This window comes from Wasmannia auropunctata, unplaced genomic scaffold (assembly GCF_000956235.1).
Source record: "Wasmannia auropunctata unplaced genomic scaffold, wasmannia.A_1.0 LD336037.1, whole genome shotgun sequence".
Classification (NCBI taxonomy): Eukaryota; Metazoa; Arthropoda; class Insecta; order Hymenoptera; family Formicidae; genus Wasmannia; species Wasmannia auropunctata.
Genome location: NW_012026853.1, coordinates 1,591,521 through 1,660,743, shown reverse-complemented (window position 1 = coordinate 1,660,743; position 69,223 = coordinate 1,591,521). Strand labels below are relative to the sequence as shown.

The following is a 69,223-nucleotide window of genomic DNA, read 5'->3' as shown; positions in this document are numbered from 1 at the left end:
TTAATACCGGTGACAGGACGCTTGTAACGCATAAAATTACACATGTGGCAAATTGCACGTGTATCGTATTGTATACGGTAGCAAAAATATTGAGAAACGTATCGTTTTTATCGGGGAAATCGAGCATAGCCGCAAGGCAAATATTTCGTCCGGTATATGAAGTCGATAATATAAAATCTGTATGTATCTCGTGTGCCAGTACGAGTATCGCAAAAGAGGATCGCGATATTAAAGAAATAGGATACAAGTCGCCAATAACGAGATGTGTGTGTGTGTGTGTGTGTGTGTGTGTGTGTCTGTGTGTGTGTGTGCGTGTGTAAAGCGCCCTGATTTGGTACAGAAATTTTACGTTTTACATATAATACTGTCATTGCTCTACTTTTAAAATTTTTTACTCCTGATTAAGATAAAGATAGACAGGATTCATAAAAACTTGGATAAAATTATGAAATCGATTATATTTGCAAAAGGTTACTGCAAATGCAGCTCAATTTAAGCGTTTTAATCATTTGCTGCCTGACTATGTTGACCAATGCATGTTAAAGTGCTATTTTCTCAATGCTTATTTTTTTTAAATCGCTCGTTCAATTGACCTGATTTTTATTTTAATTGCAAAACTATAAGCTGTCTCTTTTATTATTAGTATTATTTATTATTTTTGAAATTTTTTAAGTATTTGATGCTTCAACTAGTTGGACATTAAATGCTTGAAGTTGTGAAAAGAGGTGTTGAAAAAAAGTAACATTTTAACGCGCATCAGCTCATCCATTGCAGATGCGTCGAATGAGCGTCGAGTCAAGTGAATGCATACAGCAGAACAGGCTCGTTCGTTTGGTGCAGCTGCATTGATGAATCATAATGCAATACCGCGCGGTGCACGTTTCGCGCGAAACAACTATGACGAATTACGTATGCGTAAAAGCGCGACGGTAAATTTGCGAAAGGACGAGAGAGGTCTATCCCTGGGTAAATGGATCTGTTTCACGACAAGAGGTCGTGATACTTCTTCGTCAATTAAACTTTGTATGTTAAATCGACGCTGACGGCGAAAATAGAAAGCGTCACGCGTCGCGGTGAATCAAGAGAATTGTTTAGACGGAGAGGAGGTGGCAAAGTTTGCTGCGGACTATCCTCCGGGCCTTTTCGCCGATCTCACACCTCCGTTGTATGTACTACCAACTCGTAAACCGACCGTGAGTTCCGTGTTCAACACTTTACGAAATGGTACCATTCGCATCTCCGTGAAGCTTGCAAAAATTTCTCCGTTTTATAGGAGAGAGAGTTACTCATTTTAGATTTATCATTTTCGGGGATATTCAAAACAAAAGAATCTATTCGTCACAAAAAAAATATAATCAAAATATTATATATTAATATATAAGAAATAATAAAATATATGTAAGAATAAAAAGAATAATATGTCATAAAAATGTAAAGAGAGAATAACATATATATAAGAATAAAGAGAGAATATCATATATGAGAAATTTTCGAAGGAAACTTCGCTAGTCACACATGTCTCGCAATACTTTGCTGCCAGTTGGGTCAGGCGTGTCCCACTGGTACGCAAAGGGTTGCGGCTTTCATCCCGACGCGGCATAGTGGCACGACGAAAGCCGAGGCTGATCACCGTAAAAGCACACGGAAACGCGCTTCGCAAATATTCGCCGGGCGAGCTTTTTTCCACAGGCCCAATCCTCGAATTGCACTCGACATTTCCTGCGTGCTGTCCACCGAACACACACCGGGTGAACCGGAAACAAACGCGTTGGGAATTGAAGGTATCGCCACGAACACCAGGCATTTAGGGGTTTTAGCAAATATTTTGTGTCGCTGAAAAAGAGAAAGAGACGAGAATAATGAAGGTGTACCAGCCATGGATCATTCTCGACACGACATCGGCCCTGATCAATTCCTGACCAAGCGTTATTTTTTTTTACTTTTATATTTTTCGACAGTTTTTTTGTAACGAATTCTCGTGACAGAATTTTTTACGTCTTTGTACGATATCAGATTTATAATAAAATTCACATTAAAATGCAACTAATAATTTATTTGTAATTAACGAGAGATAAAACTATATTTCTTCCATTTTTTTAAACATAAATTTTTTTAAACCTTAATAAATTAATTGTGTAATTAATAAAAGTGCAAGTTGAGATCTTACACGGAAGGAACGATTTTGTTGAAAGGTCTAAAAATTTGGCTAAATACAGATCTGAAAATAATTTTTGTTCAATAATCAAAATAATTTGTTGGAAAGTTAAAAATGATAGACATTGATATAAAACGTTTTGATATTCTAGTAATCATTTTGTCTTTTCAATAAAATTATTTTAATTATTAAACGAAAATTATTTTCTGATCTGGATCCAGCAAAATTGTTCTTTCCGTATAGGCATCACATTTTTCTTACACTAGGAGTTCAACTTTTATCTAATATGCTAATGTTCAACGCGGTCTATTAATAATTTATTAAATGTTATGCAAATGTTTACTTTGGAAGTAGTGTATGTAGCTTTCGACTATTCTGTAAATTTCCATAAAGTGCAAGTATAAAATAACATGGTACACACCGTGTTTGGGAAATGTTGTAAAATTGAAAATTTTCATTTTGAAATAAACAGCTTTTATTTATCAATGTCCAATGAGTCATTAATAATTTATTACTAAATACGAAAAAGCAGATGTCATAATTAAAACCTTTTCTATATTTTTACTACATATTTCTTTTTCATATATTATGTATTAAATTTTAATTAAATTCCAGACTGGGAAATAATGTCATAAAAATAAAAGATACCAGAAAATGAGTTAATTCGCTCCGAGCTTGCTCCGGTCTCTTTATTCGAAAGTTTCGAGCAGCGCCCGAACGTTGAAGTCGTTATAACGGCGAAGTCGAGCAGCATTTCGACGGGTTTTAGATTATCGCGGGCGGACGTGGTAGAGCGTTAGAGTCATTTATTCTGAGAGCGATCGAGTCGATTCTCTCCCTCGACAAATCAGATCATGACGCACGGTTGCGCCGTCGTCGCCCGAGTTGTACGTCGTCGGCGAGGAATTCGCGCGCCCCTGATCCTCGCGGTGATACGCAGTTGCATAACGAGTACGTGCTTTTCCGGAACTTCCGCGATTACGTATTTTTAAAATGTGATATATTTCGCTTCAGGAAGTTACGTATTTTCGCACCGCGCTCGCGTCCGTGTGCCGCTCTCGCTATTCTTATCTCTTGTTTCATGCCTTACTAACTTTTTGTCCGTCCCCGGCGGAACTCCCCGCTAAAATATCACGTTGGAAATAACTCGCTCTCAAATTCACATTTCTCACTGCGCGGTTGATTTCGCCGGAAATATGCATGAGACGGAGGCGTCGGAGGACGCTAAAATGGAAAAAAAGCGATGATGCGATGAAAAATTTGGCGACTCGTAAAATTTTCTCCTTTTTTTTTTTCACCGGCTAAACGATACGTTAGTTCCACTTGGGTTGATTTCTATTTCATTGCATGAGCATTCTTTCGGTAGGTATTCTTTCGCCGCCATGTCTAAAAATAGTACACAGGAATATTAATTATTTGCTATATCACGGACGTTACGGTTACAGTGACACAGGATGGGTGTGAGAAAATACTGCGTATTCTGTTGCAATTCTTCGCGGATGTTAGGAAGAAATTTGTGCAGGACACAAATGTACGTTACACTCATATATTATTCAGACGTGTGATTTTTGCGAGTTAATATAGCTATATCTTATTAAACAATTAAACTAACGATTTAATGGAGTAAAAAGATAATTTGTTTACCGTTTTAGTTACTTTTTAAATGTATTAGCGTAGTTACAACTGATATAATCATACATAACGGTCTAGCCTTTAGATTCGTCATTACAGTTATGTACCTTTATTTGAAGTGTTGAATAAAATACCGAATATATAAAAAGTATAAGAAATTTTATTTCCCCTACATTTTTCACGAGAATTTTTAATAGGTAAAAGCTTAACATTTTTACATGGTTTGCGGAATTATTGAAATAAAAAATTAATTTTATATAAAAAAAAGGAATTAAATTAAAATAAAGCAAAATATGAAAATACTCAGGTATATGATTGACAAAAATTAATTAAGAAGTATTTATTGTCTCTCAATACAAGTTAATCGGTATAATTACCACTGGTCAAAGAAGAAGGGCATTATTTGCCTTTGAAACATAACTCAGCAAATGACGAAGAAGTTAATTATTACCTGTATCGTTTGTGTAATTTATTTATTTTTACATCGTGTTTTTATATAATCCACTCACGGGAGCAGCTTTCAGCGGGCAAGTACAATAAAATATATATCGTTAATATAAAAATTCAACGTTTGTACGCGCGACGAAAAGTGAAACAGTCGACGTGTGACGGCCGTAACGTAATAAACGCGATGTTCATTTTCGCGCGGGGATTGGCAATAGAGATTTATAATAGGAATAATAAAGGCGCGAGAGAGATTAAAGTGGGTTAATCCGTTGTGAAACCGGCTCCATGCGTCTCGAAATTGGCACCCGATACAGACACACGGGCCCGTAAACATTTGTCCGGCGACAGCCGTGTGATTCTTTACTGCAAATGGCGCACGGGATTTATAGGAGAACGAACGTTGAGTCGTTGTTCACATTTAACGATTACAATCCGTGCGACCTGGGTGCATATAAACTATCGATTTTTCCACAACCTCTGGTTACTATCCACAAACGGCTGAATCGTTTCTTCTCTTTTTTCAACCTTTCTCTTTGCTTTCAACTACTTCCCGCGTATCTCCGATTTTATGCTAGAAGTTGTAAAATGTTGGAAATAATACACACATACACCACACACACATATCATTTAAATAAATATAATCGCAATATAAATTGTATATTCGTTTAAACTTTCAGCTAGATTCAATATTCAATCATATCAATATTCGCTTATTTAACGTATACCGTTATTGACGATGCGATTAAATTTATACGGCCGTATAAAGATAAGAAATATCATATCAATGATGCCAATTTTTGTTGTGCTAAATACCGTTCGAATTTCCAATCTAGCTTATTTCACCATGCGAATATAATATTGATATATTTAATTTGTCAGAAATTAAATAAAAAAATTTTCCTATACGTGATATAGACTGATTTTGCCTCAATGAGTTAATTTAAAATTCAATTTAGCTTATCTTGTAACAATTAAATAGCTTATTAAAACCGTTATTAAGGTTTTTTCTCTTTTTATTATCATTTTTATTACGTTTCTGTCTACATACAGAACTACATTTGGAAGTTTTATGTTATATTGTCAATAAGGATAAACTTTCGACAATTAATCTTAATCTCGACAATATAAAATTGTATCCTTTTCATGCTATTTCTGTTAGTTCTATTTATATCTTCTTTATATATATATATATTTCATAATAAAACTTTAAGTTTACTCCTCGTCAGAGTGTCTCCTCAAGCTCAAGATTCGAGAGAACAAGACTTTACTCTTCCTGGCGCGTTCCATCCTTGTCAGAAAAGAGGAACAGAACGGAAATATCTTCTTTACCTATAAGAAGATAAATCTTGCCGTCGAAGCGGAATTGTATCGCGGACGAATTTAATAAAAATCAGTTTTATCGCGCCAACTCCGCGAAAAGCGAATTCTCTCTCTCTCTCTCTCTCTCTCTCTCTTTCTCTTTCTCTCAAGTACGAGTAGCAAATCTAATCTCGAAAGCACCGCGGTACTCCCTCGCGAATCGAGCGGGCAGATTATTTTAGTCGACGTCACGAAAACGTCGGGGCTTCGTTCTGTCCGTTAAAACGCGGGCAGCACGTATGCTTCCTTCGGGGAGGTACGTACATACGTATAACGGCCGTCCGTTTGCGCGCCTGCAATGTTCGCCTCCTCCATCTCCGTTCGCTCGCCTCGCCGTTTCGTTTACGGATACCGACGTACGAGCGGGGGAGAGAAAGAGCTGTCTCGTCGTTTCGTGGCCGGTCCGCTTTTAGCCAGTTTAGGAGAAAAGTATCTAATGCGAGCCGACCCGCGAAGTGCTCGGCGCGTTTCTCCTTTCCTTTCCTCTCTTTTCCCTTCCTTTCCGCGGGAGTTTCCTTGATTACCCACGGTCTCTCTTCCCGACGGTTGTCTTCTTGTTACGGTCGACGCGGCGTAGCCTGACACGAATTTTTATGCCGGCTCTTAGGCTGGCAGACATATCCGTAGTGCGAAACTGTCTATCCACCTCGCGGACGACGACACGTATGTGTGAGGTCGGATGGGATTACTTTGGCCCTGCGAGGGTAACGGTGCACTACAGTAAAAGAAAAGTTTCTTGGAGTAGTTTAAGGTGGTTAAACAACTGCTTTATAAAGTTCAATTTCAATGTGCACTCGCCGCTCCTTGATAATTTTATTTATAGACGTTAGTTATAAAATAATTTTTGATATAATTCTTAAAAGTTATATCCTTGCAGAGATAAAAGTCTTATTAGTAATTTTATTTGATGGCGTATATATATACTTCATAAACAAATGTCTTAAGTCTAATATGATTTTTTAATGGCAAAAATAATAATTATTATATAAAATTGATAAATATTCATTTACCTAAATGTATTTAGAATATTATTAAAATGGCAGCTACCAATTTCGCTATCAACTACGTTGATTTAGTTTTCATCCTTGCTCGCGTATCTTGAAAAAAAAAGTATTCTTTGCAAACTTCTTTCAATACCATATTATCATCAGATTTATTAGAAGGGAAGAACTAATGTAGTTAGAGAACGCGTTTTTCGGAAAAGACATAGAAATTCCAAGCTCCTGAGAACCACGAAGCTCTACACGCACCATCGATTACCGTTGTCGCATCAAGCCGGCAAACAAACCGCGGGATGATTTCCGCTAGACTACGCGAAAAACTTTTCTTAACTCCGAGCGACGTCCCGAGGAGGAAGTAGAAAACGGTCGTTTTCCCGACGTGTTAACGATGTGCCGCGTGCACGATTCTACGACATGAATGCGTGTACTTATGCACAGGCAGCAAGACTCTATCTCTAGACGGGGCGCAGAAAATCGACCGACATGTAACCGCACCGAGAAATGAGATTGAGAAGTTAATCGTTAAAAAAAAATAGAAAGTCAGAATTTTGTAGCTTAGATACTCTGCGATTTTGCAATAATCTAGTTTTATGCAAAAATCGTTATTACGATAAACGGCAGAGAAACAAATAGGAAAATGAGAAACGCTTGTGACTGCGAGCTACTTGTAAGTTGTTCGCGGTTCTGTTGAAACGCCGGAACTAGATATTACCCGACGGCGATAGCACCCACGCGATTGCCAGGAAACCGGCACCGCGCCGGGACGAGCGCGGTGAGACGTATCGCCCCCGTAGCGACGCACGCGTGTAACGAGGCGCGCGCGTTGTAATTGCGGAGCCGCGGACACCCGCGTCAGCAAAGCCCGAAGGGCTTGATTGCCTTCGTTGGCCGGGCCCGGTCGCTCGTGCCCGGGAACAAAGCAGATGGGGATCTTTAACTGTTATTGGCCGGCGCATGGAAAGAGAGCGAAAGCGAGAGCGAGGGAGCGAGAGAGAGAGAGAGAGAGAGAGAGAGAGAGAGAGAGAGAGAGAGCTGGCGAGGCTTCTCCAGAGGTGCGGAACGATTTATCGGAGGTTACGCGCATCTGGACTCTGGAGTGTGGAATCGGTTGTGCGGAAAGCATGCGAGGGAGAACGTGCGGAGAACGACCGGGGGCGGACGGCCGGCGTGCCGTCACTTTCAATTAGATAATTGAAACGGGGGTGAGAGATAGTCGAGCGACGCTTGTTCTCGCGATGCTGTGCGGTCTGCCAACATTTTACAAAAGCCGCACGAAGGGACGGCCCGGAAAGCCGGGGGTCGACCTGGACAATTGCGCGCTTCGACGTGAGACTGACATTCGCACCCTTCTCCCTTCTCCTTCTCTGTTTCGAGAGCTCGAATTCGGACTGAAATTGTAAACGAACGAGAAAGATCTGAAAACATTAACATTGACGTCGTCCATCATGTACTCGCAATTATAAATGCTCCCCTAAGTTGCCCAATTAGTTAAGAGATCTATTAGAAAGTTATTAACAAAAAAAAGTACCAAAAGAAATAATCCTCATGGGAGGGATTGGGGGCAAAGCAAAACAAAAATAAAACAATGTCGGTTCTTTTGATTAGCCCTCAAAGAGATTCGCGGTACATGCGATCAAGATGCTAGAAAAATGCGCTTGTATTATTCATTCTAATAAAATGCACAATAAAATTTTTATTGTACATATTTATTTTTTACATAAAAGTTAGCTGTTGAAATTTTTTTAAAAGAAATATAGTGCTAATTAATGATTCAGAATTATGGTACATTCTGTGTACAAAAAATAGAGATTGTAATTTATTATATATATACGTATTGCAGAATAAGTAATGGGAAAAATACTGTATAATTAATGCCATGCTACGTAATAAAATTTTGCCAATTGGTATGGGACACACTACAAATTATTACAAATTGAAGATTCAGATAATAGAGAATTATTTACATTTTTCTAAAATATAACTACAAGTCTCTAAATATTTTCTTTTATATTTTCAAACTCTCGTTCATATAGTACAATATTATTTTCTGATAATCATTGTTCATATTTAATTAACATTGGCAAAAATTAATTCTATTTTTTCTTTAGGAAAAAAATTTTCTGGGAAAATAATATTAATTTCAACTGAATATTATCAAATTTCTTAAGTATTATCAATATCTTAAACATATTTAGATAATTTTGTTGAAATTTTAACAAGAAAATTTTTTCCTTGATCGAATCGATGAGATGCCTTTACTTTTAAACCTCCGGAGAGGAGACGCGAGCTCGTATGAAAATTTGTTGGTCTACCGGATTCGAATCGAATCCGGGACTTCTGATATAATAGACCAGTGTGTTGTTTGTTACGCCACGCTCGCACTCATTTACAAAGCATTAATTATAATAAGCATTAACACAGAGATGTGGATTTAAATAAATATCGCAATAATTTCGTTATTTTTAAATCTTTCAAATAAAATGAAATTATTATTATTGATATTTCGCAACATTTTATTTATCATGAGAGAAGTTTATACTTTATTTCAAATCCTTGTCATATAATAATCTAAAAATTTCTTGGACGTTATTTATAGGCTCAAAATATTTTGAAACGTTCTCTTATGGAACAATAAAAGAGTCGGAAGCTGTACAGAGACAATACCGTCTCGTCAGATTTTTTTTTCGAGATCTATTCTAGATTCTAGAAATACATAATCGTCCTCGTAACACAATAGAATGCAATTATCGTTTTATTCGCTCTATTTTCATTGTCAGTACTCCCCTGGGAATGGCGGATCGTTGCGGAATAATACCGCGGTCAATACGTTGTACTTTTTCCAGCTAAGCCGTACGTCGCGAGTAGCGCTCAGCAGTGCTTCAATATCCGTCGCAGCGTTTCCGCAATAATGCTCGGCGACGATCGAAACGGAAACACGTCGCGATTGCGGTGCGCGAAACGGGAGGGAGGCAGCGACGCGTCGCGTATATATGATATGTCTATGCGAGCCGTGGATCGAGCTTTGGCTTTCTCATCGCGGAGAGAGCCGGCGATGAAATGAGAAGCAATTCGGGTTGTTTTATTGTTCCTACGAGCCGTCGAAAGCAGCGGGTCAAGGGTTGCAGCCCCGGGTGGTAGCGAAACAGGGGTGCATATATGTCAGCCCTTGTCGGAGATAACGTCACCGACGAGAGGGGGATCAACTGGAAGGAAGAGAGTTGCAGAAACCTGAGCTGTTCGGGAAAAGAAGGGACGAGGGAAGCGGTAGAAAGGTGCTCGCCCTCGTTTGGCCTCCCTTCGCGGCCCTTCCGGTTTATTAAATATTAATCCCGCGAAATTACCAGAGCGCCGGCAATCTTCGCCGCGCCGTTTCTTTTTCCTCGCCTGCAATCTGAGACTCGATGATGATTTTGCGACCAGACGCACGGATATACCGTTTACAGGAGATGCGCTGTTTTCGCTGTAATAAAATTTAATGTTCTGCATCGTTTTTTCTCGAATTATTTTTGACTGAATTTTTCGCAAATCGCTTTGTAATTTAACAGAGATTTTTTAACGCGGAAACACTATTTAGTTTTATTTTCAGTTCTTTTAAATCGGAGAAATATTTTAAGTAATTTTAACGGAGACCGATCTAAATGACTGAATGAAGTCATCGATCATTTCCAAATCTATAAATGTTTAGGTAAACAATTCCTTAATTAAATTAATAATATAATTTTGATTTCTCCCTTCGCGCGCCACATGCCAATGCCAATGCAAGCGCACACCCAACATGTTCCATCATTTCACAATTCCACACACGCGCGCGCGCGCGCGCACACACATGCACACGTACGCGAAGGTTATTACCTTAAGTCAACGAACGATATCGTTACATCATGGCTGTACGCACACGTGTCCCTCGCTGCGAATGCTCTCGTCAATTTCAGTTCTCGCTTTGCGTCAGTGCCTTCGCACGCAAAAAGAGCGCAAATAAAAAATTTCGCGGAGAGAATAATAATATATCTCTTTCTCTCTGCTTCTTTCCGGTCCCAGTTCGATCTGGCCTAAGGGACACGGTTTGCGCTTTCGTTTCGCAGAGAATCGCAAATCATTTGCGAAAGAAACTTTCTTTACCATCAACGCCTCCCCACCGCTCGTCGCGATGGGTAGGATTTACGTAACAAAGCCGTGTAACTCAGTCGACTGTCAGATTCCTGAGCAGTCTGTCTCTAATTGGTTCTCGCCGGTGGAAGTTTCGCACACACTCGGCGCTTTATCCTTCCTTATTATTATCCCGCGCCACGCGGCACCGCTGTTATTGCGGTGCGAGGAGTAACGCACGCGAAGGAGAATCATGGAAATCTGAGCGAGAGGGAGAGCGAGAGCGCGAGAGAGATACGGTCCACAAAGCACGAGGGATAATCGCCCGCGGGAGGAAGCTGCACGCGCGCGCACGTTGATTGTCTGCGCTCGCATAATCGTCGTACGCGCGCAAATGGAATATTATTGCACGCGGAAGAGAGGAGGGGGGGGGGAGAGGAGGGGAAGATATATACACGTGTACGTGCGTGCGCGGGCTTAGAACTGAACGGCCTTACGTCGCGTTAAACCCGGAGACGCGGAAACTCCATTTCGAGTTAATACAGAATCGAGTTAGAGAGAGGTTGTAGCTTGTCAACTGTACAGGGGATAAAATCGAACTTTCTCTGTTAAGTAAAAAAAAGTAAAGGGTTGCTTTTGCTATCGCACGGTATTGAAGGTATTGTCGCTAAATCGGAACAAGTACGTAATATCTAAATCGATCACGTAATGAGTGTGTTCATTAAATTTAAGTAATTACTATATACATATACTATTTTTATGTTTCCGTTATAACACTTCATTATTGTAATAATTAACATAAAAGATACTTACATAATTATTGTTAAATCGTTTAGGGCAATTAAATAAAAACAGAAAATTTGTATTATTATTGCCTTTGTTTTTTAATTGTTTGATTAGATTTATTCATTGGAAGTTTCAATTTACTAGATTTATAATTATTTTATTATTATCTTTTTATATTAAGAAAATTTTGATCACTGATATGACAGTTTCAATTCGAAAATTCGATTCGAAAGTCGATAGATAAAGCTGATTTGATATATCATTTAATACGGCAATTATTCTATCGTTACAAGAATCGCAGCATAAATTAGTCCCATCAGTGTATACACGAGTCCATCCTTTTATACCCTTTTCTGTTGAACATGGCTTATTAATACGAAATAGAATTTATAACCGGCTAAATACAAGTCTTATTAAGTGCTTCCGCGCTGAACGGTTGACATAGTGCATTATAATTTATTCTTTACGGCGTGGAAAAAATCTGCTTAGGTCAACCATGTAGAAAAAGAACTTTGCCCTCGGACGGTACTTTATAGCCAGTGCTAGCTCTAAGTATAGTTTTAAGCATCATTACGGAAGTTTTAAGTAGCAGAATATAAACAGTAAAATGTCACTCTATTAAAAAAAAGAGGTACTGATAAAAAATGTTGAATAAAAAATTAAACTATATATTATATTCATTTCGTAAATACGTAACTTTGTACAGATGACTATTTAAACATTTTTATGTTCAATTACTTCGCTAAACACAAATGCTTTTTAAGTAAGATAGAAGTAGTATAATTCTGAAAACAATAATGAACCGTCATGAGTCGCTTTTAGGTCATGTTTTTCAAATTTGCGATTTCAAACTCGCAAATGTCAATCAACGTTGCTAATCGAATGTTCGAGAGATAATATTGTAATATGCTTTTCGCGCAAATAAGCTCTTCCAGGCTTCGAGATTAAATCCAAACGTTGCCTTTTAAAACCGAGGAATCTCTCTGTACTCTCGTGGACAAACGACCGTATCGATTCATCGCCGTGATAATACGTAACTAATGAACGTAAAGCAGGGGGGAAAGCGTTTGACTTGTTGAAGAATTTTGTTTGCCTTTGATACGTTCCTTCGAGATTTTACATATAAATTGCGTTATTAATGTGAACGTTAATGAACACCTTTGATACTTTCTAGTACATAAACCGATATGTGATATGGAAACGTTGATGAGTAACGCAAAAAGTGACGGAAGGTAAAATTGTCCGAGCCTGCACATATCCGCCTGTATAATCCAGTATGAAAAATGAATATAAAATACAGCGTTATTTTTGCAAAAAGAACATTTGATATAATCGAATCACTTAATCTCCGTTTTCAATATTTTCTCTCCGCGTAATTGTGTTGCTGTAAAATTGCGAAAATGACGATGTCAGCTAGAGAATTTACTCAAAACATTTAATTTTTAATGAGAGACTGCCCGATTAACTTGGAAGGTGACATCGTGTTTAAAAATAACAAACAAATAAAATAATAAACTGATTTAGCCGTATAAGGCATTCGACGTTGCTTCCGAAAGAGTCAATTAATTTCTGGTCGCCTTAGACCCGATGACTGTGTTTTGCACTTACCGCGGCGTTTCGTTTGTATAATCGCGACGCCAGTCTTCGCGAACGGCCAACAACAATTTCCATCCTTCGAGTTCAATAACTCGTTATCGGCTAGCTGCGAGCGGAAATAATTCCGTCACTCCGAAATCGTCGCGCGCGAAAAAGAGCGCGAGCTCCGTTCTATTTTTTTCCCGCCGCGCCGGGCCTCGACAAGAAAATCGAGTTTCGCGAAATCGAGTGCTTACAAATTCAGTCCTTAACGAACGAAAACTGTCAACAGCAGTCTGCGCTGAAATTATTTTTTCCTCGGCTCCGCGATTCGCTCGCCGATGGACAAATTCACTCCGACGCTCGGATTTATCGCAGTTATATTTATTTTCCAACGGTTGTTTTCGTCCTCCGTTATCTGACGATTTTCTTAATAATCTTCGTATTAACCTTCTTTAACATCGTATTATAAAAATCAAGATTAAGCGCCAAGGGAGTAACGAACTTCAATAATACATAAAATATATGGTACTATAAGCCATGGATTTTAATTTCATTTAACAGCTGCGCATTTTGCCTGATGTACAATATCAGCGTTTAAAAAAGGTGCGACGTGATACTTCGCTTACTCAAAGTTTATAAAAGAATTATTTCATAAACTCTTTATCGAGAGAACGTATAATCAATTAAGTTAATATTAATATTACATTGATATTAATTACATTATAATTAATATTGTATTTATTACTATCTCACGAAGTAATATTTATTAATATTAATTTCGCTAAATTATTAATTATAATTAGTATTAAATTTTAAATTAGTATTAATTAGTATTAAGTAAACTTAGTATTGTAAACTATCAATTTTACTCAAAAGTTGATCTATTATGTAAAAGAAGTATCTCTCAAAGTTTAAAGAATATTTCGAATTACATATTGGCTTATTTCTAATACCAATATAAATTTTTTTGCTAAAAATCAGTGGATCGGATTTAACGCATATAAACTGCACGACCGCAACAATGCGGCGTTTAATTTCGTTCACAATTTATCTGGTGAACCCTGACGCTCGAGCCTGAATCTCTGTTCAGCTTCCACGTCGTGCGCTCTTTACAGATCGTTAGCATATCTTCCCTCGCTCAAGGACGGAATATCAAAGTTACACCGGGCGCGGCGGCGGCAAGATAGCCGCCCTTTTCTTTCCACCATCCGCGCGCGCCACCGTAAATTGTGTTCCTACGGCAATTCAGTCGTGAATCTTCCAGCCGAACGAGTCGCTGCCGTTTCCAATTACAGGACGGACTTTGATTCGTTGAGGCTGTCAGAATATAAGCGGGGAATCGGGATCGATATTGAGATTCTTTTGAGTCGCGGGTCCGGCGCTCCGGTACGAGGACGGATGAGGGAAACTTCGGTGGTACCGCGGGCAAATCCGTCCGGTCGCGATTCCGATGAGTCTCGAGAAGAGGGATCGCGTTTCGCGACTAATGACTCCCGGAAAGCAGCGCGTGTATGGACACAAAAGCCTGTCTCGCGAATGCACGCGGGAGTACGCGACGCGAGCAATCCGTCGTTGAAACGGACGCTCGAAAGTTCCAGCCTAGAGACGTGCATTTGCCAAAGCGGACTTCTATATAGATCGAAATCGATCTCGTGAATTAAAGTCCAGAAAAAAGTTTTTAGTTACACATACAGCACAGCGGTAAACTTTCACGAGATTTTTGCGGGCTGATTTCGTACTGAAAATTGGATCAGAACTTTTAGAATCTAATTTGAATCTAACAAGAACTAATGTTTTTAATGTGTCAAAAAAATCCTTGAAATATTTTTTATAGAATTGCGTAATTTTCCGTACGCGTCTAATTATCGATTTTATTATAACGATATATACAAAAAAATACCGAAACCTGACAAAAATTGTATCCTTAAATGTGCAGTTATCAATTAGTAATTATTGTTTAATAGAAAATATATAATATAATTTATTTAAATAACGCACTATTTCACGTCCTTTTTACATACATAGAAAAATTATTTCCCTAAAATAAACGGAGCACCATTTTTTTCACATTTAAATTTTTAAATAATAGATTATACAACAGCTAAATAAAATTAAAAATAATTAGAATTAAAAAATTATTTTTGCACAATGTAATGCATATGCAAAAATAAGCTGGATCATATATGTATTTATTTCACTTTAATATATCAACACATTTTAAAGAGAGGTTAATAAATTATCAATCTCTCCATTCCTCCAATCACCCTTTTTTTTAATAAATTAAACATTGTTTCTCTTTTCAAAATTCTAAACAACATAATCAATGTGATCAGATTTATTATTACAATTAATACTTATCCTTCTCATCAGTATTGATATTCCCTGTCGAGCTTAGACTGAAGCGATTTCGTGGGGTAATATCCCGGCGGGCAATAGGCCGGCACCTCTCTCGGTAATGATCGACGAAGCGAATATCGGGTCCAGACATAGCCGAGAACGCCGCAGACAAAAATTGTCAGCATGACGCTGATGGCTATGAAGGTGAAGGAGTTAACGATGTAGATTGTGCTCTCGGATACATGATGAACTCCGATCTGGTCCCAGGCTTCCTCCAGTTGACCGTTCTTGCCGGTGAGCCCGGCTACGCACGTCCAGTTACCGTCGTCCTCTTCGGGACGGTAGTCTGGGAAATGAATATAAAGCGACAGTATAGTCCATGAGAAGAAAGGAACTTTCTGCGAGACCTGTGGGGACGGACAAGCGGGAATCGGTTGTCGCGGGAATTCACCGAGATCACGGGGACGCACGAGAGGGAAAACAGGAGGAGGGCGGCGAGGAAGGAAGCTCTCGTGTTCTCTTGTGTTTTATGTGGATGTTTCGTTCCCGGGAATCGATTTCATTCGGTGCGCGAGCTAGTGTATCGGGTGCAGTTGGTATTCCGGCATAAAGACGGGGCAACTTTTCGAAGTGCGCAATTCTTTATTCCGCCGCGCTGCGAAGTTTCGCTCGTCGTCGAGTGTTTATCGGAAAACTCACGGAGGAATCCCCTCCGATATAGATCGTGATCGTCTCAACTTTGCGAGTCGACCGCCGCAAGTCGACCGACCGACCGCGCGGAGTAATCTTTCGCGTGTCCTCGCGGATTCGGCTGTGGAATCGGTCATGTCGGCACATCCGGCGTAACTTTCGCGCGATGTGCCCCGAAACAGGATTGCAGGTGAACGTGCAATCCGAGTTATCCGATTAGAATATCGGAATGATCGCAAAATGATATGGGAATATACGGAAACCGCGCGCATATATCGCGTAATCGACTGCATCGCGGCGCGTCGTTAATCATTATTAATGTAACGGGTTCATAGTAAGCGGATTTGTCCTGAGTTATTCAGTCGAAATATTGAAATAATCACGACAATATTGAAATTGAATGAGGGATAGGTATATTGCGCGAATTGCAATCGTGACGTGACGTTAATTAATGCCGATGAAATAATAATCTATCTCTGTAAAGCTTATTTTGAGATATTTATGCGCGGAATAACTAGAATAGGCTGTTATTTAAATAAGTTTATATATTTAGATGTTATTCGCGCTGCTAAGTGTTTAATTAACTTACTCTGTAGACATCACAAATATACTAAAATTGTCATAATTAAATTTAATATATCTATCAACATAGTGATTTTTATCACATTGGGCATATTTTCCAAATTTTTATACCTAATTATAATAAACATGTATTTATATTATATGTATTTTGTACTTGTCCTAAAATACTGTAGTTTTAATAAAAATATCCTATATATATAGAAAGTATTTTTCTATGCTAAATATGTAGTATTCTCTCCTCTAACAAGGGAACACATCCAATTGTCCCCTCCTCCGATTTTAATGAGCTTTGGATATGCTAAAATATATAGACAAAAATAAGGTACTTATATTTTTTTATACGTGCTGAGTCGCACATTAAGGGAGTGATATTCAACTTTAAAAGAACGGTTTTTTTCTGAGTAAATATCATTTAAACCGTCAAAGATATAAAAAATGTTTTAAACAAAAATTTTACGATTTCAAGTGCGCTTTACATACAGCGCACAATAGTTTTAATTTTTGAAAAAAAAAATTATATTTTATACACTCCACACCCATAATTTTCAAAAATTTTTAAATTTTTACAAGGACAAAAATTAAAGCGCATTTTACGCTGAAAACAACGATATATGATATAATGAAGATAACGCATCTTTGGGAAACGAGCAAGAAACACCTTTATATGCGCGCTCCGTACGTATTTGTCTCACCGCGTTAGCTACGTGTGATAGCGTTGAAGATAAATACAACACAGAATTCATAAAAAAAAGCTTTTTATAATAGTAATAACAATAATAATTATTATAATTATTATTATTACTATTATTATAGTAAGTTTGTTATAAACTGCTAAAACCAGTCAAATATTCTTGACGTTATATGAAAGAATAAATGAAAAACTTTCAACAATTAAAAACAGGAATATAAATGAAGAAAAATTATTACATTTAAGAATATGTATGTGTATTTTCATATATATTTATATATATTTATAATTTATAAGTTTATTATAAATTTCTAATTGTCTTAAGTATTTCGTTTATTCTTTTATATAACGTCAAAAATATTTGACTGGTTTTAGCAGTTCATAACAAACTTACTATAGTACCTAATAGTAATAATAATAATAATAATAATAATAATAATAATAATAATAAGTTGTGTTCCCTTGTAAGAAAACACGCAGTTTTAAATAAAATTAATAAAAATAAATTAAATATATATTAATATATTTGTTATTTATTTACGTTATTATATGTTATAATATATATATATATATATTTATAAGTAAAAATATATATTTCTTTAAATTACTATTATAAAATAAATAATAAAGTAATTTAAGATAAAATCTTTAAATAATCCTTAATTTTACTTTATATTTCTTTTATACATTTTGTTTTATATTAAATAGTTATTTTAATTCTTTTTTAGTTAAAGTCTCTAAAAATAGACGGGCAGAGTGAAAGAGATACGTATATGTAGATAGATGTATATTTATTGAGTGCACTAGGATAAGATCCTCTCAACTTGGGAGGGAGAAAGAGAGAGAGAGGGGGGGAGTGGGAGGGAGGGAGAAGGAGAGATTTTGCTTTGCATCTTACTTAATTTATATCCTGCACTGCCTAAGTTATTTAATCACAATATCGAGGCAGTTATAATACTATTGGAGTTGAAAATGACGCGCATTTCGCGAAACTGCAATCGCAACGCATCGTTAATTAATATTAATGTAATAGTGATTTACGCGCGGTTCGTTTGGCAACATACGCGGCGGCATGTACACACGCACACACACACATACACACACACACGGCATGGCAATTAGGGTGACTTTGTTACATTACTACGCACGTAACACGGGGCTCCGTGCCCATGGTACTTACCCAGGATGACTAATCTGCACTCGGAGTAGCTGCTGTTGGCCGTATATCGATGGCTTATGTCATTGTAAATTCCATATCCGTCGGGTCGGATCCACCGGCAGTAATGAACTGTTCTGTCCAGCATGCGCGGAAGGATGTGGCAAGACAGAACTGGATCGTTTCGAGGGCTGACGGCTATTTCCGTTTGCTCGGCCACTAGGTAGGTTTCTGAAAAGCCGTTTATACCGCGCGTTTCATTGGAAGGAAATGTCTAATAACGTGTCGACGACATGTAATTTCGCTTCTCTCTCGCAAATCGGAAGCACAAAGTGGTAAGCAAGGCAAATAATGGAAATGCTTTTTATCAGTCTCTATTTACATCGTCGATTGTATTCGTATACGGAAATCAACTATTCGTCTGCAAAGAGCTATTGCATAGACAGTGGTATATAAGTGTAAAAATTTTAAATTTATCTATTATAATATTTAAAATATAAATTTTGCATATATTTCTAATATGTAAAGAGAAAATGCATTCCGTATATAAATAAATACGATACTTCCTTCATTCACTTGTCTTTTCCCTCGTCGTCTTTTCTCTTGTCGAAGATATAGACATGTAATGTATGTCTTTCAACGATAAATCATATACCATCTCTTTCATGTCATTTCAGACATAAATACAACTTATATTATATTATTACATCTCCGTAAACTTTGTTACAGTTCTCGTGATATGAGAATAAAAAAGGAAGATAAAACAATATTTTGTTTTTAAATACCATCATATATGTATATTTTCACTGATAAAGTACTTGTCCGATAAATAAAGTGTATATAAAAGTTATAAGAAAACTAAAGTATTATATTAATTTTAATCTCTCATAAAATCATGCTCTTTCATAAAGTAATAAGATCTTTCTTGCAATGCTTATGAGCATAAAAGACCCAAATGTGCATCGCAATGAGATTCATAATGCATAAAGGATGTTCACGGATCGTAAAATGTGCGGCATAAATGTATATATTATTAACACAACTTTGTTAATTGTCCCTGCTGCGCCAATTATTTATATGTGTAAATATATAAGTAGACATTAGCACTTTTTAAGTAACCGTTGCATTAGAGCCTGTCAAGCGTTGCGCGTTTGCAGGCCATCCCAGCAAATAACTTAGTTATCTCTTCATCTCGAGATTACTTAGTTAATTAGTTTCGCGATTATACGTTGGTTCATGAAAGAAGCGCGCTATTAAGCTCACTGCTGGTAACGACGTCGACGATATATTCTAGAATTCCATTTCTTTTTTTCCTAGTCCGAGAGAATTAATTTACTAGATATATAAACAATTCCGTATTGCAAATATTATGATTGCGTTTAAGAAATACTGAACTGTAGCTTTGTTACATTCGAAAGTTAAAAACAGTTTAAAATATAAAGTTGAAAGTTAAATTAGAGAATCTAAGATAGTCGAAAAATAATGAAAGATAAATTATAAAGCCTGGGTTAGAGAAAAGATAGCCGCAAAATAAAAAATAAATAAATAATAGGAATTTTAGTGAACTCAAGAACTTACACTATTCCGTATCAATGCATATTATACATAAAGTTATTTAATAAGAAAAACATAATATTAACATCTTAGCCAATAAAATAATAATTCATTGTTAATGTTACACATTTATAGTAAAAACCCAGACAGCACAGAGAATAAAAAAAAAGAACTCAGTTATATGTCACCAATTCTGAGTTTATTTTCAGATGCAAAAAGAATTCTTTTTCTAAAAATGATTCTTTTTGTATCTGAAAATGAACTCAGAATTGATGACATAAAACTGAATATACTAATGAATTCTTTTGAGCTCTGTGTGCTATGTGGAAAATGTTTATTGAATATTTTTTATTAATCAAAGTGCTTATATTACGCTTTTGCATTTAGATGTCTTTATGTATAATATTTTTTATAGATCATATATAGAAATAGAGTCGGTACGTGTCTGTCAAACTCGCTGAAAGATTCCCTTGAATAACGAGCATTTCCCAACCTGTTACTGTGACCAATGCCATCGCGGTTATCTCGCCAGCGTCAGCCACCCCCATCAAACAGCTCCACTGTCCATTATCAGAATCCACGGCTGTCGAAATTTCCGCTCCGCACTCGCCGAATGCGAGTCCGTTGCCTTGGTAATGTAGAACAAACGGCGACGCAGCTTCCGTATCTTGAGTGACGGAATAAGAAGTTCCGTTCGGACTTCGCAGCCAGCAATACTTCAGGACGGAATCGGCGATACATTTTATCTAACGGACAGTGACATATAATTATATTTGCAGAGAGATATATTATTAACGAGATTATTTGCAAAATAGCCAATCAGGACGTTATACTATACGTAAAATAATCTTAATGTGTCTTGTTCGTGTATATTGTATATATATATACCTAATTTTCTGGACACATATCTATTGCCATTGAGATTGAACTTTTACAAGATAGCGAAATATTCTACTTAAGTCAAACTTAAAAATTTAAATATATAAAAATTGGGATAACTGCTAGTAAAAATGCTAGTAAATAATTCCCGCATAAAACAAAATCTCCGTTTTTTAATCTTTGATGCGTGTGATTATTGCGCGAGGCAAAAGGATTTCCTATACTCCGCTTGCATTCACGAGTCTCGTTTTAGGTTTATGTTTTATGTCTACATTTAGGTGAATTTACCGTAAACGGGTCGCCGCGCTTCACATACACGCCGTCCGCTCTGGTTTTAACCGCTTCGCCTTTAGCGCTGGAATTTTCGCGCGAATTGGGATAGTCAACGTGAAGCACGGATCCGTACGAGCGGGCGTTGTAGGGTATCCTAAGATCGCATCGCCACGCGCCGTAATCGACGTCTTCAAGCTTTCGGATTGTTATTGCACATTCCAAGATCTTATAGTCGGTACGTTCACGGTTGTCGGCAGACCTTATGTAGGCGGTGTACCTATATGTGTTTCGCAACAATTCGTATTTTCGTTTATTTACTAAAATATCTGAAAACGTTAATCATTCTTCTATTCTTTAAACTTAAAACAAATATATGAAGCACGGGCAATTTTAACAAAAAACGGCCAAGTATATTAATTAATATCCTTTTTTTATTTATACCCGTTTCGACCAAAGATTAACTTTAATCTCGGTATTAACTTTAACTTACTCTTCACCGTTTTCTAATTCTTAGAACTGGAAAAAGATGAAGAGTAAGTTGAACCGAGATTAAAGTTGTCATTGATGGAAATAGGTATATGTCGTTAAAGATAAAATTAACATTGTGGATTTTTAATCCACGTATTCTATATACCCAAACTTTCCGGGTACGTATATTTATTGATAGTAAGATCGAATTTTTATGAGTAACAATATAAATAATCAAATTTATTAAATTTACGTTAAAAATATAAATATATAAAAATGCTTATATATAAAAATATATAAAAATATATAAATATATAAAAATATATAAAAATATATAAATATATAAAACTGCTAATAATAAATTCTATATAACAAAATTTCTGTTTTTAATTTCTGATGCACTTGATTATTGCATCTATATCCTACCTTTCGGTGCCTACTACGGGTGTCATATAGAGTATTATGCCGTCGGGTCTAACAAAGTTGCAAGATGCTGGACGTGCATCCTTTATCTCTAATCGACAGAGTAACACGGTGTTACCGTTCTCGGTGCGAGTGACGTTCGTGTTGAAAATAAATCGTTCTAAAAAAATTAAAAAAATATTTTTTCTTAGTACAATCGCATTTTTGTACTATTGCTTCGGTGCTTCTCTCGATTTGCACTTCAGAACTTTATATGATAATGTTGCAGCAGTTTAACAAATTTGCTACTTTAAACAGGAGAGAAAAAGAGAGAATTTAGATCATATACATATATCCCAATTAATGGCGCATGACATTGTTATTGATTAAATTCCCGGTCGAATCAAATTCCAACGATGTTACGTAACTCCACCCTTTCAAAATAATTAATAATTACATTTCACTTATAATCTTATATCTCATACAAATTTTGTAAAATTGCAAAATATTGCGACTCACGTTCAAGATATTTAACTTAATATTTAAGTTTAAGATTGATAAAACTTATAAGACTTTGAGATGTACTTCGCTTTGGAATCAGTTTTTATCGGAAATGAAAATATTCTCTCGCGGAAGCCTTACCGAGAGTTTCAACTCTAAACTTTTGTTCGACGGGTTCCAGCATCCCGTACATATTGTAACGAGCGAGCCACACACCCTCATGCGCAACGGTGGCAACTTTTACTTGATGGTAGCATTTCCCAATTGACGTTGCCACGGTTACACCATTGGGGTCCACTATTTGGCAAATTTTCGGTAGGCCTGATAGGCTAATTATGCCCGGAGATCCTCGAGTCCATTGTATGACTAACTATTAGAAAAAGCTTCAATTATTATAACAAGACTAAATTAATCTCAAGCTTCAATTATTATAACGAGGCTAAATTAATCTCAAGATGTATATTTAGATGTTATTCAATAAAAAGGCGTAATAAAATAAAGAATGAATGGCGACACTGTATGATGATGCACGTAAATTTTTATAAAGTATTATAATTTTACATGATTATTTTTCTTGAATGACGTTATTCTTTTTGTATTTAACGTAAAACATTGATGCCTATAAGAGACAGTGACATTGCTAGATAATCAATATCTAGTATTAGAATTTTTAATTTTATTTATTATTATAAAATTATATACTATTATGTTAAAAATAATAATTTAATAAATTATACATTTAGAGAAATATCAGGGAAATACAATACAATAAATTTTTCTATAGGTAAAAGATAAATAACAATTTATTATTAATTATTTTAGCTATTAAACAGTTTTCTCAATAATTAATAAAGCAATTATACATAAATATTTAATATAAAGATTTATGTACTTTAACTTATGTTGACTCATATTTTTCATTAATTTTTTTAATTGAGTCTTTGATTAAACGTGTAAGTATTGTAAATGTAAATTAAGAATGTATCAAATAAAACGTTAAATCACATGGCCATTAATTTTGTAAGTCTAAATAAGCTAACGATATTCTAAATTTCCACTCGACAGTCATATATTATACAAGTCTTTAAATATACATTATTTAATTTTAGCAAAATCAATAAGTTTTAAATATTTATAATCTCCGACGAGTTGCCGCATGCACTACGCTATTTATTGAAATAAATAGACGCAGTATAGTTTCGGAAAGCTAATTACTATTGAAGGCATATTTGTCGATAATTTTCGGCTGTAATTCGTTTGTGAGATTAATTAATTCATTTGTACAAAATACTAATTGTATCATGTAGTACGTGGTTATTAGATTTTACAATCTAATATATAGTTTCGCGTTTAACGAGCGTATTTCTCTCTCGGCGAAACCGCGTCTCATTATTTTAGTACAAATAATACAGATCCCGTTATCATTAACAAATGTCGCGCTGTGTGTTATAAAAGAAAAGTCAAACAATGTAAACTGTATTTGTAAGGTATATATGTCTATGTATGTATAATTGCTAGAGATAAATATAGTTGCTGGATATATCAGATTATAAATTTGTAGATTATTATTGTAACTGTAGACAGACATAATAAAATGTTATAATTTGAAATCTGAACTCTATTTATTTTTTTTGCACAGCAAGTCGCCAGACGTTCATTTCAGACATTTTAACATTGAGGCATCAACAATTAGGTAAACAAACAAGAATTTTTAACTTAATTTAAAATTATATGTAAACGTAAGTGTCGTAAGTACATAAAAAATTCCAATTTATTCCTTTAACCTTTAAACACCTTCAAAACACGTAGTTTTAGATATTTAATTGTGTATTGATTCCAAAGATTCAAAGTAGGAACAAGAAATTGGATTAAGAAGTGTAAATACGCCGAAGTAAATTTAATTTAACTTATTGTTAGTTTGGTTTAACTTATTTTTAAATCTTTATTTAAATTTACTTTTTAATACAACAATTAAAACATTGTTGTATCGAACTACAATCAATGTTTAAATAAATATTTAATAAAATATTCGATCTTAAATATTGTCATAATAATTAGATAAAATATACAATCTAAATTATAGAATATGTTATTAATCTCATATTTTGCACGATTAAGAAACAGTGTTAACAGTGTATTGTACCGCGCGTTCCAATAATTTGATCAGATTTTGCCTAGCGATAACAATGGTCAAGTTCCTAATGCATGTTAATTATACCTGCGCACCAGGGATTCAGTTATCATGATTGTATCATATCATGCGCGTTATTGGAATTTCCATGATCCGCCATAAATGAAATCATATATAAAGCAATATTAAAAGTATTTATTTATTTATTTAGAGAGAGAGAGAGAGAGAGAGAGAGAGCGCGCAATTCGAAGAATCTTTTCTCATATTTAATTTAGATTAATTCTTAATCTAGATTAATTTTTTTAACGTAATCCTTCTTAAGATTTATCGCGATTGAATCCCACGTCGCAGCTCATCTGGTGCGCACTATTATATGGTAGATTGTTATTATAATTATATAGACTCTGTCGGGCTTGTATTATAATCATAAAATGATCCGCTCTCTTTTTCATCCTTTCCTCCCCTAAATTATTCTTTCTTTTGCGAAGTTTCTCTGTTGAATTAACGAGGAAGTAGCGTGTAACCTGACGTTACAAATGTCCTTTCTTGCTCCTTTTTTTTAACATTGGTTACATCGTATTTAACGATAGCTACGTGTCTTTCGAAACAGCAATAGTTCGCGTTCAGCTTCGGCTATCTCGTTAGGCGTCTATTATAGCAAGTTGGCGTGAGTTGGTACAACTTCGGGCCGGAACAGAACCCCCTGTAAACCTTCCCCCTCTCCCCCCTCCTCCTCCCCTGGACGAGGGGTGCGCTCTCGTTAGCGACATCGAAGATTATTCGACGCATTCAGGGCCCAGCGGGTTTCGCACGTACCACGCGAACCCGGCTTTCCAGTTAAAAGCCGGAGCCCGAGCGCTCTTTTTGAGAGCAAGAGCGGCATTTTGGTAGAGGGGGAACGTCTGAACGCCGCGATTGCAATGTAGCCCGGAGCCTGATCGTTACTTTTATTTTTACGCCGCTATTTTGCGACAGTTTATTGCTACAAACCTTTGCCCGCGTCCGCGCAATCGCCGGCGCACCAAATTTCGAAAAATTTAAGGGAAAAGCGAAACGCTTCGTGAAAATAATGGCGCCTCAATTTCCAGCCGTTTTTCCTTGAGGTTTACAAACTTTTTACAGAATGCGCGCGCAAGATAAAAACGATTAAAAAATTGTAAATAAGCCATTAAATTGTTAATGATTAATTATATTACTGTACCAAATCACACCACAGATTAATTTTTTCTTTTTTCTTTTGGAAATTCGTTTAAAACTGCATATAGATAATCAATAATTGCATGATTGTTAATCAAAAATACAATCAATAAACCAATAAATTATTTGATAATATTTGCCGCAATAAATTTCCCAATTTATTGTTCCGTTACACGTAGCTATTTTCCGTTCCATTGTGTGTTTACAACTTTCTAAACCATCGATCCCCAATATATAACATATATATAATAAATAAGTTATTATTGCAGCACACGCAATTTCAGTTTCTCCGCTAAACTCGTCGCGTCAATCCTTTTAGCAGATTTAAACCATTACTCGTCACATCGGCGGAGGGCAATTGTTCGAGCTTCGATAGCGATTTTCGATGTGCTATTTCGAAACTCGTCCATTTCGACGGAAAAACGTTTGCCATTAGCGCTCTCATGGCGGTGGCATTTTGATCGTTACTTTGTTTCCCGAATGTGCGTGGATATCCGTAAGTGTATGCGCGCATGTGTGTGTTTGTGTGTGTGTGCGTGTGCGTGTGTGTGTGTGTGTGGCCGCTATGGCGGCACCGACCGATTTTATCAAACCGTCGCGATAAAAGCGAATCGACATACAGGGAGAGTCTCGCCCGTAATCGCGGACGATGATCGAATCTGCTAACCGTAATGTACGCTCCCGATTTCGATCTTGCCCTTTTACCGCAAGCTGGACGCAGCTTAACTCGCGAGCGATAAGGCATAAGCCGATATACTTACGTACAATGTTCGCTACCTGAGTCGCAGACCAACGGCGTACTTAAACAATCGTTTCTCGAAAGCGATTTTATTGCGAAAATCTAGAGGGGGAGGGGGGGTTGTAGAGCGCGTTGTAGAGCGCAAAATTTCCTCTTCCGATCTCGAATTGAGTATAGTAATAATAAGCATAATATAATGTTTTACGTGTAGTTAATTTAATTCCACTTAGTTTAGTCTAATTTTTTAACCAGTTTAAGTTGCTTTGATTCATTTATATTTGTCTTGTTAAGTTCTAATTTAAATAGATAAATTAAATATAAAAATGCAAATCTTCGATCTGATTTCGATTCTCGGTCTTTAATTTTTTCATTTTAATCCGATTTTGTTTATAGCCTTTAAATTGTATCGATATTTACATGGTGGAAAAAAACAAGGTGAAACATTGCGCATAATGACGACATAATGGCGGCATGGCTCAAAATATCGGCTAATCAGTTGTTCCCCACTGCATCTTGGGGAAAAGCTGATTGGTTCATTGCTAGTTTATTGCTCCCCACTACTTTTAAATGATTGCGCATCTACCGGAATGGTTCATCTTGGTTCTTTTCGCCATGAATATTTATATGTATATCAATATTAATGTGTATTAATGTGATGATCATGACAGATTAATGTTCAATATGTGACAAGGTATTGATTAATCAAACAATTATCATTGATGAAAAGTAAATACAATGCTGCCAAAAGTTTCCGGCCAACATATAATTTTAGGAAATTTTTTAAAAATACGTATTGTGAGTCAATTCCTAATTATATTAATATTGTGGGTTTTATTGCTCATTTAAAATTGAACATATGAAATTTTTTATATACATAATACAATTTATTTAATAAATTTCCAATACAATAGAATTACGTATTAGTCAGAGATTTTTGGCAATTATTGTAATATATGTTTATTTAAAATAAAGTTCTTCATGTTTCAACGGCTTAGTTCTCTAAAAGATTTTTAATTCATGATTACTAAATGATGATGGATCCGTGATCAAACATGCCATTTTGTATATCATAAGATAAATTCCATAAAATATTCTATGAAATAGAATTATTTATTCCACTAATGCATGTTTGCAATTTTTCGTGGTTTGATTCCAGAAAATGTTTTGCATATATTTTTTTTTACGGAATCTTTTTTGCGCGTTAAAAGATGCATGAAAAAACTTTGGAAATCAGAGTTGGATTAAAGCGCGTGCGTGAAAATTTGAAACTCACCGTATCATTAGGATCTTTTCCTTCTAATTGATGCACATCAACATTGAATGACGTGCGATATACCATGTAATCATTGACAACTGCATCAAGTTTCCATGAGCCCTCGAAAGTGGCAGTCACTTTCATACGGACACCGCATTGGCCAAGAAGTTGAAAATTGTCTCGCTTCTCTGTTAGTAAATTTATGGACTTCATCTAAATGTAGGATATACACATCCAATAAAATAAACTCAATTATACTAGATGTATTAATATTCGGGGAATAATAACACATTATTTTAACTGACATAAAATTTATAAAATGTGTTGCCTAATATTAGTTGTAAAATTTGAAAAATTGTCTTATATAACATGTAAGAGCAAAAATAATACTAATATTCAAACCGGATATAATAACACATTATTTTAGACTGACATAAGCGTATATATAAAATATGTTGCATAATATTCGTTGTATTTGAAAAATTATGTTATGTAATATCAAAAATAAAATATACAACTCTAAATTTAAAAATTTTAATAAAAGTTAGTAAATTTTTTGTATCGACAAATTATTGTAAGCATCGAAGCTCCAAATACTTAAACATTGTGAAAATTGAAATACTTTGATATAATTAAAAAGAAAATTTAATTTAATCGTAACTAAATTTCTTTCTCTCTCTAATTTCAGATATTAATATTGAAAATCGACAAACACATTTGACTGATTAAACTTTAATTTAAAAAAGTAAACGCGATGATAAACGCAACGATAACATCAATGATAAGAGCTGTCATCTGACTTACGGTTTCAGTTGTCCCCTTTTAATGATATATTTTGCAATCTTAAAATCTTCGTAATTTTCTTAAAATGATATTTTTAAGTTTTGGATTTCGCGTTTCCGAGTTTTAAAATAGAAATCACACAGACATTTATCTCGAACTGCTAATTTGCGTCTTCTCCTTTTATATTTTTATTAGCATACCTTAGGTCCTGTTAGATTACACGCCGTAAGATTCTTATAATTCTCGCTGTGTTTCATATGTACGTAGTGTCCATCGTACACTTCGATGTATTGCGAAGGTACAGCGGCTTTCTCCTGGAATATATATATAGATCATATGTATCCGCGATACATAGAGGTTTCTGTATCAGCGATCGTTACACTCAATTTTCTTTCTTTTTCGATATAACAGATAGATTATAGACGCGGAGCCGATAAAACCGATCGTATGGCGCGTTGCTCGCGGCGACCAATTCCGCGAAACCTTCTCGCGATTTGTCACATCCAGGCGAAAACAAAATCAGATTGGACGAACGGCGGTAGTGGCCGTAAGATTTACCTGGTAAATGTACAGCTTGTACGAGAATACTTCCGTAATACCAGTAACGTCATCGCTGGATGAATCAACGTCGCTCTCGTTCTCTTTATACGCCGTCACCTTCCACACACCCGCATGACTGTCATTGGCTTTGTTGATGCGAAACGAGCACGTTTTCGTATCGATGCATTCGACATCCTCGCGCACTTGACGATACCCGGGCCGCAAGTACTCTAATTCTTCGCCCCGATTGGTCTCGAGGGTGCATCTTAATGCACTTCCGGTCGATTCCGCCTTCAGCGTCACCGTGGAGCCCGACGTGAAGGTCACGATATTCTCTGCAAGTATATATCATTTCGATGTGTACTCCGATTAGCACGTCGCCCGCGGCGGTGTGCGCGACGAGATTTCACTCGGGCACTCCTCTCTCTCTCTCTCTCTCTCTCTCTCTCTCCTTTCTCTCTCTCTCGTCGATCACCGCGGTCGAAAACCGGGAACGGTTTCGGCGGAAACGGATCCGATCTCTCGTTTTTTTTGCCGTCACGAGGAAAAACGCGACGCGCTCGATAAATTCTGAAACAAACGAAAGGTGGGATGCAGGCTTTTGCACGGAGAGGACCGCCGCCGCCGCGCGGGGATGGGCAGACGAGAGGCACGGGTGAGAAAAGGAGGGAAGCGAAAGGGAAGAGAGACGGGACTGCCGAGGGTGGCCGCGGCCCTACAGGGAAAGGGTGGAACCGCGGAAGAACCATAAATCTAACGATTTACCCGTTACGCCACGGACGTGGCGCCCGATCAGTAGAAGAAGCACGAAAACGATGAAGCGCGTCATGCTGTCCGAATAAAGGCGACGACTTTGGGTGGCTGATTGACGGAATGATTTCTTTTATACGGCGATAATCTATCGGCGATTAAGTGCGGGCGACGTTTGATTATCACGCACGTCTTCGGCGCAGTGCCGCGTAAACCTTCGAGTGTTCGCGTAAACCTGCCGAGATTACTTTCGTTTACTCTCCTGGGTAAAAGTTTCCTATACATATATTTTATTATCGAAATAATTATAATGTAATATACAGGCTCGCTGAAATATCAGATTATTGCTTTGATATGCATTAATAATTTTCAAATTATAAGATTAATAGTTTTAAAATTGGTAGGTAATTAATATATATTAAAATATTAATTTTCAATTAGTGAATCTTAATTCCGATTTTAGTTTAATTAAAATTTTAACTTTTATTTTAATTAAAACACTGAATGCTAAAAATGATAAAACTGAAATGGGATATTTGACATACTTTGCGCTAAGCTTTGAAATTTCGAAAAATATTATTCTCTAAGAAGTCTGAGAAGAAAGGCTTCTACGTATGTCAGACTTTATCTTTAATAATAAAATTACACAATCTTATAATTGCGTAATTCAACTTTGATTTCAATCTCAATATGTTTTATCTATTTTTTAATTTTTCTTCCGCTTCTACCATTTTATTATTTTATTCCTATTATTTTCTCCTCTTATTTTTATCCCGTTTAGGCCATAGTTCTTTTTTTTTTATCAACTTCCGAAACGATAAGATTTTTCGCTGTACAAAAATGAAGAATACAAATCAATGTCTATCAGTGCTATTTTAATCTGGCGAAGTTTATCGCGCGTGTTTACGTATCGTTACAAAAATGTGGCGTCATTTAGCAAATAAACGTCGTAAAAATGCAAGATTTAATCGGGAATTCCGTGATGCGCGAATTATTATTACGTATCGCAAAACAAAAGGAAAAGGTTTGTTTCAGGCGAGCTAGTAATCAAATTATCTGCCATGCTAATAAATTTTTGTGCCGAGCCGTTATCTCGGAATGAATTGATGTTGTTCAAAGTTGCGGAAAGAAATATCTCTGTTTGAATTCCCTAAGTCACGTCCGATACATCGATTTATCGCCGCGGTTCTCATATATTCTTATCGCGTACGTGATATCAGCTTGCTGGCAAGTGGAAATCGGAATTTGTATTACGCGGATTATCACGATGACATCTACTCCAACCTAATCTTTATAAATATTTTATAAATTTATATATAAGCTCCTATATAAAAACATTGTTCATCCATCGCGTTAACATCGTTTCTTTCTCTGCAATAATAATAATAATAATAATAATAATAATAATAATTTGTAATGCATAATAATAATAATAATAATAATTTGTAATGCATAATATAGTAAAATTGTATAAAAGCTTATATAAAATTAAATAAAAGTTATTTTAAAAGAAATAAATTATTATGTCAAAATTATTCTTGTTTCTCTCGCAAAGTATGTGTATTTCTTTAAGTATGAATTAAAATTTTAAGATAAAATTAGGTAAAATCTTTTATAATCAATTATTATAAATTTTCTTAAAACATATGACTCTTATCAAGGAACTCTTGCTTTTGATTTTATATATTATCGGATGCTTTTTGTGAGATTTAATGTAGGATAAGTAGTAATTTAAAAAGAGGACGTCTGTTCGCATAAATGCCACTTTAAATTTCAACGTTTCTACGATTTATCAAAGAAATGATCCACTTAGGTTACAACGGATTGCGGTAGTTTATAGCGGCATCCGCTGGATTTGACATAACTAAAGGCGTACTAGTAAATTTTGGTAAGAAATAAAATTCGTTTTCTTGAAACTCTGAATTAAATGAACGATATCAAATAAGAGGAAAGTACCTCGATTTTTATTTTTCCTCATATCGATTAGATTCTGAATATACGTGTGTTGCGAATCATACAGGCGAACTATAAAAAGAAATAAATTTCTAATTAGTGTAGTTTTATAAAATCAATTAAATTTTTTTTTATTTTTATATAAAGTGTATGTAAATACATATGCTCATTTGTGCGTTTACAAATGTTGGTAATTACAAATTTATCTATATTACATCTATAAAATTGACGCATTCTAAGAATGGTTTCATCGCTGAGGTTGCATACGATGCTAGAAATGTAAAAAGGGCTAAATATGAAATTTTAGTACAGCAATCTATCGAAACCACGTCGTTAATATCGTACAATACGTCTATGCATTTGGAACTCTATCAAGATTGTCTGGTTCGTCCCTTCGACCTATGCAAAGGAACGAGAACGACCGGATTACGTTTTCCCTTACGAAGGAAGGGAGGGGGGGAGGGGATGGGGTATCGGTCCTTCGCGATGCGCGATGGTCCCGAAAGGACTTCGCGGGCCCGCGAAGTCGGAAAAGCCCATTTCGATGGTCCCTTGTGCCATCAGGCAATCCCATTTGAGATTAGACGCAGGCGTGAATTGTGTTACCGCGGAGTTTGAGCGGATCAAAGGCAAATTCCCGGTTGGGATGCATACGTACGTAATTGATATGCCTGATGGGGGTTTCCAAGTCGGATAGTCAATTACCATAATCTCGTTGCGGGGAGTGAGAGCGAATGGTAGAAGCAGGGAAGTGAATACAAGAGAGCGAGAGATAGAGAGAGATAGGCAGATATATAGATAGAGAGAGGGAGAGAGAGAGAGAAAGAGGGTGAGAGGAGAGAAACAGCAGGGAGGGAGAGAAAAGGGCGGGCGGAGGGACCGTTATGGCGCGTTCGCGCCGATTCTGTGTGCATCGCGATTGTATACACTGGGGATGACGGCAATTCGATTTCGCTCGAAACGAAAGAAGAATCCCCGCATATACACTCTCTGGTCCCGGCGCTTATTAGATTCCGCTGACAGTGTATCCCGCATGTGGCATATCCTGCCTGCGCCGCGTTCTCTTTCAATTAACCGCCAGGTACTCGCGGCGTTAATCTTGCCTGGTGATTGCGTGCCACGCAGCCGGGGCACCGGCTACCCGCGAAGCGAGCAGGCTCATATCACGCCCAGTGCAGGATTTTCCGTGGTACGACTGAAGAAATGCTTCACGGCCACGTGAAGCGACCGAACGAAGCGAGTCGCGCGCGTGTTCGGACGGAGTTGCTCGGCCTTCGGCGAAGTAAGTTATTGATTATTCGACTCAGAAATATAGACTCTCGTAAACGTAATGTTGTGATTGATATTATACAGAATTCCTAAACCATATAAACCAGACAATGTTAACATTTTTTTAAAAAACACTTCTTCCGAGGTCGCGGCACCAGGAAAACTTTTGACAAATTTTGTGATCCAGCTTTCGCGTTATCGAGAAATTAGATCACACGTTAGAATATGCGATGATTCCGTTCGCTAATAAAACAAATCAGACTACTAGCTTTGATTCCAGCAAAAACATTATAAATAACGACTATACATACATACATATATATATATATATACAATATATGTGTGTGTGTGTAAAAAAAATAACGATCGTCGTCTGGTTATTTTATGATCGAGTGCACTGTATTTATAGCGCACTTCCTATATACTATAACTCTCCAAACATGCGTTTGTTTCCGTCGTTCTATAAATAATCGTTGTCACCGATAGCCAACGTTGATTTACGACTAAATTGCCCGGTATTTTCTACATGGCCATTTTTTATAATCATAGAGAAAAAGATAGAAGGGATCGCGAATCACGCTGCGTTACTATCGAAAGATCGAAAAATCATCTTTAACCCTTTAAAAAAATAAAAATAATGGCATGTAACTTTAAATAAAACGTATATTTATAGTTACATTTCTATCTAACAAAATAGTACATAGATTTTTGCAGACTATGAAACAAAAATAAATAAAAAAGCTTTTTAAAAATTGAGTTGAAACTACAGTAAAAAAAAGGACTAATATTTATTCAACAGAAAGTTGTGTTTTTTTTCAAAGATTAATTTCATTTCATTGTTTCGTACGAATTTTCGCTAAGTGATAGCAACTTATAAATGATTATTTCCTGTATCTTACATATTTAAATATGTAATAAACATAAAATACATAAAATTTCGTCGGCGTTAACCCATATTCATTTTTGGCCATCCGCTAACCGTAACGTCGGACCTTTAATTAAACATTCGTTAAGCAGAATTAAAAGAAGATCAATAAAACTGGCTATTATTAATAGCTTGAAAGTAAAAATTATATTTTTATCTCGTTCACTGATCATTCAATCCGTTTCATATTACGTTAATTGAAATGTAATTCCAGCAAAAGTGGCAAGTTAATGGACGATACGCTTTAAAAAAAAAAACCGTGCTCCATTTCGCCGAGGTTCCACCGTCTATTTTCGCTCGAGCTACACTTTCTTCCATTGATGCATGCAGCTCGATTAGTCGCGTTAAATACGAGCGGCCATTTATCAAGTAGCAAAAAGGGGGAAGAGATGCATAATAGAGACGTTACCTTCCGTGCCATATGCTGTCCGTGTACAATAAGCGCGCGAGCGCGGTTAAATGGTTACGGCGCGCAATATGCCGAGAAACGCGACGAATAGTCGGGAAAACGGCTCGTGCAGTTTATATTTACAATGGCACAATGCACTTCTGCGCCCACGAGCATAGGGGTGTGATCGCGCGCCGTTTGCGAGTGTCCGGTAAAAACGAGCAGGTTTCGGAGGGTCGACGAGCTCAGGATCAGGATCAGGATTTTACGAGGGAAGGTAATTCTCTGCGAATCTCAATTCGAGCTAAAATCTCTTTCTTTCTCTCTCTCTCTCTCTCTTCTTCTCCCAAACATCTCTAGAATTTTCAATATATTTCTAAATCTTTTATCTAATTACAATTTAATTGATTTGTTTTCGGCTTATATAAAATGTAAATATTCCTAAATTTAAAAAATTCTCGAATTAAACATCTTCGAAATAAATAATCTTGAAACGCCACATGAAAGAAGAAAATTGACGTGTTTGTTTCGAAAATATAATTAATCCGAAGCGCATTATGCGATATTAATCGCGTTAATTTCGTGCAAATATAATTTTCTGAAAATCAATTTAGCTTGGAAATATTTCTCTTCATTTATTTTTAAGTATCATATCACAAGAGATATTTTTATTCGAATGATATTATGTATAAAAAAACTGTATAGCAACCGTTAAATTTCCACCCCGATGATATTTTTAAAATAAAACGAGCAATAAATTTGCGAACACGCGTGCTGTTTGCAGTGTATTTGTAATGTGTATATACAATAACGCGCCCTGCTTGTAGATTCATAAATGTCAAGTGACATTTCAGATAGTAATCAGCGAGCATCACTATTGTGATTGGATGACGTTACGCAATGCCACGTGAAATCCAATTCGGCGTTGTCCCGCGTCAAATGAGTTACATACACGTTTTATCGTAATTCCCGGCATAAAACGGCGCGCTCGCGGATTTTTCAATACGCAAATGCAGGTAGAAATGCACTCCCTGAAAATGGAAAGTCGCAAGGTATTACATAGCGCAAGGTAAAAATAATGTCAACGCGTCGCATAATTGTTACGCATAAACAAAAAGAAAGAAGTATATTGGCCGCCTTAGCCGCGATTGCTGTAATGCAGCAGAATAAATTTGCAGACGTAATGTAAAGATGAAAATGTTTAAAACAGTTGGAAAATATATCGAGTTTTTAATTGCGAAATAAAAGTTAACAATTTTTTCGTGCACGATACTTTTATATATTTTTTTAGCGACTTGATATCGAAATTGTTTTTAGTCTCGCGTAGAGCACATATTGAAGAGAGCTGAATAGCATAATTCTTATACGAGTATATTTTAACTTATTCGGGAATTGTTTATAGTTTACGGCGCTGTAGATTGAACAATTTCGGGGACAGCATCTGATTTTACCGCACACGACGAAGAAACTGTTGTTTCTTTATGCGATGTCTATTACTAGTTTTAGTAGACAGCGAATGTGCATTTAATAACTTAATTAAAATATTAGATATCGTTTAGTCTCCTAAATTTCACAAATTCAAAACTGATATTGCAAATATATATTAATACAATCAATAATAAATAGATTACAAGAAACATAAGCGTTGTAAAAAATAGTTGAGATTTTTCATGAAAATCAGAGTTTTAGCCAATCAGACAGAGAACATTCAGGAACCACTCCTACGTAGAATATAATTTAAAGTTGTACTATGTGCGTAGGGAACGTTGATTATACTTTACGGCCATCGCATAATTAACTAATAATGAATATGATGTATGTAATTCATTACGGGAGATTCTAATTTTCGTTGAATGTTTTCGTGATTTTAACCATTATTTTTGCCCAGTTCACGCATATTCGTTAGTAACGATTCACGTTACCAAGTCGTCTCGTTATTAATTAAACGTGTTATCAAATTAACGCGACGTTAACGAATATGTGATGATTTAATTAAATCATTTATAATTAAATATATGAGATGCGATAATGAGACGAGTCACCGAATTAAATCGATGCTATTTGTAATTAAATGGCGTATGCGTCCATGTATCGGCATCGTCGTGGAAAATTACGTTGAATAATAATGCGTAGAAAATGCACGCGGTAAGAATAATATGCCCGCATCAATGTGCTCTATTATCAATTGCAATAGTTATCATATTTACAATAAAAAAAAAATAAAATAAGACATAAATTAACGTAAACTAAAGTTAAATAAAAATATGTAATAAAATTTAAGAATAACAAAATTTGTCAGCAGATCAGGCAAATTAATCATGTTGTCACACGATATAATTGATCGATAATATTTATCTTATCTTGAAGATATGTCGTAATAAGATTTAAAAATAAACTGTCGGTTAAATTGGAATTCACATTCTAATTGTTTCATTTACTATCTTTCTATCATTAAACACTACTAAAAAGTAAACATTTAAATACTTCAAGTACGAGAAGTTTAACCTATTCGGGATCAATATGCGAATATCTGCGCATTAATCACTACACAGCTGTAATCTCATGTAAATCAAATGAAAATCGAATACTTTTCGATTCATCCCCCTTATATATAAGCAATATATAGAATCAAACGTACGGACTTCTAATCTCAGACTGCAATGCCCCGCCGTGAAATAATCCGCAGTGATTTCGAATGCAAATACGAGGGAGAGCGTGAAAGAAGAGAAAAAACATCCGGTAAGAGGCAACGAGAGATTACTCGAGATTACGGCAATGACGAACTCGCGTGCGAATTCGAAGAGCGGGAGAGATGCAACGGGGGGATGAGCGTGAGTGCTTCAGATGCTACATAAATTAATTGTGCGGCCTCGCGGCCGCATGTTGCGATCTCAAGTGGGTTCGCGAGATTAGGCAGAAGGGAACAGATAGAGAACGAGAGGGGAAGAGGGTGGGGAGAGGGGAGGCAGTTTCGGTTTTTGTTGGATTTGCACAACAATGCCCGGATCAGCGCGGCATGTGCGAGAACTTACCGCCCGATGCGAACGAAAGAAGGAGAGAAAGAGAGAGAGAGAGAGAGAGAGAGAGAAAGAAAAAAAGCCATGAGAGCTTCGAGGGATCCTTAATCCGCGGACCGCTCTCCAATTTGATACAATTTCCTGTCCTCTTTCTGTCACGCCGATGGGGAACAGACGTCCGCGGCCGCGCACTATAACCGTCGGGTTGACCCCCGCTTGATCGGCGACCCCTTTTTTTCTCTCCGCTCTCCCTTCGCCGCGGCTCGTTACCACGACGGTGTATTTATTGGTAATTCTCCCGACGTGGAAAATCTGGTCGCCGAGATGTGTGGAAATGTAGGAGATCGAACGGACGGATTCTGTGCACGCGGAAGCGTAATTTCGAAAGCGAGGAAATATTTCACTGTGTGAGTTCCGAGTGTAGGGCGTTTAATTACTTCGTGATACGATTCAGCAATTGTTTCTTAAATGAACGGAGAAATTCTTGTTACTAATGGCGAAATTAATTAAACACTTACAGAAATCATTTTCGAGAGATCACATAAGAATCCGTCATATTAAATGTAATTTTAAAAAATGACACTAATGCGCGGAAATCATTAAATTACAACACTATATCACAATTATTCATAATAATTAAAATAATTATAATTATAAAGAAAATGTCGCTCTCCATCTTTCAATATAATGTTCTACTCGCAATGAACACAGGGCGAGCAGTGATACATTTTTAGGATACCTCGAGATACGAGATGTTTGCAAGATTCCAAATAAAGTACATACTGTGCCGGCATTTTTCCGATGTGCACATTTATGCTCGCTGAAGAAAACGAGGGGGGTGGAGAGGGGGGGGGGGAGAATCGCGTCTGGCTACTGCCTTTGAATCATCTCGTCGTCGTAGGTACTTTGACTGAGAACGGAGCGAAGTACTTGGCCAAGTATCTACATGACAAGTACGTCTGCCCTGTAACGGAAATTCTGCTCTCGGAACTTATGGAAGCGGTGGCGAAACGAAGCGTGCACTCTCCATTTCTCCTTAACCGCCACCACCCCCTCTCACCCTCCTCCCCTGCCCCGCTCCCGTCATTGCGAATATCGCGGGGAAAGTTTTGGATGTGAATAAACTTTTATTTCTTGCCCGCGGGCGAACTTTGCCGAATCGTATATATCTATATCTTTGCGAAGTGTCTGCTAAATACGACGTATAGTCCGTCCCTTTTGTGCTGCAATCGAGCTCCGTGTCATAGGTCGCGGATGTAGACCGTTTTAATTTGAAGCGAAGTTATACCCGCCGAATACGCTTTTACCCTGACCCGGAAAGAGTCCGATTGCTCCGAATCGTGCGTCGAGCGTGACTCCGCATAATCTTACCCGCTGTCTCTTAATACGGCGCACTAAATTTAATATTTAATTAAACAGAAATAAAGTTAAATACAAAGTTCTTCTTTCCGAGGGAGCGTGTAGAATGAATTCATTATGCAGAATGAATTCATTATCAGGAAGAAAATTGATTCATTAGAAAAGAAAGAATTAATTATTCTTATACGATCGTGGAGGTACACGCTGTTTATTATTTCATTTAAGCTTCAATTTTCATAGAACGTCAGTCTCGCAGTTACCTTCGCTCGTTTTCATATATTAATGTCTCTTTAATCAACGTCACTTTTAATAAAGGATAAAATTTGAAAACTAAAATTTACAACCCTCAGATTAGTGTCAAAATTGAATTATGTGCGAGTGTACGCGTATTAAGTAATCACGGTATATTAAACGCGAATTTGTTAGATTAGCCTTAATCGTCTTAGGTTCGGAACGAGGTCAGAACGATGTCTCTCGCAAGGATCTCTTTAAAAAGGGAATTTATCGTCTGCAGCGCGAGTTGCATCACAGAACTGCGATAGTTTTTAACTACTTACTTTTCGCGACGGAGCAAATCAATATGGTCCAGATAAGAGCTCGCTGAGTCCTTGTTAGGATCATCCGGGTTAAACCTCTGATTTATCGACGAGGGAGCTACGCGCGAAAATCCCGAAGCTCCTGGAAATCTCTCAGAATACCCCTGCCGATTTCCATTTTTATTACACCGTATCCGCGGCGTATCTACATCTCTCAAAGAATCGACGGCGCTAATTTGCAAGCAGATAACTCAGGGTTACGACCGTGAACTTACCTTAGAAGGACAAAGGGGAAGTTCGAGTTTGAATCTCTCCATACGGCGCTCTGAAAGAAAATGGAAAATATGTATATTAGATTTAATATATATTTTATAGTGGTGGTGGTATGTTTTTTATTTATATTAAAATTCTAATATCTAAGATATCTAAAATCTGATATTCTCATAATGTTAGAAAGATAGATTTAATAATTGTTAAAATAAAAATGGAAAACTAAGAAAGAGTATTTTATAAATGAATAATTATACAATTCTGTGTTTCTTTTTTTTTTTTATTCATCGCTCTTCCCATCCATTCCTATCTGTATTTTCCCTAAAAAAAATTTTTCGCCTGTGTACCTAAATGTACTTACATATATATACGTATATTGAATCATGAAATCGTGATTGCTAATATGAAAATGAATATCCAGTTAGCAACATTTTTAAAGATTTACGAGTCGTTGAGAGAGAAGCAAATGGTTAAAAGGAAGAGAGAAAGAAGGAGAGAAAGAGAGATGGAGAGAGAGAAAGAGACGCGTGATTGCGGTGCCGTTGTGCGGCCAAATCAAATTTAAAAGAATGACTCGTACACTTGTTTCACGGGTGGAACAATGGCCTTTTGAACACACTTCCCTCGAGGACCTTTCAAGGCGTTTGCTGACATTACGCTGCACTGTCGACGGCACAATGGAGAATTGTGCCGCCGTCGCCGCCGCCACCGCCGCCACCGTCGCCGCCGCCGCTGCCGCCGCCGCCGTCGCGGCCGCTGCGAAGTAGCACGTTCTCCACGGTTCGGAAGTATCGGGGAATTGAAATAGGTGGAAGACAACTGTTGCTCCTCGCAACCTTAGAGAAGAGGCTAAACCTAATTTGGCTCGTTCCCGAAATTCTCAAGCCTAGCAATTTCCTGTCAGTCGCGTTCGACGCCGCGCGCGTTTTCTCCAATCATGCCATATAATTATTATCGCAGATGAGGAGTACGGTCCTGATCGGCTGTCCTTCGAATATAGACGTGTGCATATTTTCAGTACGAGTATTTCTTGAGCGATCTTAAAAAAAAAAAAATTTCTTGCGGTGAATCTATCAATTTAAATTCCGTAATCGTCGCTCTCTGCGTAATAAAACGTTCTCCGTAACGCCGCGCCGCATCACCGTAGATATTGCTTTCATTATCCTCCCCGTGCGATATGCGCTTTGTATATATATCTTTCATATATCTTGCTCATTTTCCAACTTTCAACGAGATACCTATACATACCACCGATTTAAATTCATGATATGCTGAGTAAAGCATTCCTAATATTATCTTTTCTCTTATTTCCGAGTCGCGCCGTCTTCAACATTGACTCGCTCTTCTCCCCTTCATCGTCACTTTGCTCCTCAACGCGTTCCTACGCTATTTTTACAAGGCCGCTGTCCCGAGGGCGCGTATCCCTGTCGTGCAACGCTAACGTTTGTTACTCGGAAGGTTGCGCCCGCGGCCGCAATCAAGCTCCGCCGCCACGAAGCACGATTTAGCGTGTTATTACGAATACCCCGGACTTACAGAAAAGTGACTCACGCGGCTCTAATTTATCGTTATTCCGCGTGCCGTCGCAACGTCGGGGCAATCAATAACGATTAAGACCACGAGAGAAAAAGAGAGAGAGAGAGAGGGAGAGAGAGAGAAAGCGGGCGGCCGATTACGCTCCAAAAACTATCGATTTAGATCACCGGCGGTTTCTATCGTCGCGGGTTAAATGTTTCGCAGTCGCGCGGCACTCTAGTCATTATTTTAATTGTTGCGAGAGAGCGTTGCGTCTCGCTCTAGGGTCCTTAATTACAGCGTCCGCTGCGGAAATTAAAGCGATTCCACTTGCCTGCTGGCGTCCACACTTAAAGAAACAACCGCTCTTCTCTCGCCGCTTCGGACGTCTGTTTCTCTTTCTTTCTTTCTTTTTTTTTTGCGCCGGTCCCGAGCAAGGTGAGAAGCAACGGTTCGGTCAGAGTCTGGCGATTAGAGTACCGACGAGAGACGTACAAATTGCTAGCCCGTTTACCGACATTCGCGAGGCCCACGCTCACACCGAATTCATTTAACGCCGATGATTAACCTGAATGACGAGCCCGATGACGCGCATGAAACGACGAAATCGATAGAAATAGAAATGTCTCGCCTACATCCTTGCAGCCTGCAGTGACAAATTCTTCGCTCCGCGCAATTTAACAAACGTGTCAGACGATCCTTCCAAAAATATTTTTTAAAGTCCACTTCATTGGGAAATTCCGATATTGGAAAACATGGATAACGTTCATTCAACCTGACAATATTGGACACGTCCGATGCTCGCTGTTAAATTAGAATAAGATAAAATGTACGTATCTATAAAGAGTACCGTTGTGTTTGAGAGAACATCTTCCTCCTCTCGAAATGTCAATAATCGCTGAAATCCATTAAACGAATTGGGTTAAGTGGACGAACCGTTTTTCCGGCAGCTAAATCGTGAGCTGCAGAATTTTGCTACCTATCGTTAGCAACTGTCTACGTGCCAATTAATTTCGACATTTTGACATTCGCGCGATATATACGATACTCTTTACGACGTTCGACACGCATCGCTCGTCTCTTCATCTTTCGCCCCTTCATCCCATCAGGTTCGACGTAGCGATTCATTTGTCGGCGCGCAGCGCCGATCAGAAAATCGAGGTCTAAACGGAGTGTGGGAGCGGCAATAGCATTTTTAGAAAAAACCTTAAAAAAGATTTTTTCTATTTAATTATTTAGAAGATCTAATTATATACATATATATATATATATGTATATATATATATATATATATATATATTAATATATAAGGTGTCCCGAAATTTGCGAACCAAAATATCACAGCAAGAAAGTCTTCGAAAAATTAAGTAAAAAAGTTATTTGTAAATTTTTAATTAAAGCAGTAATTTTTGAGATATAAGAGTTTAAATTTTGCCAATTATAGATTACGATTAAACGGAAACATGTCCGTAAGCGCATCGTAGTGTTAATGTCCATCTACAATGAGAATAGTAAGTCGTAAGCTGTAAAAAATTAATCAATCACAGTCGATTATTCTTCTCATATTCGACTTTGATTGTTCAATTTCTTACGGCTTACGATTTACTACTCTCATTGTAGATGGACTTTTAGTGGTCGTGCACTTTACGCGAGTATTTACTAATCTATAACTGACTAAATTTAAACCCTTATATCTCAAAAACTATTGCTTAAGATAAAAATTTACAAATAACTTTTTTATTTAATTTCTCGAAGACTTTCTTGCTATAATATTTTGATTCGCAAATTTCGAGACACCCTGTATATAATAATTATTCATACTAATATAAAAAAAAAATATTAAAACAATTAATAAAAAAAAACAATTATTAGACTACTCTTATTTAAGATACCGTCTTACTTCTGCTATTAAAAGTTTCGACGCTTTTCCGACTGGTTAAGACCAATAAAGTTTAAGTATAAAAATTTCGTATAATATACAATATAATGAAAACTATTAAAATTGCTGTTCCCTTTTGTGTCTTCGTGTCATTCATCGTTTTGCAGTCAGTCACGCCAGATAAAGGACCGCACCGATGCGGTGCGTTTTCACCTCGACGCGCGTCGCTGCACGCACGTCGGGGTGCGGATGCAATGCTTTTCACGACCGTGTGCGAGTTTTTGTTTTTGCCGAGCAGTGCGCGTCGCTACGTGACGGGGAGGCATATGGATGTGTTGGTAGCGACGACTACGTGTCGCGATTTCCGACGAAATCGACATAAAATCGAGAACGTCGATATTAAAAGTTTTGAGATAACGAAATTTTTAATTGATTTTTCTTGGTGTTAAATCATCAACTTTAACCTCTTGTTCTGCTATTGTCAGTAGTGAAAAAGTCATTTTGCGTATTGCGCGCGAGAATATCGACGCCATCACTACGGCTGGCGCAGGGATTTAACGAAACGGCGCGGCGCGTCGGTACGTCAAAGGCCGCCACTGACGTTTCGCCTGTTGCACGAAGTCGGCGCTTTTCATTCAATTATTCGCAATTACAGAGGAGGCAGTCCGCCTCCTCGCGTTCGTTACCGTTTTGGTAATTGCCGTTACCGAGAAAATAGCTGCGAAACGAATCACACTTGTGCCGCGCGCACACAAAAATACAAAAAATTATTCCTTGCTTTTTGAGCGAACCATGATTATTACGTACTCCCTTTAATGAGATTTGTATTAGGAGAAAATATTCAGACGAACATTCTTCAACGATGTTATCATTTAAGTGGACTGCAGATTACTGCCAAAACATATTTAACGTTCTCAAATTATACGTTAGAATAATCTTTACGTATTTCGGGCTAACACAATTATTACTTTAAATATCAAAATTTTGAAAATAATTTTTATATAACAATGTTACGTAAAGCAATTTACATGAGAGGTTCTTTATAAATTTAAAAAGAATAAAACGACTTGTTTGTGTGTATGTGATAGAATATAAGCGGCAACGCGGCGATGACCGTGAGAGGCATCATCATTTGCCATTTTGGTAGGATGACTGAAGCATGACATGGGATCATTTAAATGGGAAGTAATATCTTTGACACGGCACATCAAAATCCGATCCAAGCCTGCGCGCCATCGCGTTCTTTAGCCGTCCGCGCCGCGATTATGCCGGCGCGCGTTCTCAGCACAACATTTTTTAATCTTTCATCCGGCGCTTTTTAATCATTCTACGGACCAAGTACCTAATAGACGAAGGCACGGAAAGATCGCCTCTCAAAAGCAAATGGATGCAGGATCCTGGCGCCGCCGCGCGCAGCGGCCTCGCCAGCAGCGCAATATCGTTTAACCAGTTTAGACATTATTTATTCATTTCCATAGTACCGGGTCGATGCACGTTCCGTTTTGATAGAGATTCTCAGCCGGAGAGAGAAACGGGCGAGTTGCACGAATAAAGCGGAAGATCGATCTTTTACGAGAACCCCCCCGATTTCGAGCCGTTTAACATAAATTAGACTAAATTGCAGCGCCGATAAAAGCGACGTAATCATCGGAAAATTTCTGCTGTGAGATATAAAACGTTATTTTTTACACGCTTTAACTTTTTTTTTATTATTATTATTAAACTGTAATTCCGGATAATTACTTTGCGTTGGTTATTGCTGGTATGATATTATAGACGGATATGAGATTCTTGAAAAGAGAGGGAGATTGAAATGGAGAGATTATACTGTTATTATTGTTATCAGCGCTATTATTATTGTTATCATTGCTATACACTTTAATGTACGTTCCTTATAGTTACGTTAGTGTTCTGGCAAGACCTGTCATTTTAAAATACGCGCGATGCAATAAATCTATTATATCGGTTCCCTCGCGATCAATAGCGTTTGAACCTCTCGTTCTCATCGCCGCCGATAAAAATCCATGAATATAACACAGCTGATCGACGTGTAGGAAAACGCGACGCGCGGAGTAGTGAATTAATTTGCGGAGTAATTCCGTCATCGCGATGTCGCGTGAAATCACGGCATGATTGACGGACGTATTTTCCACGTCCCTCGACGCAATGGATTAGCTATTAAAATCGATTCGTCTGCGAGGAGCAGAGAGAGTTACTAGAAAATGGGTCGACCCCTGCGATGAAAATGCTCCAATCCTTTTTTTTCTTCGCTTTCGGCTTTACGTCAGACTTTACGACGCGAGAACCTTGTCGATTTTCTCATAATTTTACATGCCACTTTCGATGAACTCGATGATCGCGAGATAGGATCTCCACGGAAACTCTATACGTCTCCATCTCTATCAGAATCATAAATGCACTAGACTTAAACAGTTAAGCGGGCAACGCCTAAAGATACGATTGTATTTTATGCAGTTTACGTGCGAGATGGCGGAGACCCGATAATCCCCCAGTCTCGCTTAAATCAAGGCCCCTTTTAATCCCGCCGGAATACCCGAATTGGGAACTCGGATTGAATACAAATTCCTCGCTGTTACCATCTTACATTTGTATAAGTGAAATGCTTGCTTGGTACAAGTCTGCGGTCTTGGAAAATCAAGTTATTTTAATAAGCGCACGTAATCCTGTTTCTGTAAACTTTTAAATGAAAAAGGGAAATGTTTAAAGTACTTATATAAGTATATATAACACAAAAATGTACTGTCTGTAAAGTCTATCTATATAAGATTATATAACCGACACTGTGGATCTTTTGATACATTTTTGATAAAGTAATAAAATTGTTACATTGTAAAATGATAAATTGATTATAATAATAAAGAAATGCACATCGTCAAGTAAGAAAAATAAGCTATGTTCTATTCATTTGATCCTAAAATTTTCAAAAATATACATAAACTATAAATGATGTTAAATATTCATCACTACAGTCTAAAACTATATTCTGCGTTGCAAATGAAGAAAATAGAATGCACACGATTAAAGAGGTGGAGAGAGTTAAAATTGCTCTATCCGATACTGATAAGGTACTCCATGTCAAGATACGTGTTCCAAGGGTTCAGTACCTCGAGAATATTAGCGCGACGACGCGCTCTCGTATCTCCGCCGGGAAATTTCGTATCGTCGGGTTGCCCACTGACGCGGGTCCGACGTCTCGTGTAATTCGCAGGGCCATATATTTCACGGACGGTAGGTCCGCTCTTACGTAGAGCGCGGTGCGGCACTTAGACCCTCGACGATTTCAATAAATTATCAAAACAACGTCTCGGGTCCGCGTTCTCGCATTAGCGTGAGAAGGGATAAACGCAGCGGATGAGCTTAAAGCGGCAATTTGCCGGTCCTCGCACCATCTGTCAAAAGGCACGACGTGTATTATCGGGCTCGGGGCCATTATACTCGGGAGAAGGAGAAACAGAGATCGAAGAGAGATCGAGAGATCGAGAGAGAGAGAGAGAGAGAGAGAAAGAGAGAGAGCCGCTGGTCAAACTCGGATCGCGGCTCGTCACCCTCGATCGACGAGAGAGGTTCCCTCTCTCTAATTGCTCAAAAATTACACGCCACTTTGGCCCAGATCCCACCGCTCGTTTAGGATGTTGACGTTTCCGCTGTCTCGCAGGATTCAGCCTAACTCGCGAGGCCCGGATTTTTGATCGATGAAGATTGCGTCAGACTCCGCAGCTGTTATCCGTTCACTTCTAATCCTGATACGAAACCGATACAACTTCGCTGGGCTCGATCTTCCCTGCCAGATATATGAAGAAAAGATGTAATGAGAAACGACATCTTTTTATTCTTACAATTTTTATCATTTTTTTTTATATTTATAGAATCAAAATGGGAACAAAGTTATAACGATTTCGATCGATTTAATTAAATTTAACCCTTAACATAGGTCGTTATTCATAGTCGATTCTTATATTTAAGACCGTCTTAAGTACAGTCTTAAGATTTCGTAAACCAATCACAGAGCCATATTAGCATTTTACATTATTTAAGACAGTTTTAGAATAAGAATCGACTGTGAATACCATAGCAATATTTTTTATCCTTTCGTTGTACCGATAAATACAACAATGACTAATATAGTACGTCGAATATAGATTTATACTTTAATAATACAAATAGATAAATAAACAGCTTTGCAAAGTATCAGGTGAGCAGCCAAGGACTAAGAAGTTCTAAGCACAATTGGATTATAACTTTGTTAGACAAGAATATCTGACAATGAGCCTTATGAATATGCTAGCGATTTGAGAGACTCTAAATTATATATAAAATGATAAATGAATAATGTTTCGATTGTATCCGATTTGTTAATAGACTGAATATCTTTTAGAACTTAAAAAGATTTATAAAGAATATTAATGAAATAAATGTCTAATTCTAAAGAAAAAAATTCTGCAAAAGTGTAATAAGCTGTGATAATATTAAGTAAAATACTCTCATTATATTTATTAAAAAAGATAGAACTTTAGCTAATATTTTGTAAATAATAAAATTATCACTACTCTGTTTCTAAACTACAAAGAATTGTTTTTTGTTGCATGTAAAATGAAGAAAGGTATGATATTGTGATAAATAATTTTAAAAAATATCGCTGTAAATTAAATGACTATAATAAAATACCTAATATCGAATATTTTCTCACCAGCGTTTATATCTCATTTATTAACTTAAATTCTCAGATTTACCAATTCAGCGAGATAAATTTTGGTGGATTATTTTCGACTCATAAATCTTGCGAGTTGCTGAAGGTTGAGATATTACGGCGGCTTTACCTGCGGTTTCTCTCTAATTGCGCAAAATTACACGCCGGTTCGTCCTTAATTATCTTCTTATTAAAACTCCAATCGTTATTATCTTTGTACTGTATGTGCTCAATTACGAAGAATTTGTAGTTTATTTGGCAAAAAAAACGTCAGTTTTATTGTAAGTCTCGATTGCATATAGCATTTATCTGTGAAAAGATAATTGTGTGTGTCTTTGTATTTTTTTCATTAATAATATTCAAATATCTAGAAATTTAAGAAAATATTCCTGAATTCATTGTTAAAATATATATTCAAACTGTGTCGAACTTCTAATTGTGTTGCGCAATCAAACTGCAATTGTCATTTTTAATTTTAGACTTACGTTTATTGTTAGCTGAATTATTGAGAAATCCTTAATCTGGAAGTTTTGAAATATCACAAGCGGATTTAAATATCACAAGATTTCAGTCAAATTTACAGTGATTACAGTTTTTTTATTGTCTTTTAAACAAATTTCTAAAGAATGTCAATTGAAAGTTAATTTGAAACTTGACATTCTACCTACAAACATTAAAATCTGATATTTTAATAAACATATATTTGTCAATTACATATAGCTATTACGAAAAGAGTCGTAAACGTATCTTTTAGAGAATTCAATCGATTTTTATTCAAGGAAAGTAAAAAAAATGTAATGTATTTCAGAATTATTTAATTCAGAACTTACGTAAAGGGCAACAGTATTTCTGTATTCTCAATCTGTGTCTGTATATATACGCGCACGCTGGTGAAAAGGTAAAATCGATAAAATGTCGAGGCAAATGGTGGGAATGTGCTGAAGATCGTGTTCGTTCGATCTCGGTCTAACATTTGCGAATTACGTGAAAAGCCAAATCGCAGGAACTGCCCGGGATATATCTCCATTCGGAGCTACGGATAGAGGTCAAACTTGAATTCGCCTGTATTCAAGGGACGTAATTCAAACGTCCACGAGGGCCTTCATCTACACCCTTGCACCCTTTCAACGTCTGAGCTATGTGTGCGACCTAGGTATGCTGAGGATCGACACATACAAATACACACACACACACACGCGCGCGCGCGCTAGTGGAAGTAAATGCGTACGTGCTTTACGTCGCGATACGTAGACTGCGGCGATCGATGCAGCCGTCAATTTTTAACGGCTGCTGTGCTGTTTAAATACTTTAAATCGCGAAATTGTGCGCATTATGCCGATGTAGTTATTCGCGCGTATCTAAATTTGATTGACAATTAATTTTTTGGGGATGGAAAACGCATAAGTGCATTTTGCATTTTATTAATATGTCCGAGATGAATTTCATTTTTTAATGTCTTCACTATGTATCATTTGCCAGCAATATTTTTATAATAACGCACGAAAGTGTATGCAAGAGAGTGAAAGAGAGGGAGAGAGGGAGAACAGTAATTTTAATTCTCAACAATTCAGAATTCAGAAGAAATATATAAAATTATAATACTAATTTTCGAAAATTTCCTGGTTCTATGGCACCAAAGAAAAACTTTTCAAAATTAATTTAATTTGTCAGAATAAAGCAAATCTTGCATTACATAACAATTGTTCTTATCTGCCAGGACAATGTATATGCGGGATGGATGCCTTACCGTCCACCCTCTGGATTCCGAAAGGACCAATCTCTATATTAGATAGATAAAAGCAGGAAGAATAATCATATCCAACATAATCGCGATTGCCTCGATTGACTTTATATCTGAAGCCGCTTTAGCGCGGTCTACGTCACGAGGTATACACGCGAGTCCGCCTCCGGGCGGATCGCGGACCGGCTGCGGAATGGAACGGAACGGAGCGGTCTCCACGGTCGTTTTACGGGAATTAATGAGCGGGCCTTTGCGGGCCGATATAATGGTCTCTTTCGGTAAGCCCGCCCGTTCGTCGAGATGCGCGGGATCTAAACAAGGACAAAGAGCCGCGGGTGGTAGAACGCCGCTCGACGGGAGGCATCTCGACCGCCCGGAGCCCGCAATCTCTATCTCTCTCTCTCTCTCTCTCTACGGATAGAAATATATATATATATATGTACACATATATATATATATATATACATATATATGTACTCCAACCTCATCAAGGTTCGCTCCTCGGCCCGTCCTTCGGTCGGCCGTCGAAGGGTCGCGCCGCCTCCAGGGCGACTCGACCGACCGATCGATCGATCCCGTAATTAAGAGATCGCGACCTACAAAAAGCTTCTAATTGTGCTCCTTCTTTCGCGTACTAAGGGGGATTTCCATTACCACCGTGGGACGAAAGAGGAGGAGCGAGCCAAGAGTGGAGGACGGCGTGAATAGATACTGTCAGTTTACGTTAGTTCTCTGCAGCGTTAGTCGATTTTCTTCTTATAATACCAGCACTTTTATTCTGAACGTTTATATAGTACGCTTGCACCTTTAATACTTCCAGTTCCTTTTTGGAAAAAAGAGAGTTGCTTTTATTATTTATATCGACGTGCTCCTGTTTCTAATTGTAACTTCCGTTTCTCTACGTTTGGAATATTATTGCTTTGTTCGAACGAACGCGAACACGATGATGGGTTCGGCTAGGGTCCAATAGATCCTCTTATGGTTCTCTACGATTAATAGACGTTATTTTATTGAACGTACGCGTGCGTGAATGTGCGGTCAAGAACAAGGAATTACGAGTTTCTATCTCGATATATCGCTCAACAATTTTCGAAGTCCCATGAAGCGGTCGCGTAAAATTACCGCAGCAGTTCGAAGGATTAATTAATTACAGCGATTGGTGGAGCTCTCTCTCTCTCTCTCTCTTTCTCTCTCTCATCTGTCTGGTTGCACACGTACCGGCTTTAGAGTCGCTTGAAATGTCGGCGCCATATTGCAAGAATTCACCCGGAACTCAAGCAAGGGGCGAAATACAGAGCGCTGTGGCGAAATTAACGATTACCCCGGGCTTAAAACGCTCCGCCGCTTTTCTATCGACGCTGCTTTCGACCAATGCACGTGTGTTACATCGTCACACACGTGCACGCGGCGTACACGTGTGTACGCGTGTATATGTTGCGCAACACCCGTGCCTCCCCCATTTCGTTCAATTATTCCGATGGCTTTCGAGGCTTCTCGCGGAACACACGTCGCTCGTAACGGAGATGGAATTTTATGGGATACATATACAGATACACACGTGCGGGCTGGCGGGAGTGTGGGTGAATCTACACGCGCGTGTGCAGGACCACGGATAACGTATAGTCGCGCGTAATACGACTCGGCGCCGATACGCGTCTCGAGAGACATTAAAAACTATAGGGGAGTATAATTCAGTCTCCGGCCGCAGACAGAATTTTCATTGATATCGATGTGCAGGTAGCCAGGTGTTTTTTTTTTCAGCGCGAAAAAATCGAAAGGTAAATGTGGGCATTCCCGCTTTTATCAACTCTCGCCATAAATCCAGGAATACGTAAATTATACGAGAATTATTGCTCCTTTGGAAAGCGCACGCTTATATAGCACAAAACGTCACATTATTAATCACTCATGTAACGAGCGAATTTTTGTCGCGTGTAGAAAATATATCCATGTGAATAAAACGTAGCTCTGTAAACTTACGTCGTTCTACAATATCAGGAAATACTTTACCGTCCGTTGCGTGCCGCGAATCGAGAGATCATATTCACCACGGTTATTGCTCTCGGTACGAACCGCGATAATGATCGGTGGCTTGGTATAGCCAGCCGTTAATGTTTTTATATCTCTCGCGCAAACATGCACTTATCGATTTCAACGCGCAACAGCGTCGCGTCGACCGCGCTCTGTAACCTTGCGCGGTTTCCTACAAATGTTAACGGTTGCGTGGCTCGGGATAAAAAAAAATAGATCAATGGAGTTATTACAACGTGTCTTCGGTTTTGCGCTATCACGCGGGTAATCCGTGATATTAAAGAATCGATCAATCTTCTCTTTTCTCTGCGAGTTGCGCTAAACTCTTGCGGGAAACCTGTACGCAGTGCACCGGGAAAAAAATTTCGAAAAATGCGATAAGAAAGTTTGAAATTGATAGGTAGTGCAGAAAATGGAAAACTAAATTATTAATTATAAAGTCGCAAAGTAGAGGTTTGTTGAATTCAATCTTGGAAGTGTCAATGAATAATTAAATCTCATTTCTCGATTTAGACGTTCCATTTAAACGTTCTATTTTAAAATTTTCAAAGCTTAATCTCTGACAGGAGACATTGTTTCAAACAGACTGTGTCAAAGACAAAATCGACAAAGTTCAAGAACATAAAATCACAATGTAGTCTGCATTCAGATTATCGTTAAAAAACATCGATCGCAAACTCATGTGTAAAAAAAACCTATTTTTACCGGTTTTTTGTTATAAATGCGTTTTCCATTGAATTCTGTTTAACGTCTGTCCATGTTATACGACGCGACGTAAGGAGCTTGAGTAAAACGTAGTTGAAGGCTATTCGCTTCCTGCAGAAGTACCTACGTCTTTAATGAGTAACACGATAGCGCGATACGCTGCCGAGAAGAGTAAACAGTAGCCGTACTAATTGTTACTTATTGCCGGATGGAGCAGTTACGCAAGGTAAAGATGCCGCGATAAGATACAGGGAGCGAGGATGGTCCTACTTACAAATACCGCGAATTAGTCGCGACTTTAATGGCCCCCTTCTCGTTATCTGGAACGGATGCATTGCGCACCCCCGCAACATTTTATTTTTAACGACCGCGTAATCTAAATCCTTTATATCTCGTGCCACCTCGAGTTAATCCGGCAATTAACGAATTTTAAATAATGAACGTATTTTAATACGGCGCGCGCTGCCGGATAAACGATGAAAATTAGATGTATCATGGGCTTTTAATAATAACACTGCAGCGTATTTCCGCACAAATCCAAATAATTTTAAAGTACCTTCCCCTCTCCGCCCCTCCGTAGTTATTAGTATATTTTCCGCTCACGGATTCATCGTTGTCAGCAAATAATATCGATGATGATTTTATATTTAGCGAAGATGTACAAAATACATGGTGTACATTGTAGAGATGCGACGATTAAATGGGCTGCAAAATACAACAATCGTTTGCGCTTCAAAGAGATTATGAAGCGCAACTACACCGCGCTTTTGTCGAGATTATCGAATATGCCGAGTGCACTTGTAAATATTTTCACAACGACGGTTGTGGAGGAGAGCGATGTTTTCAAGGAGAAAGTAAGGGTGTTTTCGCATTACCTTTTCGCCAGAGCCAATTTCGGTTAATGCTGACCGCAGTTAATTCCATTTTCCTTGTCTGTCTATACGAGAACTACGATCTGGAAAGGAAGAGAGAATTGCTGATCAGAGTTAGTTTAACCGAAGCAACAACTGACCTCGAACGATTCTACTTAAAGCTGAGTGGCGATTACTCGAAGGCTTTTCACTTCGCAATAAAAATTTGCGATGGTCACGAGCGAGGATTGATATACAGGATGAAAGAATTTTCAATCGTATAAATCAAAATATTTAATATTATACGCGCCGTCTAAAAAGAGTATCTAAAAAAAAATTTTTTTTTTGATTGCGTAGTTCTTAACAAAGTTTGTCATTTTTACATGTATTAAAGAATAAGTTCCTCTGCAATAAAGTATTGTTAAAAAATCAAATTTTTCACTAATATCTTATAGAATAATTTAGGTAAGAAATTTAGCATTGCAATAATCCAAATTTTACATGTAAAAATTTATGTACGTATATTTTGGATTATTAGAATATCCTGTCGCTTACATTCTCAAAGTTTCTCTCTCTCGTGCTCTTTTTAGAATTAACATATTCATATTTTCGTGACTTTATCAAAGAGAAGGTATCAAGTAAAAATAAGGTAACTGCTAGATAAAAAATTTTAGAGTTACAGCAATACATCGTCAGAGGTAATATTTAAAGAGTCATCATGTAACTAAAAAAAAAAAAACTGCGCGTTCTTTTTTTCCTCCGCGTATATTGTGCGTTTCAAATACATTTTGTATAAGGGAAGATCTAAGTGCATAGCAGATGCACTTAAAAATTCACGCGGTTAGCTTGCCCGCGGCGGATTAATATTCCACGCTCGTCGTTCCTCATTAGCAGTAACTCGCAGCGTATGAGTGACACGGGGTGATAACGATTTGACGAGCGTGCGCGATTAATAGAATATTTGATCGTGCGTGCGTGTATACAGCGCGAGATAGAGCCGGCGGATTTACTGCCGTTTGTTAGGGACACCCGTTAAGGGAGGGAGATTAATGCGAGCAATTGCAGGCGGGCGCGCGTTAATTGATACTGGCCTAATCGCCATCAGATGCAGCTACCGCGGGACCATAATATAATATAGGAACAGTTCGATAATGCTGCAGTTCATCCTCCTCTCCCCCCTCCTCGCCCCCAACCCTACCCTGTTGCCCGCCAAAAGGTAGCGAAACTCGATGTTCGTTCAATTATTCGTTCACCAATGGATTAGCAGCTCACCGTGAATGCTGTTGCACGATTAAGCCCGGCTTATTGGAGCTTTTACGCGTTCAGAAGCGGCATAAATATTGAAAGTGCTCAAACAAACACCGGGCCGTAACGCGGGCGGCGACGCCCGGCCCGGACATTTTCGCAAATTACAGGCCGACGTGTTGATTTTATTCCATTCGGCCGCCGTGTGATTTTAGCGCGTTTTACTCGCGACCGAGATATAACGCGAAATATTGCCTACCGGTTGAAAATTGCGCGCCTGAAGTGCGATGCATGAGAGAAGGGGATCCGTTAAACACGTACGCACAGATATGCTAGGTCAGTTCGCGTTACTTGAACTTTTTGCACTCGGAGTCTCTGCTTTCTCTCTCTTCGACGACCGAATATATATTTATCTCGTTTTAGGGGCAAATATTTTTGGGGGATTTCAAGCAACGCAAACAGATCTATTATAAATATATTGCCTGTCACACAACTATTTCTTTCTAGTTTTAATCCGCCAATAATCACGTAGAGCAATCATAAACGTGAAAATCAATTCTATAGTCACCGTGTCTATGTCATGATTATATAACGATTAGATCTATGAGATCTAATCGCTATATAATTATGACATAACCGACGAGATTAGATCTCGAACTATTCACTTAAGAAAGTCGTCAAGTGCTTTCTAAAAGTATTCATAGTGACGCAAGAGCAATTAATAAAAATCTTTTTATCCAAATAAATAGTTACTTTTAAATAAGTTCTACGAAATTCGTTTTTATCGCCACAGAGTAACAGACAACGTCTCGAGTTCGCCTGAACGACGACAAATTGTTTAAAGTTTTATTGACGTGGTAAAACCGAGCGCGGAGATAATAACCAGGTTGCGTTAATAAAGGAGAGCTAATGAGAGTCCTTTTCGGTTAGTTAACGTGGCCGCCTGTCGTGGCTAAGTTCTTGCTTTGAAGGTGCTTATTGTTGAACGGTGACTGGTCAGGATCAAGGAGAAAGCCAGCGGGTGATCGGCGCTATTATACATCTCTGACCGAAAAGACGATGCATATATTTGGCCGCCTCTCACCGCCCGTAAGTATCGGTATTGGTGATACAATCATAATCGTGTTTTGATCACAAGCGCGCACACCTGACTGTTGCCGTCTGCTCGACCTTTCGTCGCGCGCCGTAATCTTAGCTGCGAGGAACAGAGTTGGAGAGCGAGATTAATGCGCGTAATATTCGTAAAATTTATTCCTCATTTCCCTCATCATCTCACCATTCTATTTTTATTCTATTTTTTTATCAGACTCCATATCGCTTCGTATACTCGTCCCGCATTATTTTTCATACATTTCCATATATCGATGCTATTATTTATGTAAATACCAGTAAAGTGATAATATTTAAAATTGAAAATACGGTCTCGTTTCTGCACCTTTAGCAAAACGGTTCATTATTATAATTTAATGCATTATTTTGTAAATGCGTGTATTGTATGCGTTTTAAATTAGGCAGTTACCGCGCGTAAAATAAAACTTTTCGTAATAACGCAAGTTGCGAGAACATTATAAAATGATACCGCGCTTGAAATATATTTTATTTTGGATACTCGCGGTGTGAAGAGCCTTAAATGCGCACACTCGAGTGAAATTTATATTGTCGCGTAAAAAATCCGGGCGTTCATTTTATGACAAGATGTTACACGAGATACGAAAATAAATAAGAAGTACGGGCCGATTCGGGCGGCCAACTTAGATGAATAAATTGGTTCTTTTTACAAAGTTGCTTATATATTCCTCTTAAAGAATAAAATATGAAGATGAAGTGAGCAGCGCAGATGGTAGATGAAAAACTTTTTTAATGAGAGGACGGTGCTGCGAACGCAGTTATTCAATTATGAAAGAATTAAAAATTGAAAACAATAATCGATTCTGCAGCTACTTTCTTTATACTCTTTATCGCGAAAATAAGTACGATCGAGTCCCTAACTTTGTAACTATCGATTGATGCATCGAACCCTCTTATTTGTAACTCAGAAAATTCACATACAGTTCTATTTCTTACATTTTATTAAAAATATAGTGATAACTTGAGATGCATAATACTGTTACGGTTCTTGTTTGATGGGTTATCTATTGGTGATCGTATTTATCGGACCAAATTTGTTTAGGCGGAAAAATCAATGTTTGTTCCTAACGTGAGATCTTGAACTCAATTCCGTTTTATCAATTTAAAATAAGATAATTATTTTTCTGCTGAAGGGTTATCTTGTCCCTTGATAAAGTTTTACGATTTGACATATGTGGACTGTTTTTATTACTTTAATCTATGGAATTTGAAATTTCTTGCACGCTTCAAAATCGAATTTTATCATGTATACATGAATTTTGATTTTTATTGCTTCGTCGCGAATCCAGCCCAAACATGCCTAATGACAGTTTGTCTGTTAGTTTTAAAGATTTCGAAATTGGATTTTTCGTCGCGGATAAGTTGCGTACTGCGAGATACAACTTGTCTATTTTCAGTAATAAAGATTTCTCACGTTCGGTTGTATAATATTTACTTGAAGTGAGTTTTTCCCAAGGAAACTAACAACGATCCATTTCGTTGAGTCGAGGTATCTTTGTCCGATTGATAGCTGTTAATATCTCTAAAAATTTATTCTATCACGTTTTCGCGAAACAAAGAAATCGTGGAATCCACCGGACGTAACAATGCTTTAAATATTCCAAGATAGAGAAAAAAAAGGAATTACTATTTTATAATTTTCAAGAAATAGAAAAAATGTATTCATAAAATCTTTATACCTTATTAATTTTGTGTCTTACTTCTTTATATTATAGTATATAATATTTTTTATATAATTCATATAATTATGTAAATTCTATAAAAAATTATATATACATGTATGTATATAATTATATAAGTTATATACGCTACGTTATAAATTATGTATAAACTTACTATAATTTACTAATTTTTTAAAAATACTTCAAAATTATCAAATTTACAAAATAAAAACTATACAAGCTATCTGTTAATAATACGATAAGATTCAATAGTTCACTGAGATATTTTATATAGATATCACGTTATACGTAGCTGGATACTCGTTTCAATTACAGTTTGGAACTGCGTCCACCGCTGTCCATAATCTGACAAGTTCCTTTCATGATGTGCCCTCTCTTTCAGTTTCCTCGCTCTTTGACGTCCCAATCGCTCCCGTCATTCACGTCGATTATTCTGAAGTATCGCTGACTACTATCAAATGCTAGACCCGTAATTATAGTGCCAAGCCGATTATATATGACGGACGCGAAGAGAACGTGAAATAAAAGCGCATTGAAAATGTCCGTTTTAATTGTGATGTGATAAATGTTGATATTTGAATACTGCCCCATGCAGCCATTTATTAAAAAATAAATGCATCACTGAAAAATACCATAGAAAAATATCATACAAGTACACTGTGCTAGAAAATTGTTAAAATAACAATTAGAGTATATGAGTTTTGCTACAATAAGTATGCAAAACAACAAAAAACTTACGAAAGTGTTGTTTGAATTTTAAAAATACATTTTATTAAATATTTTTATTATAAAATAAATATTGTTTTAATATAAATTTTTACAAAAACCGCTAAAAAATATAATTTAAATCAATCTGTACATACACCTGTTATTGCTTTGTCATTCTACGATTGGTATTTATTCACTGTGGTACCATCGCTTTGTAACATTTCGTTTATAATTCAGTAGTGTTTGAAAATCATTGAGGAAGAACTAACAATAAAAACGAACAGATTGCGTAATACCGATTAGAACGGAATCGTTGTTGAGAACCGTGCTCGATGACACTTGTGTGTCCGAGATAATCAACGTGAATGACAGGAGTGAGAGAGGCATACGACTAGGATGTCAAAGGATGAGGATGTATCGAAGGCCCGACGATAACAAGGGGTGCCATGAGATTACAATTAATGCGTTATTGAACGGTCCTTCATAATAGCGATTACAGTAATGTGTACGCGAACGCTCAAAGTGCACAGTAATGAAATTCCATCTAAGTCAAGCCGCAACGCGACAATTGAAATAGTAAACTTGTAAAATGTACATTAAATAACATCATAAATGTACTGTTAAACGACATTATAAATATACATTATAAATATAGCAAACAAAAAATCTGTAGCAAACAAAAAAAAAACGGTTAACGAGAATATTGTAAAATAGCAACGAAATAAAATTGATTTTCTAACACCATAAATTTGCTTTGGCTAAAATAATCAAAAGTTCTTAAAAATTTTAAGAAATGTCTATATAGATCTTCTATCTTTATTAATATCAAGAATATTAATATTAACAATATATATCTATTACGACCGTATAAGTGTTTCACACATAACGAATAAGGAAGGCCAATGCACGGTTACAGCAGGATCTTGGTGCTTCTATTATTTTATTATGTGATTTTACATACGTATCCTATAAACTTCAACACGAAACAGCGTGCCGTTACTTCCGGATTCAACGTAACCCCTGATTGAAACAGGATCATGTTATCACGTATTAAATTGCTAATCAATTTAATAAGTACTTGATGCTCGCTTGTATCTAATAATTTCGTCGAAGCTAGAATACGTATGTAAAATCATATAAGAAAATAATAGAAGTACCAAGATCCTGCTATAGCCGTACATTGGCCTTCCTTATTCGTTATTAATATTAACGTTTAAGAGAATTGGACATTACTTACTTTCTTTTTTTACTCGAGCTAATTGTAAGTTTAAATTTATTCATCAATGTTATCAAATATTTACTCTATAACATGTATTATAATTTCGGTCTGCGACTACGTCTAATTTCTATCAGATCTATATATTAAACTATAAATAGTTAAATAGTTAAGTGGAATAAAAACTATATTCAAATCTATATTAAATATATATCACTGTTGTAAGCACCGTACGATCGACAAATCAGTGATTTTTTTTCGCATTGAACATGACGAAACTGAGAAATCGATTGCATAATGCGATTGCGGCAAAATCGGAGATAGTCAATGGATGGATTCCGGCCATCGAGAATCGATGAGGGAAGCGCGAGTGAAAGGGCGAGGCGGCCGCGGCGTGGGCGCCGTGAAGGACGGGCAATCTCGGTGACGATGCACCGAGAGTGGAGGTGGTGAGATTACAAGGCAACAGCGCGACGTGCAATCACGGCCGGAGACACACGTGGAGGACCGAGATCGTGCTATGCAGCCGGCCCTCCTTCATTCGGACGAGGACCCCCTTTCCCGATAATAATTAGACGCTGCCATGCCTCCGACGTCCTTTGCCTTCCCAGTCACCCCCTCCCACTCCCCCAGGTCCCCCGCGTTAGCCAGCCCGTGGACGATCGTGCAAGATTCGGGGCCCGACGTAGCAATCAAGGCAACTGTCTGCGTGAAAGCCGACAGCACCGGATGCAATAACCCGGACGACACTTTGCAACTTTGTGTCTTGCCACGGGGTACAATTATGCTACTTCCCACAAATTGCATCGTGTCGAATATGAACGCGTTTTCAAGAGCAATGTAACGTGAATAATAATATTTAATAATAATAATAATCCCGCTGACAAGAAATTTAGAACGTTTATTAAATGTTTGGTAAGCTTATCCGTTTTTCTTTTTATGCATCATTAGTATCATCAGAATAATTTATATCTATCTACTTTTCTTTCAAGTATATTTAAACTGATTATGAAATATACTTTCCTGTAGCTAAATGAACATATATGGCAGCGTGAAAGGTAATTTTTATCGTGAAACGAGTTTTTGTAAAGAGAGCATTGATTAGAACTTTGTAAAAATATTTATGCACACTAATATAATATTTATTTATGTGTAGAAGCTCTTGAAACGTTTCGAAGATTTTAATTTTAGATGATATTATTATCGTTGATTAAATATTTATCTGAAATAAACTATATATTCATCTAAAATGAAAAAGGAGGACAGTTAACGATTTATAATATTATACTAATGTGAATAAAAACGAAATAAAGTCGAATGCGAAGAGAGATATTAAGACACGGTTTAAAATGAAAAAATGTATTGTAAAAAAGGAAAATTTAAATATAAAATATATATAGGTATATAATATATATATATATATATTATTTTATATTAAGACAGCATGTATTTATCAAATATGTTCCTGGCAAGCACAGTATGTATGTATTATAAAAGAAATGAGAGATAGGGAACATATATTTAATTCCTTCTAATCCTTTTATAATACTTAAATACGAGATAATGTAAATAAGAGATTACGCTGTAAGCGTAAAAATAAAAAGCTAATAAGTCCTTTGATTACGGATCGAGGATAAAATCGACAATCTGACACAAGCGCTTGAGAAAAAGAGATTAATACGTAGGAAGGGGAAGGGAAAAAGGCGAGAGTAGACAATCAAACGGATTTCGGAGGCTCGTCATCCCTACTAAATCCACCCAACGAACGAAAGGCAGAGTGACATTGTGCGATTGCGTTCACAGAGGAAGATCCATTTGGATGAGCCAAATTTATCGTCTCGGAAGAAGCTTTACGGGGAGGAGAAGGGAGGATGAAATCTCCGCTCGAAATCGGTTACTCAGTTCGAATCGCGCGGCAATCGCGTTGCACATATGACAACGTATAACGAACGTAGAATTTCTTGTAAAAACACATACCATTTCTCGAATATCTCAAAACAAGATCTCAGGCAAGTTCATAAATGAGGAAAAGATTGCAAGGAATAATCACTAAAAATATTATTTTCTTATACAATTTTAAAATAATATTAGAAAGTAATTAAATGTCATATACATATACGTATAAGTATATGTCATTAATTGCTAACAATGATGCACGATAAAATTTGAGCTCAACATGTGACACATTATTCCATGCTATTATTGCATGCTATTGTAAAAAGTTTATTTTATATAATATATCGTTAATACAATATTTTAATGTTAACATTTGCACTCTATTTTACCTAACATATACCTATATTAAATTCGTATCAATTTTGATATTTATAATTCTTATTCATTTAAACATTAGATTTATAATTGTATGTGAAAATGAGAATATTTTAATACACTAGAATAAAATAAAAGTCAAAGATTTTTGTAAAATTACGATTAAACCTTGACTGATTTAGGTTTATAATAGATTTATGCCTTCAGGCTTAGCAATTTTATTGTTGAAGCAAACGCGAAAAGAAATTCAGTCAATTGCAAATGAAAAGTATATAAAATTTAATAAACTTTAATATACACGCACAATCCTTTAATGTGCACGCACGTTGAAGAGTCCGGATCAGATTAGGATGACGAATAGTCGTTCGCCATGCAACGTTGGCACTTTGATAACACCGAGGTTGTATAGACATAAAGTTGCAAAAAAAAAATTTCCAAGCGTAGTTTGCTATTATAAAGGGACAAGTTGCAAATTGTCTTAGGAGATAATAAACTCGAAATAAAGAAAATAAATATAATACTTCAAAAAATCTTAAAATTTTTGTTGAAATGTCTACTTTTTGATGCTGTATGGCCTTTTTAAAAATTTTTATACCTTTCATTTATTTTAATGTTTATTTTAAGTTTTAATAAAAAATTAATTCGGATATAGCTAAGATTTTTTCAACGTCGAGAATTATGCATTTCATATATATATTCATTAAAGAATATCACTGATTACCATATCGCTGGAGATACCTTGTGTATATTCATTGCGTATTATAAAAACGATCGCAAGAAGGGCAAGAGACCATGTTCTTAAAAAGCAATTAAATCGCTATGCTCAATATACAATTAATTACAGGCCATCACGGAGGAATTTCGCGCATCGGAATCTCTGTCGCTGCGTTTGACGAGCCCACGCTCGTAGTAATACAAGTTTACAACAAACAGTGTTAAAAAACGACAGAATGATTAAATCACGCCCGGGAAAGGTTCATTTGGAAACGATGATGGCCTAATAATTGCCAATAAAAAAAGAAGGGGCAAAGAGGGAAGGGGTGGGGCAAAAGCGTTTGCCCACTAAAACAAACTAATAACCGGCGACGTCTAGACCCAGGCCTGGGTGATCAAAGAGCGTTTAACGTCGTTTGCAGAAGGTGGAATCATCGGCCAATAGCAGCTGGTCGTAGGCTGGCTGGTAACCGCGATAAGCTTATAATTATCCCTAATAGCGCGTAATTTTGTTGTAAGAAAATATGTTGTGCCACCGGTGCGCAGAGCTTTTAAGATAGATGCGCGCGGTAGAGTGTAAATGTACAGCACCTGTTTAAAAAATGGTTTTCTTTCTTGCATTTCTATATAACTTCAATTTTACTTTCATATATACATGTTTATACTTTTTACTATTACATACATATTTCTATGAATAAATACTTAAAGTGCAAAATATTATTATTCTGCACTAATTTAATTATATTTAATTCAATGATATACAAGTTAGTTGCGCATATTAAATCGGTTTTCGATTAATTTTCAAAGAAAAAGAACCTTATTTTTACCTGTCCTGCACTCATGAGTTAAAGACGAGCTTTCCATTTGATCGCGAGAAATCATCGGCGAGCCGCGGCCATCGGTTGCTCGCAAGGCGTGAACTCAGCAAATTTCCGATAAACCCAATAACGTACAAGCGCTCGCGCTCGCGCCATAACCGGTGTAGCCTTTGGCGATTTGATTGGACTTTAATAAAGCATTCTCTGTCAGCGGCGACGGCGAACATTCCGCGTTGAAAAGTAGGACGCGATCGACGTTATTGATTTCGCGAATACTACCAGGGGCCGGAAAAGCGGCGGGCGTTTTGAGCGCGCAGACGGCGACCGTGATTTACCGTTCGGGCGGGAAAGCGGGGGGAGGGGGGGGTGAGAAAGGGATATCGAGAAATCCTATGTCTTGGGAATTAATCGCCCTTTCTCGCCCCTTACGCTTACTCTTGACGTTATATACCCTCTCTTTACCCTTTCTCCATCTTCATTACAATTCCGTGGATTTCCCGCTGGGCTCGGATCGCCGCCGCTCCGCCGCCGCCGCCGCCGCCGCCGACCCGGCCGACGCCCTCGTTGGTTTCGCGGCGATTCCGTGAATGCGAATTTGCGAGTTTCATGCGGACGCAAAATGCTCCGCGAGCGACCGCATGTGTGCGATACGTAACTTCAAAAGCTGGATTTACTAGCGAATTAGTACGCCGAAATTCTGATAATTTAGTTGGACGTCGACGGGGAACCCGCTTGGGATTCGACGTGGAATTTCGATTCGGCCGTATGTAAATATATGTACTGGACGATTCGTGCATTAGAAATTGAAATTTCGTACGGTCTCCGCAGGAAAGTGTCTCAGTAATAATGATGAACGTGCGTATAAAGAGAATAAAGTGTACAACATATACATGCTACTTAATTCTTTTGCCCCTAATTGCACTGTAACACTGACATTCTGCAATAAATCAAATATAAGAATGATATGACCCGATTCTTAAATATATAGTAATATTTAGTATTTTATTTATCTTTGAACACATAAAAATTTCTCTCTATTTAAAGAATATAATAAATCATAATATGTAATTATTTTTATAATAATATTCTGATTTTATCAAAGAATTGTAAAACTCTTGATGGTGTACTTTTAGATCTTATTTCCTAGCGTTTCACGAAAGCTATAACAACAAGGGAAGCTCTACTCGACACATATCCGCAATGAGTTCACCTATATTTATTGGCCTAGAAGAATCACCCTTATCCAGTCTATCAAACAAAAGCTTGAGAGTCACTTATTCAACGATGGCTGCAGACGCAAACAACGTTTGATTCCAACGAGAATCTCAGATACGTCCGACCGACTGCGGGGTTAATTGCTATTTCCTTTCGTCTCGCGTTTAACCCTTTGCTTGGGACAAAACTAAAGAGAAAGCGAAAGAGAGAGAGAGAAAGAGAGAGAGAGAGAGAGAGAGAGAGAGAGAGAGAGAGAAAACGTTTATCTGAATTTATATGTTGGTCGTAAGTCGGCTTGAGTTATTCTACTTCCCCCGATCTCTCTCTCAATCGAGCCAACTCCCCTTTCCCCGGTCTTTTGTTCGTGCGATCGACGTGTCCACGCCCATTCGATTAAAAGCGTATATACGTGATCGATTCCAATAATTAAATCTCATCATGTCGTATCATCGTGCGTCAGCCGCATTACGATGTGACTTCGCACGCCCGCGGGGCCTTTGGAGAAATAAATCGCGGCGAGAGATCGCGGGCATGCACAATGCTCGCTCTTTCTCCCGTCCCGCGTATCGATATAATGGCGCGATTTTTGCTGTCGATTGAGCCCGAAGTGTTGCAGCATAACTAATTGCGCCGGAACAAAGACCGGTTTTTTATTCTTGCGCGGGACGCGCGATTGCCGTATTATTTCGGGCGCGATATCGAGGGTATCCAATTGATGGGCGCTCTGGTATAATGGCTTCACTTTGGAGCTGATTTGCGTATTGAACGGGTATTATATGGGTTTTCTCCCCAAAGGAAACGTATCATACACGAACGTTTTTTCTCAGTTACAAGGATAGTTAATTTCGTTATATAGACCGAATACATTGCTTTTAAGATTTTATTATTATTTTTTTTATTAGAACACGCATGTAATTTATTGCCACATTTCATAATTGCAGTCGAATGGTTGTGTAATAATTTTTACTCGGCAATTGAATATAATGAAAAACATTATTGAACAAATAGGTAGTGCTATAGTCGAATTTTATAATTACAGTCGGGCGGTAATGGAATAATTTTTATTCAGGGCAAATGAATATAATGAGAAACTTTATATTGAATTAATAGTACTGGCTGACATATAAAAATGCAATTGATCTAATTAATTGAATCTTAAATCATGCAACTTCAATTGTGGAACTAATTGTTTCCGATAAAATTGGGTTTTTATTATTGGTTTGAAGAAATTAATACAATATCAATTTATTTTAATACCAAAACTCGATCGATCGAATTCTATAACAATACCAATAGAGCTAATTTAAATATATAAAAATATAAGCACACGTTCTTCTTAAAGAGCATATGATGCATTAAAAGATTTGTTCTTTCCTTTTGCTTTTGCCAGCATGTAATAAAAAATAATGTATAAAAATTTTTACAGTTTGATAAATTAATATTTGTTTTACAAATTTAAATTTAGAAATCAAGCGGCGTATAACGGTTAATTCAATATTAGATTACTTTTATACTGCCCATATATATATATATATATATATATATATATATATATATATATGCATGCGCGATACACCCGTACGTAATTTTTTTTTCAATGATTTCCCATGCCACTCAATTGAAAAGAAAAGTTTAATTATATAACTGTTAAATTTAACGTTATCAGCATATAACAACCGCGACGAGGAGCGATGAAATAATTTACTTAGGGCAAAATGAATATAATAGAGAAATGTTATCGAGAAAAATTGACACGAGATATATATACGGAACGCCGGTAGAGAATAACAGAATTAACCTATGCAAATTCACACTACGTACTACGCGCGCGAATACGTTATATTAAATTCCATTGAATTAAATCAACTTTCGTCGGTACATGATGTCGGCGCCGCGGCAGTTTAAATTAAACCGGCGATTGTAGAATTCATTTAGGTCCTGCGCACGATTTGCGCCGGGGCGAATCCCTGTATTTCGAAAATTGCCTTATCTTCTCTTTAGCATACTGCGCGACTGTTACATCAAGAATTGCATTTCGAAGCAGTCGGGCGAAAATTTTGTGCAAAGTGGCTACCCCGGCGACGCGTTCAGCTCTAATATAATGTTCCTCAACGCAGAAAGATTTAAAGTCCGGGGAGAGAGAGAGAGAGAGAGAGAGAGAGAGAAAGAGAGCGAGAGAGTTAGCAAGCTTCTCAGGCGCGCGTGAATATTATACTTTTATTTTTAACATCTTTTATTCACGTTGCCGATCGCGCGCGCGCGCGCGCGCGTGCTACTTCAGCCTCCGGCGGAATACAGGGGATTTTCAAGCGGCGGAATAAAATTGAAGAGCATTATCTACCACCGCAACGCGCGCAACGGCCGCTCTTCTACGGATTTTGAATTCTCCAATCATTCGCGAGTCTCGAAGTCGTCCGCAGAGTCTTGAAACGCGAGAACTTAACCGGATAGCACGGTTAAATCTGACGCAATCCCGGACGAAATCCCCGCCGATGAATTGCTCCGTACCGATGTAAGGATTATTGCTTTTCCCTTCCTCCCCCCCGCCAACCCTACACGCCTATCTTTGCATCCGCGCGCGGCGGTGCGTCGTCTACTGAAATATCGAACTTCGTCTTTGATCGGGCCCGGTGCCTTAGGGAAATTACTGACTGCGCGCCAAGAAAATCCGCTCCCCGTGATCGACGTCCAACAAATTCCAGTTCGATTGTGGAACATTCCAAACACGTCGCCGCAGTCTCCGCAGTCTGGATTAGGGTGCGTACGTAAGGAATTATTATCCTTCCATATAGAGTTGCTGCGGTGGAATAATTTTGTTTTTTTCTATCTTAAAATTCCGTTTAAAACAACACAGCAGAATTTATTTAATACCAACGATGATTATCAACGAATTCAATCTCTGAGAATTTATTTTTCTGCGCGATTATAGGCTTTGAGAATTCTGAGAGAAATTTTTCGTAGACTAGAGAATGTAATTTTGCAATGCGATTAAGTAAGATGCAATAAAACGCCCATGAAATTTAAATTTAATATTATAACGTAATATATTTCATATTATATTCATATAGTGTAATATTAATTTACGACAATGTTTGATTAGGTGCTTCTCGTAATCGCAGTCTTTATCACAAAAACGCATTATTGTCGTGTTCAATGGAGGATAACTGGACCAACGATTAAACCAAATCAAGATTCTCTCTCTCTCTTTCTCTCTCTTTGCCAAATGGCATGCCGGTTAATAGTCGACACAAAGGAGATCTTCAAAGTAAAGAGCAACTTCGTGTCTTGCTACTACGTCCCGGTTCCGCGGGATCGATCCGCGAAGGAAAGTTAAGTGACCCAAGGACTCCGCTACAGCAGGAAACGAATCTCGAATCTTCCGAACTGCTCCCGATAACGATGATTTCGGTAGCGAATTAACGAGATACCGTTTTCCAGATCTTTGCATAATAAGATAAGCAATTCTCAGAATATACTATGTTCTTAATTTCACGACCCGATTTGAAAAAAATATGTGATAGTCACGGCCAAAATTATTGCTTCCGGAAACTGTCAATTCAATTTCGTTATTGCTACAAAAACCCCAATTTTAAACAGAGTATCGAATTAACTGTCACGGATGAGTTTCGCGAAACTAACGAGAAATAATTCTTTACGTTATTAACTTCATGACCCGATTTGAAAAAATATATAATAATCACGGCCAAAATTATTATTTCCGGAAACAGTCAATTCAATTTTGTTACTGATATGAAAACGTATCGAATTAACTGTCACGGATGAGTTTCGTGAAACTAACGAGAAATAATTCTTTATGATGAAGATTATTTCAACTTCTTGCTAATACAAGCCGCACATTTGCTAGCATCTATTTGACGCGAAAAACAGGTGATAATTAAGTTTTCATTAGAGCAACGATCCAAGAAAAAAAAGAACGCGATATTCGCTTTAAACTAATATTTGTCACGGAATTTAATTTAAAAACACATTTAATTTAATTGAAAAATGCATTCAGGGAATATTTAACGCAACATAGAATTTACAAATACGTTTATTTATACATATAATTGAGGTTGAGTTAAAATATCTCGTTTTGCAAAATCTGATTTTTACAACCAGCGATAATTCCAAATCCCAAATATCATAATCTTTTTGTTAAATTGATTTGCGATTCCGTAATATAAAAAATGTGGACATCAAATTTCGCGAGCGAGAAGCTAATATTTTATTATTGGCTTTGTAGAAAAATCTTCGCACTTTTATTTCAAAATAAAAATATATAAATTTTCACATTTCATGTTCTAAAAATAGGCAATATTTTTTTATTTAAAAATACATTTTGAATTAAAAATATTCTGAGTTTATTAATATGTTTTGGCATATCAGAAATAAAAATTAAATGCCCAATTTTTAAAAATTTAAAAACAATTTTAAAAGTGAAAATATTTATTAAAATGCGTTAATATAATACGCTATGTGTTATCATTATTTCATCGATTTCATACAATTTAGATAAATGTTATCTGCATGTCAAATTAGTCTTCAATATATTCAAGTATTTCAAAACGCGAATACTTGTGAATAATCGTACCAAAAAAAAAAATAAAAATGCGATATTTCACTTTTGGTTTAATAAATTAATATTAATCATTAATACTAAATTAACACTTTTACTAAATTAGTTAACGATCAGCAGTTAATTCGGAAAATGCACAAAGCGTGTTATTAAATATAATTCGAATCTAAATATCATTGAGGAGAAATAAATGTTTCTCGTAAATATCACACATTAAAATGATCTCAAATACACTCATGTTCGAGTGCTTTATATGAAAAAATTGCGTAAAAGTCTACTTTAATTTTAAGGAACTGCCTTGATCTACTTAGAATCATTAATCGCGAAAATTAATAAAATTAAAACAATTTTGTAATCGTTGATAATTGTAATAATCGCGTTTGGTTCTTTAGATTGATTTCTGTCAAGTTTTTCAACGTTTAAAACTGAAAGACATAGTTTTCTATTGTATCGTCTATTACAATAAGATTCCAGGTTTAGCGGAGAATCTGTAGCTGACAGGTAGCGCGGGTCTGAAACGCTACGTACGACGGG

General features: G+C 37.1%; 1 protein-coding gene across 2 annotated transcripts; it reads right to left on the bottom strand.

Moving 5' to 3' along the window:
* Positions 1 to 14,947: 14,947 nt before the first annotated feature.
* On the bottom strand, positions 14,948 to 39,517 carry LOC105452158. 2 transcript variants are annotated; one of them, XM_011693046.1, is made up of 10 exons: positions 39,438 to 39,517; positions 29,238 to 29,554; positions 28,880 to 28,993; positions 27,915 to 28,109; positions 22,716 to 22,944; positions 22,098 to 22,254; positions 21,219 to 21,480; positions 20,545 to 20,797; positions 18,522 to 18,728; positions 14,948 to 15,727 (listed from the first exon to the last, which is right to left on the bottom strand). In XM_011693046.1, exons 1-10 carry the CDS (start codon positions 39,499 to 39,501, stop codon positions 15,411 to 15,413), a joined length of 2,115 nt encoding a protein of 704 aa, XP_011691348.1. In that variant the 5' UTR covers positions 39,502 to 39,517; the 3' UTR covers positions 14,948 to 15,410. The 2 variants fall into 2 exon arrangements, with proteins under 2 accessions (XP_011691348.1, XP_011691347.1); XM_011693045.1 differs by lacking the exon at positions 39,438 to 39,517 and adding an exon at positions 29,985 to 30,171.
* Positions 39,518 to 69,223: the final 29,706 nt, after the last annotated feature.

Excerpts from the sequence above, each read along its gene's own strand:
- LOC105452158 (XM_011693046.1), bottom strand. The coding sequence starts at position 39,501 with ATGATCCTAACAAGGACTCAGCGAGCTCTTATCTGGACCATATTGATT. Across the intron at positions 22,945-27,914 it reads GAAAAGATCCTAATGATACG|TTAGTCATACAATGGACTCG; the intron begins GTGAGTTTCAAA and ends TTTTTCTAATAG. Across the intron at positions 21,481-22,097 it reads CCCGTAGTAGGCACCGAAAG|GTACACCGCCTACATAAGGT; the intron begins GTAGGATATAGA and ends AAACACATATAG.